The 61,132-nt window shown below is 30.9% G+C and overlaps 7 protein-coding genes across 7 annotated transcripts; 5 read left to right on the forward strand and 2 right to left on the reverse strand.

Annotated features, from left to right (window-relative positions):
* Positions 1-17,293: 17,293 nt before the first annotated feature.
* On the reverse strand, positions 17,294-24,965 carry LOC106776154 (serine/threonine-protein kinase STY17). Its single transcript, XM_014663505.2, has 12 exons — positions 24,353-24,965; positions 22,403-22,477; positions 22,180-22,275; positions 21,422-21,507; positions 21,225-21,345; positions 21,035-21,114; positions 19,481-19,543; positions 19,242-19,348; positions 18,986-19,071; positions 18,465-18,586; positions 17,918-18,029; positions 17,294-17,533 (listed from the first exon to the last, which is right to left on the reverse strand). The coding sequence occupies exons 1-12, from the start codon at positions 24,665-24,667 to the stop codon at positions 17,429-17,431; spliced, it is 1,368 nt and encodes a 455-aa protein (XP_014518991.1). The 5' UTR covers positions 24,668-24,965; the 3' UTR covers positions 17,294-17,428.
* Positions 24,966-25,837: 872 nt separating this feature from the next.
* On the forward strand, positions 25,838-26,448 carry LOC106774934 (calcium sensing receptor, chloroplastic-like). Its single transcript, XM_014661961.1, has 2 exons — positions 25,838-26,044; positions 26,161-26,448. Exons 1-2 carry the CDS (start codon positions 25,838-25,840, stop codon positions 26,446-26,448), a joined length of 495 nt encoding a protein of 164 aa, XP_014517447.1.
* A 3,903-nt stretch (positions 26,449-30,351) lies between these two features.
* LOC111242712 (putative nuclear RNA export factor SDE5) lies at positions 30,352-32,904 on the forward strand. The gene is made up of 3 exons (XM_022787288.1): positions 30,352-30,681; positions 32,077-32,102; positions 32,807-32,904. The coding sequence occupies exons 1-3, from the start codon at positions 30,537-30,539 to the stop codon at positions 32,894-32,896; spliced, it is 261 nt and encodes an 86-aa protein (XP_022643009.1). The 5' UTR covers positions 30,352-30,536; the 3' UTR covers positions 32,897-32,904.
* A 3,259-nt stretch (positions 32,905-36,163) lies between these two features.
* Positions 36,164-36,599, forward strand: LOC111242638 (oil body-associated protein 2B-like). The gene has a single exon (XM_022787009.1). It carries the CDS (start codon positions 36,189-36,191, stop codon positions 36,549-36,551), a length of 363 nt encoding a protein of 120 aa, XP_022642730.1. The 5' UTR covers positions 36,164-36,188; the 3' UTR covers positions 36,552-36,599.
* A 3,277-nt stretch (positions 36,600-39,876) lies between these two features.
* Positions 39,877-43,498, reverse strand: LOC106774935 (protein NRT1/ PTR FAMILY 4.5-like). Its single transcript, XM_014661962.2, has 5 exons — positions 43,392-43,498; positions 43,097-43,314; positions 41,205-41,648; positions 40,950-41,077; positions 39,877-40,741 (listed from the first exon to the last, which is right to left on the reverse strand). The coding sequence occupies exons 1-5, from the start codon at positions 43,486-43,488 to the stop codon at positions 39,877-39,879; spliced, it is 1,752 nt and encodes a 583-aa protein (XP_014517448.2). The 5' UTR covers positions 43,489-43,498.
* A 5,874-nt stretch (positions 43,499-49,372) lies between these two features.
* On the forward strand, positions 49,373-51,603 carry LOC106776136 (heat shock 70 kDa protein). Its single transcript, XM_014663482.2, has one exon. It carries the CDS (start codon positions 49,578-49,580, stop codon positions 51,384-51,386), a length of 1,809 nt encoding a protein of 602 aa, XP_014518968.1. The 5' UTR covers positions 49,373-49,577; the 3' UTR covers positions 51,387-51,603.
* Positions 51,604-57,872: 6,269 nt separating this feature from the next.
* On the forward strand, positions 57,873-60,560 carry LOC106776058 (heat shock 70 kDa protein). The gene has a single exon (XM_014663360.2). The coding sequence runs from the start codon at positions 58,105-58,107 to the stop codon at positions 60,484-60,486; it is 2,382 nt and encodes a 793-aa protein (XP_014518846.1). The 5' UTR covers positions 57,873-58,104; the 3' UTR covers positions 60,487-60,560.
* The last annotated feature ends 572 nt before the right edge of the window (positions 60,561-61,132 follow it).

Below are 61,132 nucleotides of genomic sequence, written 5' to 3' on the forward strand. Positions count from 1 at the left end.
CTGATAACGATATTAATAAGGTGAAAAGGACATTGGGCTAAGATGCAAGAAAAATTTATACTCTATCAAAGAGAGAAAAATAAGTTTTCTGTACAGAAAAAACCCAAGAGGTTTATTGAAGAATAAAAATATTTACATATGATGGATTACAAGTTTCAATCCTCACTCATTTTTTTTTAACCAGATAATTACTAATACACCTTAAATTTCGATGGTGTTTTTTATCAATAATATTAATTATTAGTATTTTATTAGTGAAAGACTTAAACTCACATTCCTTTCATTTTTCTTTTCAAACTTATCAAGTTAATCTTTTTTAATTTTGAGTTTTCTTATCTGAAATTAAGATTGTATGCCAAATGAATATATCTTTGTCATGGAATCCTACAAAAATGCTAATATCATTTTTTTTAATTTTAATTTGAATCATATATATCGATCTTAATTACAAAGTAACACACACATATATTTAAAAAGAATAACTTTTTATTCTCACATTTTATTTTTATATGATTTAATTGTTTTAGAAATTAACTCACCCGCGATATTTATAATTGAATTTTAAATTAATTGCCTATCATTTTTAATCTTAAGCTTGCGATTACTATTAAGTATTAGTTGTTCTTATATTCTCATTTAAGCATGTGTTTTCTTCAAAATCCTTTTATATATATTTGAATGTATCGATGCATGGATACATGGAAGTATGTATATATTTTAAATTATTTACTTAATTTTTTTTTTTCATTTTACGTTTTAAATTTCATAAAAAAATGATAATGTTTAGTTTTTATAAAAAAAAAAGTTCTGAATATATCTTAAAAATGATAATAAAAATTCCTATATGAATTAAAACTTAAAAGAGACAAATATTTAGATGAAAAAAGAATTAATTTAAACTTATATAACATATCATAGTAATTCTTGAGTTTAAATAACAAAACTTCCCTTCGGCAAGATATATGTGGACATGGTCCACTGGAACATCATCCAAACCAAGTCACTGATATAATAATTATGCATAAATTCAATGACTGGTATTGCTGTTCTGTAATCAATTAGTAAGGTATAATTAAATATACTAAAAACCCTCGGTATAATTAAATATATAAAAATAAAATAGTTTTTGGCTGAAGGGAAATGTTAATCTCTTTTCCAGCCCATTTGCATCAGATTTCTTTCTAAGAGTTTAACAAACATGTATTATTTTAGGAATAAAAGGATTGTCATTATTAATAAACTTTCGTGGGGATATTTTAAAATAATAAAATGACTGTAATGAAAAGATGTCTAATGTGATTGGTATTAGACTTAAAATTGTATTATATATAGTTATGAGGATTATTTTTAAGTCAATAAAATAAATTCATTCTCTCACTTTAATAAGTATAATTTTATCAGTAAAAGAAAATGATTTTGAATATGAGATTATGTATGTTACCTGATAATAATTAATCATGTAAAAAAAAAATAAGAGAACAAAGAAAAGGGTAACACTTTATCAAGATTTCTGCATCATTATAGAGATCAAGAAAACAGAGTAAGAGAAAAGAGGGAAAACAAAAATCTCAAGAAGCAGAATTGAAAATTTATAAAGCGTGTCATCCTCGGGTGAAATTTAATAATTAATAGAATACTAGGGAATTCAATAATTATGGAAAAAATATAGAAGATTCTTTTTAGTATAATTGTTTGTTAGACAGTAGAAAATGTACATATGACATAAAATTTGTTCTTTGTTGTTCAACTTATGCCAACATGTTAGACTGGTGGTTTTTTTTACCATTATAATCATTTGACTTATTCCCAACTTACAAATTTATATGAGAATACTTCTACTTAACTTTAAATTTATAAACCTCGGTTTTGCTTTGTTGGTTGTTTTTAGTTTTTGTGGCTACACTTTTGTTTGCTTCTCTTTTTTAGGACTTGTCTTCTTTTTGTTGCGGTTGAAACATTTTATTTTCTTTTTCTATTTTTCTCTTTATATTTTACATTCTTTTAGATACCGAGAAACTCATTTTTAAGGAAAAAATATGTCTTAGAATCTTGGAATCGTAGTTTTGTTTAAGGGTATTAGATTTTACGCCAGTGGATCAAATATATGATCGAGAATATGTGAATTAGTAAAACAATATTTTTATTTTTCAAACAATCAAATTACAAAATCAGATTTTAAATGTAATGTGTTAATTAAAAAAATAAAATTTTAAAAAATGTAAAAAAAAAAAAAACTATTACACCTATACATCTTACACGTTGTGTAAAAAAAAATGTAAAATTTTATCATGTAATTAGCATGTTGTGTAGGCAGAAATACGTTGATCATGATGAGAAATGCAGGGACACATACCGTGAATGAGATTATGGCAGTGAGATGAATCAAAAGTCAATGTGAAAAAAAATATGTGATTTTGAAGTCATCCAACAACACACTACTTATGCTTGTCACTATGCCACCACTTCCAACCTCCAATTTACTTTCCAAAAACTATTACACCTATACATCTTACACGCCTTCATGTCTATTTTTCATTTATAAGATTACTTTCAAAACCAATTATAAATTAACTTATTATTATTTAAATATCTTTTTTCTTCTTTTTAAATGAAAACCGACACAATAACTGTTACACCATTATTAATTACATAAAGCAATAATTAAATCGATCGGAATATTAACATTCTCATTAAATGAATACAATTTGTCTTCAAACAGAAACTAATAATTAACTTCTCTTTCAGAGATAAGAAATATATTCCAGTTTAGAGCATTTGATGAACGTGATATTTAATAGCAGTTGTCCATACTAGTTTTTTTTTTTTTTTATAGCATATTATATCTTAAGGACTTATAAATCATCTCAGTAATATATATGAGCGATAATATAATGAATTATATATCAATTAAAATTAGTTTACCTTACTAAATTTTAAAATGATTAAATATGTTTTTTTTTTTTTGTTTTCAAACTAGTATAAATTTTTTTTTTCATTCATAAATTAAAGTATAAATGAACTGTGTAAGTTGTATTATAATAAATTGTGAAATTTCGTTTGTCAAATTAAGAACACTCAATTTTTAAGTCATTCTAAAATAATTTGAACAAAATATAATTAGAATTTATGATTAAATATGTTTTTCATCTCAAAATATTTACTAAAAATTGTATATCGTCTCTGTTTCAAAAAATATATTAATTTCTTCCCTACATCTTATAAACGAATGTAAAATGTCCTTATAAGAAGAAATGATATATAACGGTGTTAGAGTTTTCCTATCTTTCTTGCAACTGTCTTACTTTCCTTTCTAGTGATGGTTGAATCAGGTGACAATGGTCAATCTTCTCATATTTGCTTTGATTTTTCCTTTTCAGCCTTTCTTTGTTGTCTTCCCTACCTAATCGCTCTATTGTCATCTCATCAAAATCTTCTCCCACCTCCTTATTTACTGCAAATCTTATCCTTTCTTCATTTATCTCCATAATCATTATCAAAATCGTTCTTGTAACCACCACGACGAAGCTTATCACTTCTAGATACATTTTTAAAGAACATTTTAAAATAAAATTTATTATTAATTTGTAAATGAGAAGTTATAGTTATAATGATAGGTATTAGAATTTGATGTTTGAGAAGTAATATTAGTAAAGAGATGTTTTGGGAGAGGTGTGGAAGTGAAGATAGAAGAAAAAGAAGTGTTGAGAAGAGTATATATAAAGATGTACGTCCAAGGATATGTAAGTTGCATTTATTTGAGTTGATTGGACGTGGGAATTGGTGGGTTGTGTTGTGTTGTGTTGTGGCTCATCACTCATAGTGGCTTAGGACAACTCAATTATCCATACCCACCTTACCAATGCATCACTTAGATATTCGCCATGGACATCGACATGCCAAAAACACCATTCACGTTCTTCACTTTTACTACATCTCCCCATTTTTCATTTTCTTTTTTCTAATAACCGCATTATCCATTTTTCTTACCCAAATTTAACTAATCTCATCACCCCCATCTCCTCACAATTTCTTATATATCACCTCTTTCTATCAATATTTCAAATTCACATTAAAATAGACAGATAGATATACGCCACCAAAAAATAGCATCTGAAGACTTCTGTGATAATGACGTACGTTGACCAGAACCCTTCGCGTCCTTAGGACTTCTGTCATAAACTCAAAAATGTCCTTTATAAACCTTTGAATTAAAGATTTTACAATCCCTTAGCGCTTTAAACATTTAGCAATATTTTTTTTTTTGTATAACTAATGCAGAACATGTAAGGTGCTTGCATGCTATTTTTCTAATTGTTCACTTTGTAACTAAGAATCAAAGTTACCTTAAACACACAAAGACACACATATTAATGGGAACATAGGCTAAAACCAATAACGACTCATTAAAGAGTAATACTATAGTGAAAATTTAATTCTTTTTATGCTAATCTCTAAGTAACACAAAAAATAAATAAAGGAAAAACAGAATTTAAAATACAAAAAGACATCAACGATTTCTAATGTGAAAACCCCCTCAATGCAAGATAAAAATCGCGAGTTGTCCAAACTAAAAAAAAAAAAATCACTATAATCAATAATAAAAATGTGAATAAAGAAGATGAAAATTCTTCAAGATAAAATTGTTTATGCGGAGCTGTTTTCTTCAAACTAGACCTTTAATTTGTTAGGCACGGGTTTGCTTTTGGTACCACTCCAAAGGCCTCTCATCATTGGAGATATCTATATGTATATAAACTCTTAACCAGTCTTTCTTTCACTCAATGTGGGATTTTGTTTGCATTCCAACATGATTGACAATCTGAACAGTCAGAATGAAGAACCATATGTCTAGAATCTACTGTCCAAAAATCAATTTGATTCTATGATAAATGACTTCACAACGACGAAAACATTAGTACATACCTTGTGTTATGTGAGAAAGATTCTCTCTCTCACTTGGACTTTTTTCTGTCTTCAAATAACTCTTTTTTAATGATCTACATTGATTGAGTCTATTTTCTACAAAAGAAAACCTAGTAACTCAAGAAAGCTTATATTCATAAGAGTTATTATAAATCTATCCTTTGTTATTACTATTTTAAATTATCATTTGTTATTACATTCATAATTTTGATTATTATTATTATTTATTTTTATATATTTCCCCTTTTTTGCATTGTGTAATTTAATGTGTTTTCGATTTGACTGCATGAATCTAAATATTTCACTAAATTAGAAAAATCAAGTTGAGTATCGAATTGTATAAGAGATATGTAAAAAAATTGCTTTTACTTTATGACCTGGCTATTAATGATTCATATTCTTCTTTTATGAAGCGTTTATTTCATGAAACCTTTTGCACTTTCAGAAATATGAAATTGGAAATGTGTACTTTTTTGTTTGCTGGTATGTTATAAAATAAATAAATATTTTTTATTACCGAAAAGTTGCATTATTTTATCTTCACCCTTTTTAATCTCTGTTTTTTTTTTCACATTTTAAAATTTAAAAAAACCTTTCAGAAATATCAAAAGTTAGCCAAATATCATCTTTAAATGTGTTTTAACATTTATTATATAATTCCTAGTTTCAAATAATTTGGAAGCACTTTTTAAATTCTTTGGTTAGTATTATATTATGTGTAACATAATCATTCTAATTTAATAGATGTTTGGAAAATGCATTCTGTAAATTACCGATTAACTTATGACATTATACTTTCTTCCGTTGACTTGAAACCAGAGACTGTGCACCCCGAGTCTTTTGCCCCTTTTGACCAACTGAGTTCACCAAACGTTAGAATTTTGACGAATATAAGTTATTATTTCTCAATAATTGATTAAAACGATTTCACATGAATGATAGATTTATTCACTACTTAGTAAATATTATGCATTATAATTCATTAACACATTACACCAATTATTTTGAACTTTTTTTTATTACACGGAACAGAAATTAACGTTGCATAGAAAAATATACAACCTAAATTTACCTTAGACTTGTAGAAACATCCAAAAGCATAACATTACTATAACAGGTTCAACATAAATAAGTTTGCAACTAATAACAGAACATTGAAATAAGTATTTTTAAACTTGTTTTAATTTATGGTGTTACGATTTTGGTAAAATTAAAAAATTGGTAAATAGGGAAGTTAATCTTGAAAATAATATTCGATGATCCAAAAATAATTAATATGAACAAATTTAAGGAATATTCAGTAATTTCATAATTGAATATCCTTAAATTTGTTTAACTTAATATTTTTCTAAAATGATATAACTTTTTTTCTAAATAACTTTTTTTTCTAAATTTGGCTTTTCAATTAATTAATTCTTCTTCGACTTTATTAAAAGTCTAAGGTAAACAAACTATTTTACATAAAAAAAAAAAAGTTTGACATAAATCACTTTAACTTATTTACACAAATGTCACTGCACTTGTTTTGTTTTCATGTTTTCACGTGTACTTTTTTTTTTCATGAACCTTATTCTCACTTTCAAATATAGATTAGGTGAGATAAATGTTTATTTTCATACTAGTGACTGAAGATATATTCTTTATATATCTATTACTTATATATCATTAATCATAAAGAGTTAAAGTTAGATTATACTAATATTACTTCTATATATTAAGTATTAATATCCAATGTTATACTTTCTGTCAATCTTTTAGAAAACTTTGAACATGACAAATTATCCTAATGGTGATCAAACTGAAATATAATTTGTTTTTATTATATTTTGAAATTAAAAAATAATATAGTTGTGATTTATTTTTTAAGGTAACATTAGTGTAGAAAAAAGACTTTAACACCAGTTAAGTTTTAAATTTTATTTTGAAACTTTAATGGAAATACATTTAGACAAGTTAAAAATTACATGACTTTAAGTTTCGATTCATAAACAAAGCTTATTATTTACTTTATATTATATTTCAGTTCTTGAATGAAGTTTATTCTTTTATATATATATATATATATATATATATATATATATATATATATATATATATATATATATATATATATATATATATATTAAAATATTGTTTTAATTCCTTCTTATCATTAACTTGTTAAGAAAGAATTACATGCAATACAAGATAAAAAATGCAAATAGAATATCATTCTTTGTCAATTTACTTTGAATGAAAATTGTGCAAAAAGTAAAGCAAAATTTAAGGAAACTATTCTATAAAACTATTATACAAGGGATAATGATACTTAGATAACATTTTTTTGACAATATTTGAACATCATCTATGTGTGATTCTGTGATTAATCCATAGTGGTAGATGATGTTCAAATATTGTCAAAAAAATGTTTATTATCCTCAGTTCGTGTTGACGATGATGAGATGAAAGAAAGGAGAGAGAAGAAGTGGTAGCGAAAACAATGGTGATTCACGTTTGGTGAGAAGGAAGAAAGAGAAAAGAAGAAAGTGAAGGAGAGACAACAAAAACAGTAGCATAATTCATATTAAAAAACGAGACAGGAATGATAGTGGAAGAATGTGACTCTTACAATGAAAAAGTGATGCAAATAGATGTTGCACAGAGCGTTTCAGAGTGGATTAGTGTACAAGAGTTCAAAACTTTAGTGAGAATATAAAATTTGTGAAATTTTAAATAGAACTCAATTATTTATTTAAAGAACTAAAATATATAATTGTATAAATATTTTTAAAAATGTCATCAGTAATATTTTTTAAATTATTTACAAAATTATAAGTTTTAATTATTTAAATAATCCAAACTTATACTCGCATAAGCTATAACTGTGAAAAACTTTCAAAAATAACACCGCGTTTTAAAATGTTTTATTTTTGTTGAAAAGACGACTCCAAAAGTTTTTTGACACTCGTATAAAAAAATCTCCACCAAAACAAAACAAAGCGACATAATAATGGTTACTTTTGTTAGGATGTTGAACAGAGTCTTGCATGTCAGTTATGTGTTCTTATAGAAAGCTTATTGCAACATTAACATCCATGTGAATGTCTTTTTCATATCTCAAACCACTTTCTCTCTCAGAACCCTCTTTATCTCATATAAAAGGTAGAATTTCTCCATTCTAAAATTCACACCTTAAATAAGTTAAGACTTGTATACTTTATAAAAGCATTGGTTGAGGTTTGTAAAATTTAAACTGAATTATTTTTTTGCCTATCAATTCATGTTAATTTAAATTTTAGCCAACTTGTTTTATTTATTTTTATATAATAATCTGAGTTACAGCCTACCTTTTAAGATCCCGAGTCTTTAAAATTGAAATTTAGATTATCTATGTAATTTGAATATTGAAATTGTTGAAAAGGACATCACATGTATGTAAGAGAATATAGGAGAAATATACTTACATGTCATTGTGTTAACAGAGTTATACAATCAAAAATAATATATATAGTTATCATAAAAGTCATTAAAATTGCACACTATTTATTTATTCGACCAGTTTGCTATAATTATCATTATATATATATGATAACTATTTAAATAATAATGATGCAGGAGATTAACGTTTGAAATGAAACTGATTTCAATATTTGAATTTGATTAATGAGAAGGTAATTACACAACAGTAGAAGCTATTATGTTGATTAAACAAGTTTCTTAGGAAAAAAAATCAAAAGATTGACTCAAATTATTTTAATTAGTTGTAAAGTGTCCTATCGTAGGATGTCGTTCGTGATTAAGTATATTTATGAGTTTTGCTAATGAATACCAAATACTGATGATTAAGGAACGATTAAATCAAATTTTCTTTGATAGAATAAATAATTTACTTAATATTTGTGATGTTTTTATTATAGTTTAGGTGCTTCTTAATTTTCCTTATAAAGAAAGCATTGTGCATCAAAGTACTTTTACTTCATTTGAACTAAAATTAAGTTCAATATCCTTGTTCGTTGTGTTTTCTTGTTTTTATAAGTAGACTATATTAAAATTTCACTACGGATTCTTAGAGTCAGGTGACATTCTTTTGACTTATGTTTGTACAAGTTAAAAAAAAAATAACAGTTTATAAGGTATATGATTTTTTTAGAAATTATTTTATGTATTTCAATTTATAAAAAAAATATTTTTTTTTCTAACATATACTTTTCAGTATGTGACATTGCGGTAGCATTATTGCAGAGTGACGACGTATTTACAACTGCTTGATAGCAGTATTTTGATGTGGGTTTAGAAATGTTAGATTATTCCAACGACTTCTTTTTTTGTCGCCTTTTCTCTCCAGAACATACACTGTGAAACATTATTTAAAGAGAAACATGGACGAAGCTTTCGATGTTGCAACCCTGCTTTTGACATTTTTATGACAGGAATAACAGTATCTTTTGAAAGTAATTTTCAGAAGCTGGCTATAGTCCTATTTTCTCCTAAAAATTATATTATTTTCATACTCCCCTCACTATGTTTCATTTATCAAAAGGGAAAAAATAAAAACCAGACACTAGTCTTCAAAGCAAGGTACCCACCATTCGTTATCTTTCCCTTACTCATTATGAAAAGGTTGTACGAATGATTAAGTAGGTAAACTCTACCTTTCACCTCATAATCAATTTTTGGGCCCACGCTTTCTCCCATGGAAGTTGAAAATTAACCGAGGAAGCAGAAGGAAATAAAAAATGAATTGTGTTTGGAGTTGATTAGCATTTTGGTTTATTTAGGCATGATGAAATTGTTTAGTTGATAGTTTGGTGGTACATAGAAGTAAGAAATGTTGAGAGTATTGGGAGAATGTTGCATGGATGGTCTCTATTTGCAGGTGGTTAGGAAATGTAGGGATGAGTCCATGGTGACACCACTAAGGGCCAATGCAATCCTTGTCGATATTTCCGTGTTGGCGACGGTATAGCATTGGTGAGGACAAGGCACTACTAGGATGTTTTTATCCTTGGGTTTAACCTTTTTCCAAAGCATCCAACTCACCTTCTGCTGATAACTTGAATTGTAATTCCATTTAGCTCTGAAATGGAAAGGGGCTAGAGAGATAAGCCATTTTCTCAAGGGTCAAACTCGTTATGTTTTCACAACAAAAAAATCTTGCCCATATCTGCCATGAGGACCACACGTTGAGAGTAAGTGGTACCACATGCCTCTTGCTTCAGCCATCCAAATGCTAGAGTTAACACACATGTGTCACCACTGGGCATATGTAGACCTCTCAATTATTGGTTATGCATGGTTTTCAATGTGAACCAATTATGCAAAAGAATGAAAAAGAATTTTGTGAAATTAGAGCCTTGATGCCTCATAACAAGTCTCTTATTAAGCTCCTGTTTGGGAGGAATTGGAAAGAGTGGAGAAAGGGAAGACAACTGAATAAGAGGCCCCCCCCTTATAATTGTTTTAAAATTTGGTAGAACCCCTCTGCCCCCCTCTCTTCTTTTTTTCTCTCTCTTTTTTTTATAATAAAACAACTTACTAGGAGTAGGTAAATTACTTACCTTATCCTTCTTTAATTTTAAATACCTCTCTTTTGGCTTAGTCTATAGTACTTTGTTCTACTTGTTAAATTCTTCCATGTCCTTAAACTTTGTATCCCTCAGTTTCAAATAACTGTCTCAACAAATAGAGGAAGCCCATAATTATCTTCCCTTTGTCATTATTTACTCCCAATAAATGCATAATTAAACTTCAAAATGAATGCCATTATGGAATGATAAGTTTTGTGAGAGTGACTCTTATAAGAGAATGTCATTCACTCATTCTTTACTGTAAAGTTAGGAGCCAAGTACAAGGTGCAGTTCCTTTGAGGAGTAATATATTCTTTGCACAAGGGGACCACAGAGCAATTACATGATTCTCTATAGGGCTTTCAAATGATGCTACTCCTTGCTGTTCTTCAATGCAAAACCTAATCTCATAAATGCATAGTATGTAGGTTATCACAATCTCACCTTCTTTGTCGTCAAGCTATTGTATGATTTCAGCCGATTCAAGTACTGCCTTTCACTCCCACATGCTTAAATAGAAAGTTTAGCTCAAACGGGAACTAAATTCAATTCAAAGAATTGGATGTGGGGGATGCTACGATTTTCCCCTTGTTTAAGCACCTCTATCACAACCTGCTCATCAACTATAACATCCGCTATTAACGGCCTAAGCAACTCTTCGGTCCATCCTCCAAACAAAGTCAATTGTTTTTGTCAGTGCCATGCAACCTAAAATGCTTCTAGTATAAGGTTTTCAGTTTGTTTTGCTTATTTATTTAGCACCCTTCTGTATTTGTAATGCTGGCAACTTTTTGCAGTTTGTAATTTGTCAAGTTATAATATATGGCCAGGGTGTCAGAATTTCATATGTCCAGTCCATTTATGTTTTCATTTATTTTATGTGTTTTAGATGTTGCCACTTTTTCTTAAATATATATTCACCACTTTTGCCTCTTCCCATAAAACCAGTGATTCTGGTTATGGTGGATGCCAAATAAGTTTGTCATAACTTTCATAAATGGGTTTGAATTAAAGTGAACTTTGTAACAAATGATCATTAGTTTGTTCAACTACCGGATAGGAATGTCATGAAATATTTCTCCTAATCGAAAGTAAGCATTAGTGTCCTTGGTCCCTCAGTAGAAGTCAGTGGAAGTTTTTTTCTACCAAAGCTTAAGAATATGGAAGATCAACAAAAATACTCAATCTATATTAGGTAACATCTTTCTGCTCTCATCTCACACCACTTCAGGGTGACTGATGCTTGGTCCCATCCCTTCCTTTTGCTAAAGAGGTAATTGGTAGATGCTGGTAATTCCCAATTACAGTATAAATCTGTTGTCCATTTTCCTCCTCTTGTTTCTTTGTTACCTTAGGCCTTTTGCTCTATAAAGCCTATGAATTTTAGTTGATGGGTCCAAATTCAACGACCCCAAAAGATGTACAAGATAAAATTGAGGGTCCTCTGCCACCCCTGCCTAGTTCGATAAGCGGAACTAGAAAAAATTTAGTACTTCTTTCTCTTACGAATGAAAAGTTCATTCCAAATCTTGTAATGTGATATTTACCGTTGAATATGATGCTTCTCTGTAAAGTCTCTCAAGTGGATGGATACAAGCTTTAACAGAACAACAAGTTTACTGCAAGTAATGGGGATCAATGAATTTACCCTGTTAAAAAGAATTTAAATTAATGCTTGTGGATAACGTTGATTTCTCTTTAGGATTTGGAGTGTATATAAAGTCCACCTTTTTGTTTTTGCTAAAGGCTCCATTCTCGTGCTCGAGCCTCTTATTTTTTACTGTTGGATTGGGGTGTAGGCATGATATGAACCGAACCAACTTTTGGTCTTGCAGTCACATGGTGCTGAATATAAATTTTGTTACTTATGTGGTCTCCAATCACTCCTTTTTTAACATTCTACAGGGCAATGATGTCCTTAGAAAAAGCACAAAGCAGTTGGAAGTTGGTAATTGTTAGGACCTTTTTTTTACTCACCCACCCCATCCCCAAATAAAATCTAAAATAATTAGAAAGATGAATTTGACAGCACTGTGTTCTGGTGGCATGTTGGTATCTGAAGGAAAATAACATTTTCCATTGCCGAGTGATGCGAAGCATGATGGTTTATTTTAGAGAGAAAGTCCCCACCCACAAACACAAGGGTAGGGCAATCTTATTATGAGCATTTTAACAGGTAGTTGGGTCCAAGTACAAAATCATATGAGCTGCATTAATTCCCTAATATTAGTTCAACACCCTCCTCTTCTAGCGTTGCCCGTGACATACCAACGTGAACCATCACACCCGATCCTTCCATTGCCATGTGGCTCCAGCTAACCCTAAGCTTTCATATCAAAAGATAAACTGTCACGTTTATCAGACTATTCTGACCTTGCTAATTTTTTTATCAAAACAACTTCAATAATTTCGAAAAACTGCCAATATTATAATCAATTCCAATGGCTATGTTCAGTTGGATGTCAGTGTTGGAGGAAAATGAATTCATATTTGACAAGGAATTGTTAATTGGAAATTAATTGATGAGCCCCGATTTGAAAGGGTACGTAGAAGATACGATTATAAAGCAGGAAATGATATTAAGAGTTTTCCACGTTGAGGAACCTTGGATTTGCCCCATCTTGAGTTGCAGAAAGAAGAGCCTAAAATGTTACGTACCAAGTGAAAATAGAAGCCGAAACCCTGTAGTGGAAGTGAAGCTCATAATACATGTCAATTACGTGCAAAGCTTTCTCGAAATAATAGGGTTGTGTTGGAGTCTATGGTTGGTATGGTTCCCCACTGATTGGAAAATTTTCATGTTAACAGATTCTTCATCATCATTATTATTATTATTATTAACATATTATTTATGTTTGAAGGGTTTGGATTACGGCAAGATGGTGTGTGGTGAAAGTAGAAAAAGGTAAAGGTGTGAGATTTGCTTGCAGATTTGAAACTGTCCAAATGGGGAAACTAGGCTTCGACGCACAGTGCCAAATTTTGTTATCTCTTCAGAAATAGGTAAACATGCCTGCAATCTGGATTCGCTACTTTGGGTTTAGTTTAGACCTAAACCCATTTTCAGTAACCATATTAATCTCTTTCTCTCAACCTACACTCTAAACACATTTCTTAAATATGCTTCATAGAGTAATTCTTTGCTCTTCTTCCTTACGGGGAAACTAAAACAACCATCCTCCTAAATCTTACTGTAAATATATATTTCTTTCCCATTAGGTGATGACACCCATAACATAATCTATCATTTAATTCACACCATATTTAATGCTCCTTGGTAGATAATGTATTATTTCAGGACACTTCTACTCTCTCTTCTACCCTAATCTCCTACCTCTTTTATTTTAAGCACTATATTTCTCTTTCTCGGAATTTCCGAACGCGTCTTACTCAACCATTCTGCAACTGTTTATTTCAAATGTCAAATCATTTTTATTACTTTTACCAAAAACTCAATTAAATAATTAAGTAATAAAACTTTATGTATATAAAAATAATAATTAACAAAATAATAAGTATTTTATATTGTGTTGATCTCTTAATACGTCTAGTCCCGTTTCATTTTTGGAGGTGTGCAAATTAAAGTTGGTAACAATAATATTTACCCTTTCAATATATAGCACACAACTTGAAATGGAATAATCACATGACTACTATTTTTTTTTTTAAAAAAAAACAAGATATTATATGAACTCAGCCGTGTGCTACTTTTTTTTTTTCTTAATTTTGTTAGGTTATTCTAACTTATATTTGAATGATGTTCTTATAAGTATACAGTGTAGTATAAGAATATATTTTTAATTGTGTAAAATATTACCAATTTTATTAATTGGTAATAGATACAAATGTTAGGTATCATACAGTATCTAATGAAATTAAAAAGTAATAAGAATTTGACTCAAAATTGTCTTTCTAACCATTATTTTTTATGTCGAATAGCATTTGACTTTTATTGAAAAAAAAAAAAAAAAACTTCATTAGCACACTAATGTACCAGCTTATAATAGGTAGAATGATAATCTTACAAACAAAGAATTGTCATGTGAATACTTTCTGAATATTAAATGTGTTTTATAATTACAGTACTGATATAAAGGTTAAATTTGAGTTTTGCTTCTTTAACTTATTTTTCACGTAGCTGATTTTTCACATTTCTAAAACGATTTAGTTTAATTTTCTCCGTTATAAAGCTAACAAAAAATGTTAATGGAATAGTTGAACTTATTTCTTATTTCATATTTTGTTGGAATTGCAAACACTTTATGGTAAGGTGCTTCAATGTTGAAATGTTTTCTTGTAAAATGCTAAGTTGTATTTTTATTGATTTGTTAATCTTTTACCATAGTAGAAAAGGGTTGAAAGCAGCGATTGTCTTTCACGATTTGTATTTTGCAGAGATCCGTGATGAAAAAGATGTGATTATCATGAGGTATAAATGTAATTTATATGGTTATTTTGTATAACGTTACCTACTATTAAGGGTTTTCCATTCAAATGTATTGGAGGAAGTAAAAGATATGTAAATTTTCTAAGGTTGAATCAAAAGCTTTGTTAGCTTATGTAATCTAATTATTAACTAATGAAAACGGAGCTTATGATGAATAATGTAATATAAAAACTTTTGCATGTAAGTTTTATTGGTTTGAATCACATTGAAGATGAATGTAGTTTGAATATTTCTCTTTGGATGAACTAAGTTACATATTCTGAAGAACTGAAAATGTAAATTAAGAGTATCCAATTTTTAAGATACATTGTTTTATGTTTGTCTGAAAGTATGTAAAATATAATGGAGGGGCCTTTTAAAGGATAAGAAAGCATGTTCCAAAGATTTAAAAAGCAAAAAATGTAGATACATGAAATGAAAATGAGGTTGGAACTACGTTATCATAATGTCATGTGATAGAAAAAACAATTAGGTGCATGAACTAACTTTAACTAGTATTAGTTCGAGTTAGTCCATGATACTTAGCCACCTTGTTACAAAATATGCTACAACCTTTTACAACTTTCTAACACATTTAAAGTAATGTTTCTTATTTTCGCAAGGCATTTATTTTTTAATTCAAGTTCATTTTTTTTTTTTGTGTTATTTTGTAACGACCACATGAGGTGCCTTCTTTTTATTTGTTTGAATTCTCTATATCTATGGTTCCATCAAACTCTTCAAATATTTAATATCATATCAACATTTTTCTGTATGTACCCAGTAACGAAAGCAAATTTTCGTCTTATATAAAATAAAATGAGAGGTGATACGAAAATTACTACGACATATTCTTGGAGAATTAAGTAAGAGAAAAAGTTACTATTTATTGTGAAAGCATATAAAATTTCAACCAGAATAAGACCCGTATACTTTTCAAAATATAGAAAAATATAAATTATATGATGACTTTGTTATTATTATTTAATTTTAACAAAATTTTATGGAAATAATTGTGATCATATGAAGTTATTATTGAATAACTAGATCAAGATAATTTATATTTTATGCGAAATTATTATCACTGGTAAAAAATTGACCCTCATATTGCATTTCTGATAACTTATATTTGAGAACTCTAGTTTGTATGTCTTTAAAATCTCTAAGCACTCTTGATAATTAGTTCAAATAATGATTTATATATGAGAATTCACTGATTGATGTTCGAGGACAAAGTTTCAAGTATGATTCAATTCAACCTATACCATGAACAGTGATTTTCTTCGTTAATTCTTTACAATTTCAAACAGTGATATTTTAACTGGGAGTGTTATTAGTTACTTCAATCTAATAAAACCTTCTTTTTCTTTTCAACGTGGATATCCGTTTAAACAAAGACCCTCACACATGGCCCATACTCTTAATTTTAAAACGAGTCTTTTACTTCCCGCACCCCATGATTACTACCTACAAAAACTAATAACACACAATAAAATACCTTCTTGCATCATACCACTACCGATTGTCGCCACTGTATCTTTTTTTTTTTTTTTTCTTTTGCACTTTTGACTGCACCTCAGTTCTCCACTGTACTTATGAGAAAAAGAAGAAAAAGAGAGAGAAACATTGGATTTGGTGAAAATTTTGTTTTAAAAAATTTATTCTAGAAAATAGTTTATATGTGCCGAAAAACTTGTTCTAAACATTTTGTTTTAAAAAGCATGTTTCAAAAACTTGTTCCAGCAGCTCATTCCGAAAAAAGTACATTTTACAGAAAAGATTTTTTATGATAACTTTTTATAGAAATATAAGTGATATTTTTATAAAAAGAAAAAAGAAAAAAAAATGGGGCAGTGCTACTGTAGCAACACCTTTGATGTTTATATACTGCTCATAGACAAACTATAAAACTATAAAATCAATTTCTCTATATATTAAAACAAAATTTTGCATAAGTTAAAATTTTGATTTTGAAAAGGCAATATAAAAAAAAACATTTTACAAACTATATTATAGACTGAGTTTAATTTAGGAAAAAAAATTATCTTCTATTTTTGTTTTATTTTCTAGAAGTGCCTTACAAAACATTATTTAAACAAAATCCCAAGTGCTACTTCTCCAGGATTATTGCTTCTTTTTGGTCTTGTTTCTAAAATTAAAAATTAAAGGACAGTGTTTTTAATACTATAACTTTTTTTTTCATATATAAAAATCAAAAGTAGTATTTATTAATTATTTGTCATCTGTTTGGTTCTGCAGTGAGAACCAAAAATTACATAACAGAAATGTATTGGTACATAATACAATACATAATGTACATGTAAAGGAGCAAGTTCCTAGAATGTGTTTATGTTACTGCAATTCTATATATATCAGACACAATGTAATTGGAAAGAGATAATGGAGAAGCATGAAGAATCTTGAAAAATACACACGTGAAAGATTTGCAAAGCTCCAACTCAGAAATCAAATTTGTTTGTTATTCTTCATCTTTACGCCAATGTTTGAAGTTACAGGAGAAGACCAGTGTTCTTCATATTCTGCTGGATTTAGAGCGAGATGAACCACGACTGCTACCATTTGAATGATCTCTCTTTAACAAGGCTTCCAGATTTTGGAAACATTTCAATGGCCTAACCTGCATGTTACAAACAGTGTCAATGTTACAATTGCTGCACATGTTGTGTAATCACTCAAAGCTGTCAAATAAATGAAATATAGTGCCAAGTTTTAGTACAATGCTGGAGAAAAATTGTAAATTGCCAATTGCTTATATTTGCATACAACCAACAGTAAATTTAGCTGATAAATTATGGATGGTAGTCTTCATTAAAATAGCAAAATCATTTAACTATGAGGAAGTGAATAATATTAGACAAGTGACAAATAATGACTTTAACTAGTAAAATATGAAATATTTACAAACAGAGAGATTAGTCATTTAGTCCATTGTAGAGAGTTTTGAAGAAGCAGAAATATCTGATGCAGGGGGAGGGGAATGTTATGTAAGAGAGAGGATAACCTTCCAACGTCTTTTTTGACCGATTGCGTTGTAGATGAACTCCAGCCTTGTTATAATTTGCCTGAATGTTGGCCTCATAGCTGGATTTTCATTCCAGCACTCCTCAATCAATCTACAACCATATATCATTATTCATTAGAGATTAGCAGAATCATCATCAAATGAGAGAAAGCATTGACAAGATTATATATATATATATATATATATATATATATATATATATATATATATATATATATATATAATTTTAGTCAAATAGTTTTACCTCAATGATCTTAGCTTAACAGATAAATTCCAACTTTTAGAAAGAGATTAATAACTTCTGAGCATTGGCATAATAAGAATGGTTTACAAACATAAAACATTGTTAAACATGGCAATATCCAAATATTTATATTTTATGCCTTATTAGTAAAAGGATGGTAAGTCGTCTGTTAAAATGAGAAAATAATTTAATGGGAAAATAGTTTAACATCCTTTTACTTTTCTCAGCAAAATGAAATCACTGGACTTTGAAAAAATAACCCAAGGAACATAGATGACTTACTCTCTAATTCCATGGGAGTAATGTTTGGATGGAGCTCGAAAAGGTGGACGCTCTTTGGCAGCATACACCTTAGGAACTTCATCTTCTTGCTTTGCAGAAAAAGGAGGGCAGCCTTCAATCATCTAAAAGATAAACATAAGAAACATCAATAATGACTACAGCTATAGTTAGGATCTTAACATTCACACAAAAGCCACAATAATTCAATCAAACCAATAAATATTATTAGAAACTCGACAGCAGAAAAAAAATGCTACCATATTTTTGGAAATATTGGGTTTTGAAGGGAAAGAGAAGTAAATAACCAAGTTAAAAAGGATATCAAAATTCTACATCGTTGGTTTTCAAGGATAAATAATGTAGTTTAAATGTCATTTGGGGACATGGTTTACTATGAACCATGTAGAGTTCAATTCAACTAGTAGTCAAGAAAGTTCTCATACAGTGTATGGATACAACGCAATCAATCGGTGTTGGGCCTAATGACCTAATTGGCATAGTTGAAACAAAAAAATAGTTACCTCTTGTAGAATTAGTGCAAATGAAAATACATCCACTTTGGTGTCATATTCTTCTTGTTTGAAAACTTCCGGAGCCACATACCGGCCTATGAGCAATAAAAGAAAAATCCTAGTTTTAGAAAATCGACAGGATATGGAAAATGTCACAATAGTGAAAGTATTCTCAAATTCCCCATGAATAAGAGAATACAGCATTTCAGATATTTCAATATTTCAGGTGTGCATTAATGAAGTTCTGAAGAAAAGCAGCACCCACAGGAGGTTTCTTGGCATGTTAGAGGCTTGTCTTCTTTAACGGCCAGCAACTTGCTAACCCCAAAGTCTGCAACTTTTAGGTGCCCAGAATCATCCCGCAATATATTACTGTTGGCTTACTCATAAGCAACATCGATAAAAAGTGTAGACTGTATCAGCCACTAAACCAGACACACTCGGACTTCACATAAAAGAGTATACAATTAAGGAAAAAAGAATAACCGAACAAAAGAAACTTACGAAGGTTCAAGATCACGGTGAATAATGGGTGATGGCTTATTTTCATGCAAATAACCCACTCCCCTGCATAATTTTAAATAAAAAATGGTATTGAGTACACTTAATAAACCAAAAGATAAAAAAAAAATAAAAAAATAAATGTTAGCAGAGACATCATTATCAGAACCCAACAAATGATAGTCATAAAACTCCTAAAACAAAATTCCATGAATGACATGTAACCAGTGAAAATTATATAACAAGACTGCTCAATTTAAGAGAATTATGTATGAATGAGGGATGTATCTTTCAAAAATACATTGAATACCTTTTGATCATATAGAAAGGACTGACAGTTTGTGAGCAAAATCCATTTAGCCACTTAGATCCTATTCGAATTTTATCTCTATTTGGATGCTGTTGTCTTACTGGACAAAGGGATTAGGCCATTACATAACCCAATTAAGCATAGATTTCAATGATAATCTATATATTCGTTTATTTATTTACTATATGAAAAAAATCATACACCTTTAGTTAATTTTATCTTCAGTTTGTTACTTTGTAGTTTCTCAAGACATTCTTCTTCTTTTCTCCTATATTGAAAATGATAGCCACTAGGGCAAGATATGGAGGGATGAATAGAAGTGAGTTGAAAGAGATATAATGTGCCATTCAAATGATCAGCCAAATATCAGACCTTAACGGCAACTCAAATGGAATCAAAAGCCTCGACTGAACATTGGCGAAGTAAGTAGCACCCAAACAACCACTTCCTAGTTTCCAAAACTAAGCTCAACCCACATTTAACCAAGAACACACCACCTAAATGTCAACATAGGAATTTTCCTGTTCAATGAACTTTAAACGTGAACATGAGAATGTCAAGACAGAACTGGATCCAACTTTTTTGAATCAAAGTTTACTCTATAACATGATACAAAAATAGGCAAGATCCTGACAAATGCATCGATAGAGATTATGACACAACAATCAAGCCACGCACAACCAAGTGAGAATGTCTCATTGATCTGTGCCATAAAAGGTTCAAAATTTTTTCCACAATTTCAAAACACGACCTTCCTATTTTATCAAAGGCTTGAGCGCAACTATGTAAAGTGTGGCAAAAAATAAACGACAAAGTGCTCTAAGAATTAAAACGGGTGATAAATAGAAAAGTAGTAGCTCACAACATCTAATCCACTATAATAAATACTAAAATTTACATACGTTTCTGACATTCATGCTATATGTACACCCCATAATTTAAAATTAAATATTTTCGCCAAAGTCAGTTTTCATGCAAACATATATATAACAAGAAAAACAGGGGATAACAAGGTCTGTACGTATAAAATATTGAGGAAAATTTTATAATGAAAAATATCCTATAGTTTATGTGCTCTTCTAATCTTTTACATGACTAATAGCAACTCACAAGCACCAATCAAAATAAAATCACAAAAATTTAAAATCACCCCCTTGGTAGAGCGACAGAAAGAGAGCTGATTGTGAGACTCGATGCTGCAAACAGAAGAACCCATAAGAACATCAATGCATGAGTGTCGCCAATACCTAGCAATATCAAGTGCGAATCTCACAGCTGTAGATGGTTTCAAAGCTCCCTTTCTTTTCAAGAAATCACGAAGATCTCCCTGCAAGACATGGAAAAATTAGCTCAAGACAGGAACATTTATGACATTACTGTTTAAGTTCAACAAATATCCCTAGAAATCATGTTCCATGCAGCTGTAGGACAAAAAACCTTGGGAAGATATTCTGTCACAATCATCATTGGACTGCTCTGAGTCACAGCACCCAGAAATTGGATGACATTTGGATGCCGGATCTTCTGGAACAAGGCAAGTTCATCTCTGAAAGCCTTCCTGAGCAAGATCAAGTAAATTAATTATCATGAAATTATATAACAATTTTTCCACAAGGTTTGTGAGAGCAACTCACACTTTCTCCTCATCACTAATTACTTCCTCCCCAAGCTTTTTTACTGCAACCTCTGTTCCACGCCACAATGCACTACAGAAAGTCCCCTGCAAATTATGGAAAGATTAGCAGAAACAAAAATCATTTAGAACCAATGACATTGAAGATTATTCATGCAAGTAAGTAATTATGAACACAAACACAAAATATTTAAGAGAATCTGCAAGCTGGGTCTGGATATTCAATAGTAGTAGTCAAATTCCTTGAGAAACAGGAATTGGCTGGTTTCAATACTGTATAGTTACAGCCTTTTAATAAAACTTGCAAAACCATCAAACAGTGTCATAAATCTAATGAAGGTTAATAAGGTGACATTTAGATGAAGGATTTCGATTTCATCAAAATTTAAAATGCACAGGACTTTAATTACTTGTAATTCCTTCATTTTTAAAATACTTTGTTTGAATATTTCAAACTCTTCGATTTGATTAATATAATTTCCATCATATTCAAATTTCATATTATGTGCTATTTGAAATTCCTTCTTCTTAGGATTTATTTGAGACAACCTCATTATAAAATTCCCATTATCTTAAAAATCTTTGGATTTTATATCCAAAGAGGTCACTTTGATTTTTGATATTTCAAATTCTCTTAAAAATTGAATTTTGTCTCAAATTCTACATCCAAACACACCAATGTCCTTATAGAACTTCTTATGAATTAATGACCTAATTGACAGTGACTATAATAATAATAAATAATAAGAAAGCTTTTACCTTCGTTATCTCCACACTGTTGGTAAAATCGAGCTCTTCTGGATTTATTTCATACTCTGGGACTTCACGCGCGTGATTAACATGCATAGGGGCCATCTGAAACAGTATAATCACATCACGTATTCACATCACAACCAGAAGCAGAATATAAAAGCTAAAACTAATATGTAAAAACAAATAAATACAACAACTTGATAATTTACAATCCTAAATACACACATACCAGTGGCTTTGCTCCATGCTTCTCCAATAGTTTGATCACGTCATTTCTTTTATAAAAAATAGCATCTGCAAGTGGCTGTTTAATAGATGCAAAATTAATAATCAGTCCCGTAATTACATATCTAATACAGTAACTACAGAGTACAGAGAAGAGTATCAGAGATAATTAATTAGTTATTATAGATGGGATAGTATTCTTTTTGTTATATTTTTATGATACAATCCCTTTTCTATCCTTTATGATACAATTGTATTTTTTTTTATCCTTTGGGTAAACTCTATATATATACGAGCTCCGGATTCTTACTTTAATCAAATAATGAGAATCTTTTTTGTATTCTTTAATGAAGTGGAAAAGAAGGAGCATAAAAAAAGATTATAAAAAGAAGGTTAGAAGAAACACCATACAGTTGAATCTTTACATCACTTCATCCGGAGCTAAATTAAGGATAAGCACAATCACGATTAATAGAACAACACTTCAAGCAGAACATAATTAGAATCCTAATACAATCTGCAAGACAAGATCAGTCCTATTTTCAAAGTATATAATTACTTATATCCTCTTGATGCTTACTTCTATCATACTAACTTTTCACACAGGCAAGTGATAAGCCAACGTGCATCAGAAGTATCTTCTGTCAAATTTCAGATAAAAACACCGACTAACAGATGCATGCTAGTGCACACCATCTGCTCCACTTTGAGTTTAGACACAAGGTTATCAAATTGACATTTAATCATCACCAAGCTAATTTGTTGAATTGTAAATCATAATTTGCTTTGCATCGTAAGTTTCAAAGCCAACAAAAAATAACTCCAAATGCATCATATAGATTATTTATACTGTGCAGTCTAATAATTTTAAACTAGAAATAGATAAAACAACTTAATCACGAGTATCATAAATAAAATTATTAGAATATCACAGTTTGTGATACCTTTACTTTGTAAGGATGGAAACTAAATGTTGAAATAGTCAAATAGAGTGCATGCATTGACTAACAGATTTATAAATAATCAAATTGGATAAGATCAAAAATATTTCTTCCATTCTTTTCAATTAACAAAATGGTGGAACCCTGTTATTCATACCCAAGATGAAAAGTTTCACTAATTCATTCCCGTAATTTGAGAATCCAAGTAATTTGTGGTTCATCATATGAAACGAGTCAAAATGCAGTCAAATTCTTTTGAATAGGAATTAAATCTTGAAGCGCAACAAGTAAGATTCTAATAACCTTCAAAATAAATTGTGGTGGTAACGGAATATTTTGAAGATCTCACATTGATTATAAATGTTAAAGTATATAAGTGGACCAGTACTAAAGTTGGTTTCATCAGTTAGACTTAAACTCATATATTAGAGTCATCCTATTGAGTCATTATTGAATCACCACATCTTGGAGATCTCCAGTTAAATAGAAATAAGGTCAATTTACCATATATAAAAGAATATTTACATGATTTGATTTTGAGAGGATAAGTTAAGCTTACACTCAACACCTAATAAAATCTAAGATCAAGGCATCAATCTCCTCCTTTTGATAAGACAATAACTTAAACTTGCTCGAAGAAATGCACGCCTAAACAATTAATCAAGCGCCCAGGCAAATTGCAACAACAATCATGTTCACGAAAAATGCCTCTAACTTATTCTACAATCCACTACACGCAATCCTTTATTTTAGGCATTACATTAGACAGAATGAATCCACCCTACACGAGACATCATTTGACTAATCAAACAACCCTGAATCCAGATACAATAACCCTGAACGCTTTAGCCAAACCTTAGACATTTTCTGTATGAAATTTATGGTAATGCTATCGTCTTTGTCCGACTAAAAACCGGAAATAGCAATACCAACAAACCGTGTCAAACATCAAAGCACAATCACCTTTGGCACTAAACAAAATCAAGAAATAAAAAGAAATGAAGTGAAGTTACCGTGCTCCCCCATCGATCTTTAGCGTCAACTTCAGCACCTTTTTGGAGTAACAAATCAGCGACATCAGTGAAGCCCTCACATGATGCGACATGAAGAGCAGTGCGATAATCAATATCCTTGTAATTCACACTCACACCAGACTCTAACACCTCGCGAATACCATCCACATCCCCTTCGAACGCCGAGTACATCAACCTCACACCCTGATCAACAGCGTTTCCTTCGTTTTTAGGTTCCGCTCCTTCGTTATGGCGTTCTGGGGCAAGCGATGACTGCTTCCCCAGCGTAAACCTCGCAGGGTTTTTGGATTCCATGGCGTGAAGAAAAGCAACCCAGAAAGTTCAGATCGAGAAAGATTTGATTTTGAAGTTTGGAGATGGAAGATTCAACGGAACGAAAACTCGATAAAGCTCTTTTTCACTTTGCTTTTGAAAATTTTGCTAGTCCGACCGAGCCACTTGATCGATGACGATTATTCAGTTTTGTCAGCGCAGTCCCACGTGGAAATGTTTGAATTCAGGCTTTCCGAACATGCGGTGGATTCTACGCGTTGTGCTAAGCGCGTCACGCGTCTGCTTCAATGCCAGCGTATCGCGCCAATGCGGCATAGAGTAAGATATACCTTACTAACGTGTGCCGCTGGCGGGACATACAACTGCTGAGGTTAGATTTAAGAAGATCTTGAGCGTCGCTTACGTGTAACAGGGAGTGGAATGGCCGTTCTTTGGTACATGCTTCTTTTTTTTCTTTTTCACTGGTAGGGTCGTTGAAATTCGGGTACTCCTTTTTAAAAGTTAGATTAGAAAAAAAATGTAAAAGGAGAAAATTAAGGAAATTGATTGCATATGTTTTTAATGGATAATTGTTCACAGATGACTACTGCTTATTATTTTCGATCACGTTACCAACCACTAACCATTCAATTGATGATTAATATATATTTCATTAAAGAAAGTGTATTTTCTACGTTAACCCAAAGATTTATCTCCAAGCAAATAATTTAGTAGGTTTATTAAGTTTTCTCTTATTTAAACTTCTTTTTAGAACATGATAATTATTGGGATTAAATATGTTTTCAGTCTATAGGCTATTGAACGGTTTTAGTTTTAGTCTCTTTTTTAAAGTAAGGTAGATTTTAATCATTCTCTTTAAAAAAAAAAATTGATTTTAGTCCTTCAAAATTAATATCGTTAACTTTTCGTTGACCTGACTAATAGAAAATGTCACACTTTTTTTCCTGACATTTGGTCATTTTTTTCTCCCTCGTCTAGCACTTACTTCCCCTACGCCATCCACAACCTTCTTTTCAGCCACGTCACCTACCTTCCCACCACACCATCTGACGACTCTTCCTATGTCGTTCCCACCGTCACCGCCACCGTCACCACCTTCTTGTCCTTGGCTGAATGCTGAAAGACCCTAAACTATAAGTGGAATAAGGGAGTGAGTGTGTGTTTTCTTGAGAGAGAGAGTAGCAACCACCAATGGAGATTTCTGCCATGGCTTCTTCAACTACTCCAAGACCTTCTCTTCCAACTCCTTCTCCATACCCGGTAGTCACCACTTTTACCAAACATCAACCCAGACGCAACCATATAGCATTGCCAACCTCATCCGCCATTTCGCTCCTCGCTCTCTTCGCCCCTCCCAACGAAGCCAAAGTCGTTGTCTCCATCGCCAAGGACCATATTGTTTCGTCTCTCACCCAATTATTTTTTTTCGATTTCCTCGCCTACCCATTATCTGGAATACCTTGTAGCTTTTGTTTATCTTTTAAAAAATCTAACTTTATTTGTTTTGTTTATAGGTTGAGAAAACGATTGACAAGGTTCAGGAAGTGGGTTCGAGTGTTCTGGACACGACACAACGTGTTGTTGAGGTAATTGGGAACGCTTTGAAGCCTGGCATCGAAACGGCGTTGTCGATTGTGCAGCAAGTTGGGGAAGAGGTCTTGAAAATTGCTTCCCCTGCCATTTTTGAAGCTTCTAAGAAAGCCCAATCTTTCATGGAAGAAGAGTTCTTGGAAGACGAGTTTGGAAGACGATGTTTTGAAGTAGAAACAACTATGATGAGTTTTCGTCCTCTGGTGGGGTGAGTTGAAACCGTGTAGGGTACACATGGGGATGCTTGTGTTGTGCTCATCGTTACGTGCAACCCAGTTATTACGCCCACTTTATTGCTCATGGTTTTGTACCACTTGTTAATGGGGCTACTGGTTTCTCACTGATTTTGAGATTTGTGAAAAAAATTGATTTAAGAGAAAGTGTTGAAATTATGAATTGGAAAAAACCAATGTTCTTAGAAAGAGGTCCCGCATAAAAAAAATACAATTTTTTCAAACCCAACCCGATCCGAACCCGTGGTGGGCTGGGTTGGCCCGCAGATTGTGACTCATTTTGACTCACTAGTACAAAAACAGCGTACAATATCAAATATTTGTTGTCTTTGCGTCGAATTCGATAACGACGTCATATCGGGAGACATTAAATTGACGACGAATTTAACAAATTCGACGTTAATTTAACGTCCAATTTTGTCAATATACGACGTTAATTTAAAGTCAAATTTTGTCAATATGCGACTTTAATTATTTTTTTAATTAATTGTAATCATTTTTTACAATTCTACCACTGAAAAGTAGAAAAACAATAAATTTTAGTTTTTGGTATTTTATAAAGCATGAATTATGAAATGTAATATAGGATCAACAATAAAGAACAATAAAAAACAACAAACAAGTTCAATCAAATAATAACAAACAAGTTCAACCAAACAACAACAATAAACAAGTTCAACAAAAAAACAACAAACAAGTTCAACAAATAAGTTCTTCAAAACGAAAACGAAAAAACAAAAACTAACATTCAAAAGATAGGTTCATCGGAATAAAGTGTTGCCACCCATAAGAGAGAAAACAGAATGAGCCCATGAAGGACAAGAACACAGAAATAATCAGTGAAAACAAACGAAAATTAGTTAATTAACATGCATTTGTATCAAATGAAAGAAAGGTTATATGTGATGGTCGTCAAATTTCATTTGAGAAAAGTTTGAACAGAGAAGTGAGTCTCGCACGCTAAGATAAAGTGGATGATTTTTCAATATCTCGCTCAAACTTATATTGAATACTAACCTTTTGATGTCTAAGGCTGAGGCATTCGACCTTTTATATCTTTTTACTTCGAATTACAATTCTAAACAACATTTATTAATTACATTTATTTACATTTTGTTGGTTATATTGAATGGTTAAACGTTCAACAACATTATATGTTGTTTTTGAGTTTGTATATATATATATATATATATATATATATATATATATATATATATATATATATATATATATATAAAGTGTATGTAAACATAAAATTTATAATGTTTTATACTTTAAAAGTTAATTAATATTTTATTACAGAAATTTTTTTTTGATAGACGATATCTCATCATCATAAGTTGAAAATTTTATGTTAATCTGAATAAAATTTAAATTTTGATGTTTTAAATTATTTTTATTTAATAAAAATAAATTATTAATAAGCAAATAAAAATTACTAAAATATGATTTTTTATAAGACTTTATTAAAACGGAAGATATAAAAGAATCTTCAAAATAAATAAGCTATAAACCATCCAATAATTATTCTACTAAAAATAGTGTAACTATGACGAAATAATAATAAATATTTCCACCCAAACAATTAATAATGACCCTGAATTTAAGAACAGAACGGTCTGAAAACATTCAATAACATTTACAGCGTATGAGAAAGAAACTGACAAACTTATATTTATTCATTCAATCAATTCAGATACCCTACCCAACCATCTTCCAATAACATCAGTATAAATATGTTGCTTCTCATAGCATTTGTATACCAATCCAAGATAAAAGTTATTTGCAGCAAAATCCTCAAGAAACAATGGCCAAAGTTTCAGTTAATCAAGTGGCACTCTTTCTGTTCCTAATTCTGGTTGCATCTGGTATTTCCCCACCTTCTTCCGTGAACACTTGTTTGAATGCATACCTTATTTTTGAAAGAAATATATTCTTTAACATATTTAAATTTTTTATATTTATTTTAGATTTTTTTTATTTAAAAATATAATTTATGATTATTTTATTTTTATATTATGTGTCGAATGAACGTACAATATATCATAGTATTATTATTACTATTCTCAAATTGCGGGAACTAATGTATATTTTACTTGTGTATCTTTATTTTTATTATCATTTTATTTTCAGGTTTTATGCAACAAGCTTTTTCTAGAGGCGATCAATGCAAAGCGAACAACGATTGTAAGAAAGCTTGTAGTCACCGTCCAGGTTGCCCTGCGCTGTGCCTTGGCGGATTTTGCCTTTGTAACTGCGCATCTACAAAAATGGATGTGCAAGACAACGTTAACAAACCCTTCTAGGCTATGCATAATACTTTATAAATTAATATTAATAACCTTTTATCTTCAACTTCTTGCTGCTTCTTTCAATTATATTTGTCTGTTTCTTTGTAAAAAAAAAAAAAAGACAAAAAAGAAGGGCACATTCAAATACCAAGTGCGTATATAATTACGTTATCGCATTAAAAACATTTTTATGAACATTTATTAAAGAACCAACAAGGGTTTATAAAGTAACGCTAAATTTGTAAACTTTACAATCTGACTTTTAATTTAAATTTTAAATAAGACTTCGTATTTAGCGAAATTCGGTGAATTTAATCAACTTTTAATTATAATTTGTTAAAAATAAAAAAAAATTAGCTTTTTAAGTTAAAAATGTTTTACAAATCAACTTATATATAATAAATATTTTTTAATATTTTAGGATTTTAATCGTATGTTTTAATCTAAATATATTTTATCTTTTAAAAGTTGTGTAATATTTTTCTATCTGGACAAGGTCATTTTATTTTAATGAGTTGATGTAATGAATATTGGTCAACTTTTATTTTTATTGATTTTCAACAATTTAAAGTTTTTATTACTTAAGTTATAATTGAATTATATTTTTTATATAACATTAATATTGATCATAAAACATTAATCATTTTAATTTACAGTATTAAGTTGTTTTAATTTCACATCAACGATTTACACACTAATTTTTTTGACATTATACTTTAATTCTCATATCCGAATTGGATAAAAAAAAATTGTAGGCTTCGATTTTGGGACTCAACCGAAGCCTATTCTATTGGACTTTAAAAATAATTCAAATTTATTTAAAACCTGAAAAGGAAAATAGACTTTAATTTTAAAAATAATTAAATTCTATTCAACCATATCTTTTGGTTCCTTGAATAACTCAAACATATTCTTCATTATATGTTTTGATTTTTTATATAATCGAAACTTATTCTAGATTTTTTTTTTAATTATTTTTTTTGTTTTTCTTTTCATCTATATTACGAACTTGGACATAAATAAACCAACAAAAAAATAACCAAATGCAACTATATGTAGATAACAGTTTTGAATCAAAATACTTTAAAACATCTTACAAAATATGTTACATATAATTATTACAAAGTATACTAGATAGTACTATTATGCGTAGTTGGCAAAATATTTAAATCAAAAGAAAGATGATAGAAAATGTTAAGAGATTATTTTATTATTATCTTTAAAATATAATAATTATTATTAATATTTTTTAATATTATTAGTTCTTAATTATTAAGATATAAATTTATTTATATTATTATATATTTGATTGATAATACAAATATTTTTAATATTTAATTTATAAATTATTTTTAATATTTAATTTATATATTATTATTGACATAGACAAATCTCTCCAAATGAGAAATATAAAATAAATTTTGAAATAGAATGAATAGATAAGTAATTTAATCTATTTTTATTTAATGAAGTAAAGTTGATATACCTGCATAGTTTATTTTTAAATTATCACGCAAGAGTTAATATATTATTATTATTATAAATACTAAAAGGACATTGGCGGGAAGATTGTGTTGGGGGTTCTCTTAAATTCACTTATTTTTCTCTCTTCACATCCCGCCCAATAAGGTCCTACCAGGTTTGCTTTCTGGTCGTTATTCTGATTCTCACAATTTACGTGACAAAACCTCGTACCAACTTCGTTTTCTCTTTTCCCTCATATCTTATCTATTTTCTCCCGCTTTCATTTCTAAGTTGGATGCAAAGTCGCTGCCAATGACTGGAATCTGGCGTGAAAAAAATAAGCCAGATGTTTCGAGTTGGAAGCATGATCAGCTTCACCAGAACATGGAAGATTTCTTATTTAAAATGCTTGGAGATGGCTTTCAGCTTGACAGAAATATGATTCGACAAGTTCTTGGTATGAAATCTTGGCATATTTTTGCTGTTTTGAAATGAAATTGAAGCCTGTTTTTTCTCTTATCCTATGAGATTTCTTTAATGCATTTTTTATTTACAACCTCCTTTTTTTTCTGAAATTTCTATGGTATTTTCTGTCTTCTGCGCTACTGATAATCTCGTCTCATTGTAGAAAACTCTAAATTTTACCGGTTCTTAACCACTCTTTTATTCAACTTATCCATTATCCCATACCATATTTGTTTGAATATCTGTTCTAAATCCCAGATAGTGGCGTTTAGCAGCTTTATAACATTTTCTATATACATATTATTTCTAAAAACATGTTTAAATAGAATTACACAGATTCTATGACATTCATAATTAACAATAAAAAGTCACAGGTAGCATAAGAAAAACACACACAAGTACCAACAAATTTCAATCATAATTTACCTTGACAGAAATCATTAGTCACCTTTTAAATCCAAGGTTTCCTGTTAAAGCTGTAGACTTCATATTTTGCAATTGCAATCCCAAAAGTGTCCTAAACTCTGTATTCAGACGGGTTTTTTAATTCAGCACAGTGCTGCTATCCCTTCCCCTGAAGCAGCCTATGGTCTCTATGGCACAACAATGGTGGTATATATAGCACACGATTTAAAATGTTGGTTTGAATCACTGTCGTGTTTTTGTACTGATCAATAATTTTTTTTTTTGTTTAAATTTTTATAATGTTTAGCTAACCTTTTCTCAGGTCAGAAAATTTCCTCATATATTACCCAACTGAAGATACTTGCTTTGAAAGACAAAAGTTATTTTAATAGCACCTTTTTTTACACACGTGTGCTAGCACATACCGTAATTGATTGAAATTTTATAAAAAAAACTAAAAAACCAGGAGAGTCGGCATATGAGAAGTGGAGTCTACCAATATATGTGATTTCTAATAAATTCTCTGGTAGTGAACTGTGCTGGTAGAATTTGTCTTCATTATATTAACATGATTATGATGAGCTTACATATGTATTTGTTTTAATAGTTTAATGTTGTCCAGTATTGACTATGTGGCATGCCTAGAAAATAAAATAGAGTGTAGGTTTATCTGATGCATGATTTTGATGCTTTCTACCTAGACTTGGCTTAACCAATATAATGCTGAAATTTCTATCTCGGGTGCATATGTTCTTATGTATATAAATCTGGTGCTAGTTTGTTTTTATCAATTCTTACCATTAGCTATCAAGCACATTGACTTAAATATTTACTAAATGCTTCAATCTATGTGTATACCTGATTTATTAATTGTTAGTTTTATGACCAAGTCAAGCAAAACATGGGCTGATACGTTGTTGTTACCTACCATTGTTTCTTTAGTTTGTATTAAAAGCTGACTAATTGTATTGCAAATATGCAGATACTTGCGGGTACGATATTCAGAAGGTACCTAAAAATCTTCTCATGTTGCCATTATTGATATTTCTTTACTTCTTTGTTTTACCCACTTTTTTGGGGTTTATATCAGAATCTACTTTTTCCTTTTCCATCCATAAACTTGACAAGGATATCATTCACTTTTATTTTTGTGGTTTAAAAAGTTAAGTAAAATGGAGATTATTAATAATCAGGATTTTTCTATTCAGACTACCCAAATCTTGTGTTTTCTTGCATCACTTGGTACCTATGCCTAATAAATATTTATTGCAATCATCCAGAGCTTGGTGAAGCTACTAGATAAATCGAATATCCAGAAATTAGCAGAAAGTTTAAAGTCAAATTAGATTATATAGTTCACACATTAAAATTATCAGAACTTTTCTTTGTTTGTCTTCTTTGATTGGATTTTGTACATGGCCATAACATTCAATTGTTGGTAAGTTGAGAAAAATTTGTATACCATCAACGTAGAAATGTTTCCAAGGATAAAACCTGTTGTCGTAGTTGCTCATGATTTAAAATGAGTAATTTATGGGTGAAGTTTTGATTAATAATTTATATCTATCCACTTTAATTTTCTTAATTATATGAACATTGAAACAGTATTTCCCTTTGGTTGGGAAGTTGTCCAGTTGATATTAGATTGACGTTCTAATTACTGCTNTTTAAAACTACAATGCTTATGGTTACATGTTTATGTTGTCATTTAGTTGATGCCCTTAGAGAAATTGCGAGTGCGATGGGATCGGCATATTGGAAATTTGATGCTGATTCCTGCAGTATTGAAATGGTTGGACTAACGCAAGAACCACCTGCTGAATCAAAGAGGAGAATTGGTTGTGACTGCAGTTTTGAAGACAATACTGTCTGTCATGTTGTGAAGATGTATGACTACGAAACTAGTTTATTTTCCTTGGGTTACGTGTTTTCACGGTTTTACCTCTTGAATTTCCACATTCAGTTATCCAAATTCAGAAGTAGTCTAAAATTTCTGTTTTAGCCCTGATGAACAATGTTTGTATGTTTTAGGACTCTCAAGCGGCTTAGTGTACCTGGCACACTCCCACCTCAATTGGCCAAACTACCTTTTCTCCAAGAAGTGTATGACCAATTTAAATAAGTTAATCCCTGTTTCTTGTTAAAAAAATTGTAATGGGTTCTTACAACTTGATTTGGTTCATTCCCGTTATGAACATTTTATATATCTTAATATTTCCAAAACAATTCCTCTATGGACAGAGATTTTGCTTACAATTGCTTCACCGGTTATATTCCAGAGAAATGGACTTCGATGTGAGTCTGAGTCTTTTCCAACTACTGCAAACTTTTCGCTCTATCATTCTTATTTTATATTAGTGACGTATTACATACAACTGTCTGCAGTTCACTTCTTGTGAATCGCTTATCTGGGAAATTCCAAAGCATTTAGGAAATTTTACAACTCTTAAATAACTGTATGTTCCGAGCTCTAATTTAATTCATTAATATTTATCCTAGATATTATCAGGTTTATTGAAATCTTCAAGAATGAGGTATAACACTAACCTCTTCATTTGTCTTGTTTCCTATTAGAATGCTTGAAGCAAACCAATTTTCTGGTGCTGTTCCACCTGAGCTTGGGAAACTAATCAACTTGCAGACCTTGTAAGGCATACCAATTCCTTTTCTTGTTTTCATTTTTTAATATGATTATTTGATTTTTTATTTTTACTTTTTCTCGTAATCTAACGATTTTTTTTCTGCAATTTCAACACAGAAGGGTTCTGTCATCCAATCAATTGACTGGGAACTTACCACTTACACTTGCTGGGCTACAAAATTTGACCGACTTGTGAGCTTTGATTTTGTTCCTTCTCCTTAATTATAACCCAACTATGTAACACATACACTGCATCTCATGCATACTATTCATTATCACATTGCAGTAGAATAAATGATAACAATTTTACTGGAACAGTACCTAGTTTCATACAGAACTGGCAACATCTCCATAGACTGTGAGATTCTACCTCCTTTCTTTGATAAATGTTAAATCTTATATTGTTTCTAACTCCACACTCCTACCAATGTAAAACCTGTGAAGAGAAATGCATGCAAGTGGACTCGAGGAAATGTTGCTTAGTCAAAATGTACACGAGTGGAAATGTTGCTTAGTCAAATGATGAAAATTGTAAGGCGATTTGTGTGTAAATATGTGTATACGTAGCAACATTGAAATCAAAGTAAATGCATAGTACAAAATAACTCTTTGCTTTGTATGACAGTTATGTTGAATTGTATATTAAATTTTGTACTGTAAATTTTCTTATTCACTGTCAAAAAAAAACTCTCACACTATTTTAATTTCTCAAGCATTTTTCAGTTTCGAGTTGTTTACATATTAACTGTGGTGGGAAGGATGTAAGGGTAAAAGATGATAGAGGAGAAAAGCTTTATGCCGGAGACGGAGATGTTCAGGGTGGCACTGCAACTTATTTCTACAGTGATGATGATCACTGGGGACTTCATGGATGATTTTGAGTCCCAGAACGTACGTTACATTGTATCTCTTCCATCTTCAAATCTGCCAGAATTATATAAAACGGCGCGTGTATCTCCAATTACACTTATTTCCACAACTGCATGCAAAATGGGAACTACACTGTAAACCTTCACTTTGCTGACATACAGTTTACAAATGATAGAACATACAAAAGTCTTGGGAAACGCATATTTGATATCTATGTTCAGGTAACCGATTTAATTAATGAATTTTACTTTAATTTCCAGATTATGAATTAATGCATTGACTTTGTCTCAGGGAAGAATCACTCGCAAAAATTTTAATATCGAGAATGAAACAAGTGTTACTGAAAAACCACTGGTACTGCCCATACACAATATCAGCATCAAAAATAATATCTTGGAGATTAAATTCAACTTGGTTGGAAAAGGAACGACTAGAATTCCTGATGTTGGAGTTTATGGCCCCCTTGTATCAGCTATATCTGTGGTTTCAGGTGAATACTACCCATGGCAAGATGGGTGTAAATTTATTGTATTTGAATTCGAAGAAGGGTGTTATACCATCACAGTTTATGGTGTCCAAGTCTATCATCACTTTTCTAGAATACACTATTCTGTTACTATTAAAAAAAGAATGCCCTTAGATAGCAAGAGCATCATGAAATAGTCGTTCTGCTTTCATTTTTAAATTTGGTACGCTCTTTTCTGTTTCTTAAATAGCATTCTTCATATGGCTTTCTTGATCTTCTTAGTAAAGACCAAATGCAATGTCTGTTTCTTGTCACTTCTTAGGTAAGCATTCCTTATACTCTCAATATCATTTCTACATATATTAGTTGAAGGCTAAACATTTTAGTATTGACAGCAATCTTATGAGTTGGATGACATTCTGTTTTTCGAAGTGATGTTATGAATATGATGGGTAGTGCTGAGTAAAATATCAATGTGATACTTTATTCTTTGAACAGATTCTAGAACTTGCTCAAATGGAGAAAAGAAAGTTGCTGTTTCGATAATCATTGCCATTGTAGCCGGTGCTGTATGCTTAGTGCTATTTATGTCTGGACTCATTTGGTGGAAGTGGAAAGGCTTTTTCAGAGGGAAACCGCGAAAAAAATAAGGTGAAGTATTATACATTGAAAGATGAATTCTACAAAATATCCATAGGGGAGTGAGGATATAGCGAGTTTAAAAAAATCCACTTACAGTAAATCCAATTTCGAGATGATATAGCGAGGAAAGTGACATTTAGTAGTCCCCTAACAAAATATACTTAACAACCCACATATTAATGTTTTAAAATGCCATATTTTTGTGATAGTAAATGTCTTCGCAACAGAGTCTCTCTAAACACAGCCACGTAATCGTCGCAGCAGGTCTACGTGAAACCAAAACCTCTACTATCAGCCACGTATTCATCGCTGCATGTCCTCGTGGAACCAAAACCTCTACAATCAGCCACGTTACCATCGTTGGATGTCCGCGTGGAACCAAAGCCTCATCCCATCTTCGGCTTATATACGAGTTACGAGGGTAAGATATTCCACACGTTCTAGAGAGGAGACTGAGTTAAACTTGCAATAGTTAATGGCCTCCACGGACAAGTCACCAGAACCGAGTTCGGCAAAGGGTCCGGAACCAACTCCTGGAAAGGCGATGGGAGTGGGACAACACATGATCGACAAGGGTGCAATGATGATACAGTCACTGGAGCCCATAAAGCAGATTAGTCACCACGCGTGTTCCTTCGCCATCTATAGCCACGACATGTCTCGCCAGATAGAGACTCACCACTACTGCTCCAGACTTCACCAAAATCTCATCCAATGCGCCGTCTACGATTCTGATGAATCTGATGCTCGTCTTTTCGGTCTTCTTTTTTTCACTCTCATTTTGTTTCAACTTTCTCAAAACTTAATATATGATTTTGCTGTAACCTGTAACCTGTAACCTGTAACCTGTAACCTGTAACCTGTAACCTGTAACCTGTAACCTGTAACCTGTAACCTGTAACCTGTAACCTGTAAGTTGTAACCTGTAACCTGTAAGTTGTAACCTGCAACCTGTTACTTGTAAGTTGTAACCTGCAACCTGAAACCTTTAACCTTTAACCTTTAACCTGTAACCTGCAAATTGCAAACTGCAAACTGTAACCTGCAACCTGAAACCTGGAACCTGGAACCTGTAACCTGTAACCTCTGATCTCTAACCTGCAACCTGCAACCTGAACTTGAGACCTGTAACATGTAACCTATAACCTGCGACCTGCGACCTGCGACCTGCAACCTGCAACCTACAACCTGCAACTTGCAACCTACAACCTGGTTCCTGCATCCTGCAACCTAGAACTTGCAACTTTGAACCTAGAACCTAGAACCTAGAATCAAAACAAGATATGGATTCTAGTGATTGAACATGACCCATTTGTTGTCTAAGACCCTAGATTTTATTTCGAGTTTACTTTTTGAGTGATCAAGGAATTGTCATTTAATAGGGAAATATGGGCTCTTTCACCTAAGGAATTAGTGTTTTGTTGAGATGAGTTGAAATTGTGTATGCACGAGAGTGAATTATTGAAACCTAACCTTAGCAATGTCAATTCATATCATTTATGACCTTATCCACTCTTAAGTGTCTTCAACTACCAAAATCCATCGTGTATTAATTGTAAATCTATCTCTTTGCACATATTTGTAAATTCATGTACTGTTCTTTAGTCTAGATGAGTTGTTATTTGTATAACTTTTTACTATTATACGAGTCTCTTTAGAAACGATATTTGATCTTACCATGTTTTTTTACTTGAATGATTTAATATGCTTGTCAAACATTATAACCTGCAAGCTGCAAGCTAGAAGTTGTAACCTGCAAAGTCTGATGTGTACAACTTTGGAGAATTGTTGTTGAAATAGTTAGTGGGCGGAAAAACACTAACTTTTATAATGTTGACTACCCAATAAATTTAATTGGACATGTATGTACAATAAAGTATGGTGTAATAAAGTATGGTGTATTTACTTTTTGGCATGATATTATGTGTCTAATTTTTAAAATGAATTAGAGGTATGAGAATCATGGAAAGGTGACATTGTCATCCTTCCATGTGAATTCACAATCCAAACTAGCATTTAAGCATGTTCTGTTTCAAATTTAATAATAGATGTCATTTTATATAATGTTTGGAGCTTCTAGTAAATTACAAGTGAGGAATGACAACACCAAATCATAATAAAATAATTGAGCAAACAACCTACTTAGTCCGATAGAGAAGGAGTATAAATCGCCAAACTCAGTCGAAGTTGAATTGACATAGGTCAGAGATCCATGACTCAGTTAAAATTGTGTCATTTTAATATATTTTACATTCAGTTATGCAACCGCACTTTGTTTGAAGTAGTTATTGTTACCATATATTTGTTGGTTTGTTTTTTTTATTGGTTTGTTTTTTTTTTAGTATTTATAAATATAAGTCTCCAAGTTTAGAAACTCATTATCGATGTATTGACTTTTCAGATAAATTATTTCTTTATCTCTCTCAAATTTTTCTACAAGTTGTGTAGTTATGTTCTACCTAGGATTAAGGTCATAGAATCTAGCGTAACACATTGAATTGCATGATTCAATGACCTGGGCATGATTTTGACCATAATTAATCTAATATTTGAGACTAGTTTTATAATTAAGTCTCATAGAATTTATGTTGGAAGTCTCACATTCATTAGAGATAAGGCCAAATAATAATATATAAGTGAAATGCAAACCTCACCTCGCAAGCCAGTTTTGTAGGGTAGAATTAAGTTTAAACCCACTTTTTAATCTAGTATCAGAGCCATGATTAAAGTCTATCCTAGCGAATTCTAAGTGGGCATTTCTGTTTTCACTCGTTGTCAGGCCGTTATTGGACCACTCAATTTCTACTATCACGCATGAGATGTCTATACCTCGGCGTGAAGGGGTGTGTTGGAAGTCTCACATCGACTAGAGATAAGGCCAAATAATAATATATAAGTGAGGTGCAAACCTCACCTTACAAGTCAGTTTTGTAGGGATGAGTTAAGCTTAAACCCACTTTCTAATCTGGTATCAGAGCCATGATTAAAGTCTATCCTAGCGAATTCTAAGTGGGCATTTCTGTTTCCACTCGTTGTCAGGCCGTTATTGGACCACTCAATTTCTACTATCACGCATGAGATGTCTATACCCCGGCGTGAAGAGAGTGTGTTGGAAGTCTCACATTGACTAAAGATAAGACCAATTTATAATATATAAGTGAGGTGCAAACCTCACCTTACAAGCCGGTTTTGTGGAATTGAGTTACGTCTAAAACTCACTTCTAATAATTTTTTTGGTATCACAGGTTCATGAGTATCTAGATACGATGTAGGTAAATTTTGAATGGGGAAGAATGCGGAATCTGGTGTGACATTTGGGTACATACATAAGGTATCCATCTGTTTCAGACAAATTTTGTTTTGAATAGTTGGGACTGCTATACGGTAGTTTCTGCAATTTGCGTCACTGTTGGATTAACTTGAAATAAGTTGTACAATGTTAAATAGTAATTTTTTGATTTAATGGTTATTTATTAAAAATAAAAAAGTGTAGTGATGAACCTGTAGGACCACTCATGGGATAAAATTTTTTATTAAAAATTCTTATAAGAAATGGAAATTTGGGTACATACAGAAAGTATCCATTGTTATGGAGTTACAAATTTAGTTTTCGGTAGCACAAGTTTTTGCAATTCATGTCATTTTTGGATTATTTTGAGATAAGTTGTAGAACTCTAATTAGTAATTTAGTGCAATCCAATTCAAAATTAATATAGTTAATAATTTAATTCAAAATTGGTGTAGATCAATTCAAAATTAATATAATTAGGAATTCAATTTAGTTTATATTGTAATTCAATGTAGTATAGTTTAATAAAACAAAATATGATTCAATTCAATATATTTGAATTATTTTTTAGTACTTTTTAGTTCAGGTTTAGAGTAACTATTTTTTGGTTCGTTACAAGTTTTAACAGTACATAATTGGTGAGCCATGAGGTAAGATTTAAAGAAAGAAAAAGAAGCCGTGAAAAGCAAACTAGAAATAGAAATCAACTCTGCCTAAAGGCATAGGAAAATAATTTCATATCAGACATATTGACTTTGAATCTCTCATAGACCATTTCTTTCAAATAAATTATGAAGAAAAGAAACGAGTAGTTCTCTCCTTTACCAGAAAACATGTATTGCAGTTGCGGCATCTACATAGTTACTTATTTGAATTAATTGCCAGCAGGGACCGAATGGCCTTGAGACCTGTACTTGTACCTCATTGAAACTACCAAATAGATAAAGAAGTTGATCAGGCTCACTATGGAAAGGAACAAGTAGAACAAATTTAGATGGTTTCTATTAATATTGTTCCCGGCTAACCAGCCTCCACTCCTAGTGATATGTTTGGTGGCTCCATTCACACTTTTTACCACCACGGTACTAGCAAAATAACCAAGTGCCATAGAGGTCCAAAGGAAGCAGGTTGACGTAGACTTAAGCCCTTTTGGTGCCTCTGAGTAGAAAAACTGAAGCAGCCCCACATAAGTAAACATGTCAGCTATGCCAAATATAAAGTACTGAAAAGAGAGCCAAAATGTGCTTATTGGCAATGGTGGCATAAGTATTGGCACAGCATCAAGCATGTTGTGGTCTCTGGCCACTCTTTTCCTTTTCACCTCTACAATTGAAGCCACAGCCATTGAAATGCAAGAGAGTACAAGACCAACTCCTATTCGCTGCAAGTGAGTAACCCCAGTAGGAACGCCAGTGACTTTTCGCATAACAGGCACAAAAAGGCGGTCATAGATAGGAACAATGATGATTAGAAAAATAATTGGGATGATTGGGAGGGATGCAGGTGGAATTTGAAAATTCTTAGTGAAAGTGGTGTCCATGGTGTAACCTTGTTGGATTGAAAAGGTTTGCAGCTGAGCTAGACAAAGGGTCATTATAATGGTGCAGCCGAATATGGGGATCATGCTAAGAACAATTTTGGCATTTTCTACTTGGGTTACCCTACAAAGTTTCCATGGGCTTGGTGGTTTCTCAGATTCCACATCATGTTTTACTTGAATGGCTGCTCTGTCTAAGAACCTGTGAGAAGGTCGAACTTCAGTTTAGAACCAAAATAAATTGAAACTGGAGTGATATTTAATGAACTTTTAGCAGATATACACTTTATATTTGCAAAAGATCAATCTAATACCTTTTAAACCAACCTATCACTTTTACTACCGAGTTATTAAGTAATGAGTTCTGACCAAGTGACATGCAATTATGTTAGACTCAAGAGGAATTGAACCTGAGAATGTTTCTATGAGGTAGAAACTCTATTTCCTGAGCAGCTTCCTTGTCTTGTTTAATCTCATATAGTTCTGCTGGATCTTCAGGAAGAAGAAGATTCCTATTACGGATTGCTGCAACATAAACCTGGAAAATGCATGAACAGATGTTAAAACAAACAGCTTGGTCAATGCAATACTAAAACTTCAAATTATTTAAATCGTTTAAAATTCAAGTCTCTTTAACAAGAAATGAAGCATGGATTACTTGATACCTGTATGATCTGAATGAAATCATTTGTTCCTTGACGAAGACGAAATCTGTAAAGTGGCAATCCAGCTGCAAAGATAAGGATACCCAAAAGTATGGCTACGGTGCCAATACCAAAGCCCGAAGCCCAGCCCTTGTGGAGTTGTATCCATACGATGAAGGTTAAACTGACTGCACCACCCAAACAAACAGCCAACAAGAGAGTGTTAAAGAAAGTGGACATTTCCCCTGCTTCTTCGGGATCCGTTTCATCAAACTGGTCTGCACCATGTGTTGGCACGGAAGCTTTCACTCCCGCACTTCCAAAAGCCAAAAGGTATAAGCCAATGTAGAGAAGAGCTTCTTGGCCACCACTGGGTGTTTTGCACTGAGCAGTTCTATCGTAGATGTTACAAGAGGGTGGCTTAAGACTGGAATAGTGTGCTTGCGCTGTAAGCAATCCAAGTCCCTACAACCTCATCATAAACGCATATTAACAATACTCATAGATTTCTCAGTTACAAACAGTAGAAATTATTATCTATTAATTAACGTTGTGTTTCTAAATTTCGATTGCAAAAGATCAATCTAACAGAACTATCTCCGTTGTATATCTATATATTTAAGATATTTCACTGAAACTAACTTTTATCGTATATTTTAACACAACATAACCTAGTTTTCATGAAAAAAAAAAAAAAACTTGCAAGAAAAGAATGGGTGGATAAAGGTTTAGAAGAATGGTGAAAATAGCATAACCCAACCTTTACATCGAATACTTGGAGAAGAGTTTCTTTCAGATTTTATATTTGTATTTTCGAAAATTTTGAGATAAGTGTATAGAAATAATATGTTTGCCTAAATAATTTAAATCATTTATAAAATAATTATTTCAAAAATCAACAAACAACCTATATTAAAGACCAGGAAAAATTAATTGCCAAGAAGGATCAAATTATTCCAAGGGTAATTTTAATTTGAATCTTCATTTTTTAATTTAATTATTGAAAGTCAGTCATGTATTACCAATTAAAAGAAAATAAAATGCAAAAGTATGGAATAACTCTCTACTCTTGAAAGACTCAGTTCATGCTCTTGTTAGCGTATTTAAATAAAATATTTTTAATTGGTTTCAAAATATTATTGCATATCACAATGTACTTATACTATATTTTGGTAATATGATTAGATAAATCCTTATTTTAAATTTTAAATAATCTAAAAAGCTGATTTGATTAAAATAGCGTACTAAAAGATTCATACTTTAATGTCCATTGGCAATTATATTTGGGTGATTTAATGAAGTTGACTTTACATCTATACTAGCCTATCATTATCACAAGCCCTTAAAATTACTAATGTTCTTTTTTTTATTATTATTTTAGTGTGCTTAATCCAATAATATGTATACAGGTCACTTTAATTTTTATTTAAGGAAAAATAAATTTGAACCGATTGAAATAAAGTTTAAATTAGATTTAAAGAAAAAAAAAATTGTACTAAACTAACGAGACAAGAAAAATTGGCTGATTTAATTTTTATAATTAGTTGAGTGAATATATTATTAAAATGTGCATAAAATATATGAAAAATTGAAAATCGCATAAAAATATATAAAGTCATCTTTAAAAGTTTTTATAAAAATATTGAATCCATAATTTATGTGGAAGTAAACTTTCTAAGGGTGGACAAATTTATCAAATTTTGTCACTTTATAATTAAAGTTTGTTTCCTTGGAAATAATATGAATATGAATTTGGTTGAGTCAGTTAAATTTGTTGAATGATTGATGAATTCAGCGATGAACGATGGAAATTTATTACAGAAGGTTGATAAAGGATAAATTGTGTTTGATGAATGATGTTGAAGTGTTGTTGTTGTGAAGAGAAATAGGTAGATGATGAATTAGGAGCTTACGACAAACTCGAAGAGGCCAGAAATTAAAACAGTTGTGTATCTGCCAATCCAAGTATCAGCAAGGATTGCGACTGGAATAGCGAGTATGTAACCGGTTCCCATATAGTTGGTCAGCATGTTAGCTGAATCTGGTACACTATAATGCATCATCCCACTGAAGTACGGCACCGAGTTCACTGCCAGAGAAAATGTTCCCAAATTCTCGAAACCAAGCATAGCTGCACCCAAATTCAAATAACTTCATCTTACTGCGCCATTCTTACACACAAAAACCACCTTAATTAAATTTACTCACCTAATATCAGCACAGCAGCTCTCATCCCCCCATATTTTAATTTATCAGCTCTTCTTCCTTTCCAATCCACTTTATTTTCATCAACCAGCTTTTCCATATCAGCAGCCTCCAACGTTTCCTGCATGATCATAAATCAAAAACAAAAAAAAATATAAGTATAGAGCCGAAATGCACAAGTACCAGAACACAGAAAAAATAGGTACCATAGTGAGCGGTTCTGTAGAAAGAGCAGAACCGATGAAGAAGATATACAATGGTGATTGATTGGAAGATCAGTCTCTCTCTATATATATACACTCAATTCTATTAATACAAATAAAAGTTTCTTAGTGTATCGAAGATAAATGAAGAAAGACATGTGAACACTCCTATAGTCACATACAAAAAGACTCATATCAAGACTTCAACTTTTATTCTAGACTTAATTAACACGTATAAAACTATATTTTTATTTTATAATTAGAATAGTTCAAGAAAAATTAAATAAAAGATAAAACTATTAACTTTTTCTATGTGTTGAATAGGCATAGTAATATTCAAAGGTTTGCATGTAACATTTTTCAATTAATATGATGTCCAGATACCATACTTTCAAAAAAATTGAAACGAAATAAAAATATGATAAACGATGTTAACACAGTTGTAACAGTGACTTGTTTATCATTATTCAAGATAGGAAAAACATTTTTTAAGACCAGACCAAAAACAAATTAATACATAATATAAGTATTATCTCAAAAATTTGAATAGATTTGTGATATGATATAAAAAGACAAAGATTGGCTTAAAGAAAATAATAAATATGTTATAAAAAAGTAAAAAATATTTAACATTTAATGATGAGGGATGACTGATAAACCTATTTATTTAGACAGAATTGGGTGTCTTTGATTGGCAGCAACATGCTTTGGTGACAAAATTCGCCGATTTTAAGAAGCGGAAATTTCGAGGTTTACGGTGTACTTAACTTACAACAAAGAATCAAAAGGGCGGGTCTTAGGTCGTTATATCCAAAGAATACTAATTAAATAATATCTTACCAATAGTAAGTAATAAATAACTATAACTGATAACTGGACTAGTTCACAACAAATGAGATAATTTTTTTTAATTAAAAAACTATATGATATGGAATATACATAGGAATATTATTATATTATTTTTCCAATTATAATATAATTTTGAGTGATAATATATGAGTGCCGTGACAGACATCATAAAACATAGTTAATATATAATGTTATGTCGATCCCATTTAGATGGTTTCTAAAAATTTGTAATGGAAAACAATCTGCAGCCTCTTTGGAGGGATTGGGCTATTAGCCTTTATACATTAATTTCCACTTTGGCTGCATAAGCTTACCTTTTTCAAACTAGTATGTGTAGGACAAAATTTCGCACATTGTTTAGCTAAGGAATGAAATTAGGAAGAACAGAAATAAGAGAATATAAGAAATATATATAATTTTTATAAATTAAAAATTGTATATTTACTTTACTATATGTGTAGAAGAATAAATGACTCTTTTTATTTTCTCGTTATAGTAAATGTCTTAAATTGGCAAGATAAAATGGAAGAGGAGTAATAATAGAAGATGGTGTTAAGGTCTTACACAGCTGCAGAAATGTTGAGAATTGAATACGATAGCACAAGCTTATAAATGAGATAAAAAGAAGTTATCCCAAACTAAGATATTCAAAACTGTAATGTGAATTTCTTTTCAAAATTTTGGTAGTGTATGAAGAAAATATGGTGGTACATCAAGAAAGAGTCACATTTACTCTCGTTTCTTTTATTTTGGGTCGTGGGTCCTCCATGGAATTAAAAAAATAAAATAAGAGTGGATGAGTTGAATAAAAGACAATGACTAATCAAATTTCATTTTCTTTCCTTTCCTTTTAATCAACAAAGTCTTGGTATATTTCTAGAATGAAAATGTGGATGAGTTGAATATTTCAATTTGCAAGCTCCAATAGACTCGTTTTATATAACTTATAGTCTATGTATGTGGATTATCGAGTGAACTTACTCACTCTTATACTCTACATAACTTTATTTTTTGTATATTCTTTTATTGTTGTGTATAATTATTTATGTGTTAAATATGCTTCAATATTTGAGAATTTTTTTATTAATGTCATATTGGTTTATTCTATTTATTGTTGAAAATTGATTGTAATAATCATGTTACTCTATCTTTAATTAAGAAATATTTATATTTATTGACACTTATATATCTACATATACAAAATTAGATATTTTTATTTTACTTCAATCTATTTTCTTCACAACATATTTCTACTTACATATAATATATAAGAAATTTAATATGTGAATTTTTTTTCAAATTTTAAATATAATTTTACTTTCTAATAAGTTATTGTCCTTAATAAGATAATATTAGGTATCGTTACCAATTCTGACAGACTATATATGTTTAGTTCCAAAGTTCATTAATTATTTATTATATCATGTAAAATTTTATTAAAATACAAAGATAATATAAATGAATATAAAAAAGGAAGAACCACATCAAAGCAAGATAAAAATTTACACTTCAAAAATATAGATAAAAAATATAACAATTATAAAAAAAATCTAAATAAATTCATAAAGATAAAATTACACCGTTTATTCTTTATAAATAAAATTCAAATTAATTAATTTATTATCACAATTATTTATTTTACAAAAAATGAAAAACATTAAAAAACTTTGAAAAATATATACTTACAAAAGTGTAACTACTAACATCGTATTCCTCTAATACTCTAAGAATCACTTATTCTTCCAATAAATTATGACAAATTAAAGTAAAATTACTCTGAAACCAAGATCTCTAAAAGTTTTTCCTCAAAACATGCATCAAAGCATAAATAATTCCTCATAAACTCACTATAAATTGAAGTTTTTATCTTTAAAAAAAAAACAGAAAAAGTATTCATGTATTCATTCCAACTTCTCTAAAATATTAACACATGTAGCTAACAGGAAAATACTTAGTATATATCTTTAGTATTCACCTTAAGTCAATTAAGAGATGAAATTTGTTATATCGTATCTATAAATGAAACTATCATCCTACAATCCCTAGTTTGAATATTAAAAATTTTCAACATTAGGGAATTAAAGATAATTTTACTCATGTGTTTATTATATTTATTTTCATAAATACACACCAACTTTTTAATTTGAAAAATAACACAAATAAAAGTAATTGAATTTTGAAATCTATTATGCTTTTTCATCCGCCAAACTATCTAGATAACTACAATAATAAACTACGAGACTAAATTGAAAGAGAAAACCTGTAAATCCTAAAAGAATTATTTCAATCATTTCCATGATTGCATAACAATAAAATATTGAAATAACAAATTAGCGAAAAAAATCAAAATTATATCCATATCAATAGGACATAAAAGCATAAAACCACACTCCTATTGTGAACCTCAAAATTAATAAATAAATAACCATACAACAACTTCTAGAGAACAAGGTTTTAATTGGTGACATAACATCTAACCAAATCAAAATTTTCCAATCCACAAATTTCATATCAAAAGAGTAATAGTTTTTATTAACTTTTTGAAAAAACACACAAGTATCATCTAAAATCTAGTTATATACACTTTGATCTCACTAACCATTAAAGAAGTAAAATCATATAAACTAACACAAAAGAAAAAAAAAATTGTAAATACATGATTAAGTCAAATTAACATAAGAGTATAACCTTATCAAAATAAAGAACTACAACTAATTTAAATATATAAATGTGAAAACAACTTTGTTAATTTTAAAGATTAATACAATTATCCTTATTTAGTCGGTATTGAAAAAATATTTAGATATACAATTATAATAAAACATTGTTAATAAAAAAATTGATATATATTAATTTTTTTAAGTTTAATTACTCGTTTAGTTTCCAATTTAATAAAAAAAAATTCAAATTGATCTTTATTTTTTAAAAACTTTAATTACCTCTTAACTATTGAAAAATAAAATTCTCAAGCATTTTTTTTAAGTTATTAGTGATGTTAAGAAAATGTCATGTGTCAAACTATGATATTTTTTTTTTAAGTATTATTTTTTTTTTATAAAAAATGTTGTTGTCACATTTGAAGTTTCTATTATGATATGTGATACTGTTTTTAAAAACAAAGATCATATTAAATTTTTTTACTAAGTTTTTTTTAATATGAAATAATAACGATAAATTATACTTAGACAAGGCAAATAAAATAGATACTAAAACTTATATCAGTCGGTTACCGGTTACAAAACATGTCAGCATTGTCATTACTAGAGACAAAATAATGTGATTAATGTTTAATGCTAGTTGCATTTATATTAACATATAAAGAATACCAATTTTGGTAGTTGTTGTAGCTGAGTACTTTTTTTCCAATTATATCTTTATTATTTTAGCAAATATTGTTTGTAATAATTATTATTTTATTATGATAATTTTTTTCATTATTTTACAAATATACATGTATATGCATGTGTGCGAGGAAAAAAAATATGATATTAATGTTTTGATTTAACATTAAATTAGAAATCGAGTCTAAAGTCACTTTATGTATATTTGTGTTTCTTCAACTAGGTTGTAAATTTGAAATTTTAATTTTGATTGGTTTTCAATTTTAGAAAATAATGGATTTATTTATTTTTATCTAACTATGTTAATTTTTGTTTGATATGATAAATTGTGTTTCATTAAGACATATGACCTGTTGACACGTTACTTACTATATGTTGTCCACATGGAAAAGAATAATTTTGTAAATTATATTAAAAAGAAATGTATTTTTTCAGTATTAATTTTTGTCCTTATGTATTTATGTTATGTCACACATTAAATTAGATGAGAGACTAAATCTATTATCTCTCAAACAAAATCAAAATTTAAAGTAAGACTCAATTGTAATTCTGAGTTATCATTGAAGGATAAAAACTATATTTAAGTATTTTTTAAAGACACACTTTTGTCGTCTAAAGTATTTACATCAATATCTAATTTTTATTTTTACGAGCACATTACATAAAATTCAGAGTAGTGGTATAAAATAATTCTAATTATTTTTTTCTATCATTTAATACTATTTATCACGTTTACATTTTTTTTTTGTAATTTAAAATTAAAAGTTAGATATTGATGAATGAGTTTTTGTGGGTTTTAATTAAGTAGCCAATGGAATGAATCCCTTCGGGGAGAAGGCGTCAGATGCGTCAACTCGGGAATCTGAGTTCCCTTTCCAACAGCTAGTCTATTTAAAACTTTATATTCAATACACTACTCACACATGTATTTCCGTACCTAATATTTTCACATCTTCAAATTTAATTTAATTAATTTTAGCTACAGCACAGGACCAATGACTCGTGTTCATTACCCTACCGTTTTTACGGTCCAGTCATTATTTAGGATTAGTTTGACCCAAGGATAAAATGGTGAAAAAGAAAACAAAATAAACAATAGGTGTGTTTTGTGTTTGTCTCCAGATTAGTTCAAAAACCCAAAAGAAACCAATCATAATCAATTCACAATACAAAATGTAAAAGTTTGTGATATTATAATGAATAATTCGAATATAATTCTTATTACTTAAAAAACCGTAACATAAAAAGCTAAAGAGTATGATTTCATTGCGACTTCATCAATTGATATCACCTCTGATGTAATTGATGTAACAGAAAAAAAAATATTATTCATAAATATACTTATTAAATGAATTTTAAAAATGAAGGTAAAGAATAAATTTTCTGAAAATGTAAATTAAAGTCGAAAATTTTAAATTAAAATAAAAATCAATATAAAAACTTTAAAAAAATTATATTTTCAGAATAAAATAGATTACAAATCATCAATTTTGAAATCATTTATTTTTGTTTTTTTAATATAGATATTAGTAAAAATTAATAAAATTAAAATATTTATAATAGCTTGCTTTTTTGCTTCGTAAGTTATCGAAGTTTCAACTTTCTTCATGCTTTCTTTCCACGTACCTTCCCTTAAGTACGGAAAAGTGTTTCTAAAACCATAACTTTCTTTTTTATGCCTTTAAATAGAGTGAGTATTTCACTTCTCCTTCATCGACCACTGCATTCCCCTCTGTTCTGTTCTGTTCAATTCCCCTGCTCGTCCCTCAGAAATTGAAAATAAGCTCTTCTTTTCCATGGCAACCAGAAAAGACAAAGCCATAGGCATTGACTTGGGAACCACCTATAGCTGCGTGGCAGTGTGGCAACACAACCGCGTCGAGGTGATTCCTAACGACCAAGGCAACCGCACCACCCCTTCCTATGTTGCTTTCAACGACACTCAAAGGTTGTTGGGTGATGCTGCCATGAACCAGCGTTGCATGAATCCGCAAAACACTGTCTTCGACGCCAAACGTTTGATCGGACGAAGATTCTCCGACCAGTCCGTTCAGCAAGACTTGAAGCTCTGGCCCTTTAAGGTTGTCCCGGGTTCTAGGGACAAGCCCATGATTTCTGTCAGATACAGAGATGAAGAGAAGAACCTTGCAGCAGAAGAGATATCTTCCATGGTGCTGTTTAAGATGAAGGAGGTTGCCGAAGCCTATCTGGGTCACGCGGTGAATGATGCGGTGATCACTGTCCCTGCTTATTTCAGCAACGCGCAGAGACAAGCCACTAAGGATGCTGGGAAAATCGCGGGTTTGAACGTGTTGAGGATCATCAACGAGCCAACCGCAGCAGCTATAGCATACGGCTTAGACAAGAAAGGATGGAGAGAGGGTGAGCAGAACGTGCTCGTGTTTGATCTCGGCGGTGGTACTTTTGACGTTTCATTGGTGACAATTGATGAAGGGATGTTTAAGGTTAAGGCCACGGTGGGAGATACTCATTTGGGTGGTGTGGATTTTGACAACAATTTGGTGAACTATCTTGTGAGCATCTTCAAGAGAAGGTACAAGAAGGATATTGCTGAAAACCCCAAGTCTCTTGGAAGGTTGAGGTTAGCGTGCGAGAAGGCCAAGAGGATACTCTCTTCGAGCTCTCAAACAACGATAGAGCTTGATTCTTTATGTGGAGGGGTTGATCTACATGCAATTCTAACAAGGGCGTTGTTCGAGGAATTGAACAGGGAGTTGTTTATGAAGTGTATGGAGACAGTGGAGAAGTGCCTTGTTGAGGCAAGGGTTGACAAAAGCAGAGTCCATGAGTTAGTTCTTGTAGGTGGGTCTACTAGAATTCCAAAAGTACAAGAACTTCTGAAGGACATGTTCAGCGTAAATGGCAAAGGTAAAGAGCTTTGCAAAAGCATTAACCCTGATGAGGCAGTGGCGTACGGTGCGGCGGTTCAGGCCGCGATTTTGGGAGGCGAAGGGGACAAGAAGATTGAGGACTTGTTGTTGTTAGATGTGATGCCTCTTAGTCTTGGAATTGAAACTGGTGGTGGTGACATGTCGGTGTTGATTCCGAAGAACACCATGATCCCCACCAAGAAAGAGAGCGTTTTCTCGACGTTTTCTGATAATCAAACGAGCGTTTTGATTAAAGTTTACGAGGGGGAGGAAGCTAAGACAGAGGACAACTTCCTTCTTGGGAAGTTTGAGCTATCTGGGTTCGCTCCATCGCCAAGGGGGGGTCCACAGATAAATGTTGGGTTTGACGTGGATGTTGATGGCATTGTGGAGGTCACTGCTAAGGATAGGAGCACGGGGTTGAAAAAAAAGATCACGATCACTAACAAGCATGGGAGGTTGAGTTCCGAAGAGATGAGGAGGATGGTGAGAGAAGCAGAGAGGTATAAGGCAGAGGATGAGGAAGCGAAGAAGAAAGTGATGGCCAAGAACTTGCTGGAGAATTATGCTTTTAAAATGAGGGATCGAGTGAAGAATCTGGAGAAGGTGGTGGAGGCGACCATAGAATGGCTCGACACAAACCAATTGGCTGAAGCCGATGAGTTTGAGTACAAGATGCAGGAGTTGGAAGAAAGGGTTTCCAAGTTTATGTAATGGTTGTGAACCATTTTACTATTGATCGAGTCCGAAGCCATGTAAAATAGTTCTAGCTTTGTTAACTCGATCTACCAGTTTGTCTAAAATCTAGTTTATGCGTTTAAGTTAGTAAATTTGTATGGATCAAATGAATGGAATGTTGTTTGTTAATTATTGACCTTTTGCGATGGTTCTTATGGAATGCACTGCTCATAATCCATAATTCATTGTTTCACTTTTTTCATAAGCATATGTAGTCATGGCATGTGATGTTGCTAAGCCGAGGCCAGTAACATTTCCTTTGGGTAATTATAGTTTCATACTTCAAACCTAGTTACAAATCCGGAACCAGTTAAATCGAGTCAGATTGATGTTAAGATAATATACTTTCCATTTGGATTGATTTGATTTCACCTTTGCGTGGTTTAATTTTTATTTATGAGATTCATATATATCCAATAATAATCACTGACCAATTAACATAATTTCTCAGCTAATCCGTGCTCCAAAGTGTAGTTTAGTAACACTCATGAGTCAGTTTGTATAGAAGGGGAATAAAATAATTTAGATAGAGATTGAAATATGGTGAGTTGTGGAAAATACGGCTTTGAATTAATTTTGACTAAATATATTTTTTTTTAGGACAATGATATTAAAACACTATTTTTTTACACTATTTTGACACTGCATACGTGTCAAGATGTGATTGGACGATTTCAAATTAAAAAGTTGAGACAGAAGTATATTTGGAAGAGAAAAACCAAAGTTTATTTTTTAATTTGAAATCTTCCAATCACATTTTGACACGTGTGCAGTGTCAAAATGGTGTTAAAATTTTATTTTCCTTTTCTTTTATTACTTCGAATGGGAAAAGCTAACGTTCCACTTAAGTTAATAAAAAATCTATAACATCCTCTCATGGCTCTTCTTGATGTTTGGATAAAAGTAAAAGCTGAGTGATGTAAAAACAAAACAAAAAGAAATGTCCTTTTCTTGAAAAATAATCAGAACAGAAAGGACCAAAAGACAGGGGAAAAAACAAAGGCGAATTGAATCAGTGAAATTTTGTGGTTGTGATTAAATATTAACTCCTTAGCTAACAAGTAGACAAAGTGGAAAACGAAACCTAAATTTCTAACCTATTTTCAGTTGTAATACAAGTAGACTTGTACTTCACTAGTTCTATCTTAGCGAGGACTTTGACGTCAGAAATGCTTTAATTCGAACGAAACTTTTTACACAAAAAAAGTGGAAAATTTTGTAAAGGACAAAAAAACCAGGATATCTTTTAGGAAAATTATTAAAAGAAATCCAAAATTAGTATGAAATGTCTTTTTTATTTTACTATTTTAGTTTAAAATTTGATAAAATTTAATAACTAAAATATTAAATAAGTATTATGTTAATGAAAAATAGTGGAGAAAGAGATTTTGTTGCTTAAAATTATTTTTTTAATTAATATACAATGTGTATATGTAGTTTTTTGTTTGTTCAAACAACCAGTACGAAATTTATTTACTTTTATTCTTATTTATAGGACCAAAGTAATTTCTTTTACTTCTATATATATATAATAATTCATGAATAAGTTTCACATATATTTTATTATTTACTTATATACACTAATATAATATTGTTATAAAACATGAGTAAATAAAGAAGGTTCACATAAATAAATATACTTATTAACTAACAAAAATTTCAAAAAAAAAAAAACTTATTCCGTGGTAGTTTTAATTTGTATTAATATAAAAAAAATTAAAGTTAATTAATAGAATTTACAAGTAGAAACCTAATCTTATGAATTGGTTTTGTTATATATATATATATGTAAACTTTAGCTTATTTACAGTATATTTAAACTTCACCTTATTCACAGTATACAGTAGGATGGGTTTTGAAAGAGGACAAATTTACGTAACTGGTACAAAATTTATTTTTTTCTTAACTTCCGTAATTAAGTCTCTAAATACAAGATTTGGACCTTATTTAGTTATGTCATCATACACTACATATTGTGTCAAATATTTTTCTCCTTACTTTTATATCTTCTAAAACTTGGAATATACCTCTTTTAGGAAGAATTGATGTTTTTTCATGTTTGTCTAAAAATTATGAAAATAATTATGATTTTTTTTCTTGATTCCAAAATTTGCCTAAGCACCTCATACGCTCATTTGTTTACTCTTGGGCATTTTTTTTAAACCTTTTTTTTTTAAGTACAAAAATAAACTCCTCCAAAATTATTCATATGAATATATACTCATTCATTATTTCTACCTCAGAATTCAATTTTCGGATAGACAAATTCTAACATCTTGAATAGTGATTTTTCATGAACAATTATCATAGTATAGTTTTTCAATACAAATAACCACTATTCCCATATTAAAATTTGGCTCTACATAAATCTAGTCATATAAACAGTAAATAAATATAAAGTTTGGAAGTGCTCATTTGTTTCATTTTAAAAATATAAATTTATTTGAAGAAAAAAAAAGTTGTCAACTTTCAACTTGTACATGAATATATGTTGTTCGTATCATTGCTTATAACTATTTTCTCCAGATAATGCCTTATAAAATAAATTTTCCATATAGATCCGTTACAAAATAATTTCTAAAATGGGATGTTTATTGTGTAGATTGGGAATTTAGTTTGCAGTAAGTCGAATTCTCACCTTTGATTTGCAGCTTTGAGGAGAGAAGCTGTATAGAATTTGGTCTCTCGAAACTTGAATTTTGAGTGGGATTTAAATTTTTTAGGTAGGGGAGGGGAGAAAAAAATTAAAAGAAAAAAAAAATTGATTGATTTTAGAAAAATAAATAAATCAATTAACTAAAAATTTGAAAAATAAATTATAATTGATTTCAAAGAATAATAAAAAATAAGGAATTTTTTAAAGAGGACAATTTCATTAAATTGGGACAAATTTCATTATTCAATTCCATCTCTCAAATAAAAATTTATTCTTATTTTCATTTTATATTTAATAGGTATAAAATTTTGTCTTATTTCTACCTTCACCTATGATTTGTATTACGTATTAAATTATTTGATCTAGGAAAATTGAAAATATACAATTTAAACATAACTACACAAAGTATATAAAAAAAATTGCATAATTAAAGGTTGTGATAGAAAGAAAATAATATAAAAAAATATGTGGATTTTGCAAATATTAAACACATCAAACAATTAAAAAAACAATTAAAAAAGCAGAAAAAATATATAACAAAAAGACAGCAAAAAATAAAGATTAAAAAAATTAACCTAATAAATTAGAAATATTTTAATAATTTAAACAAGATAAAAACAATATAAGTATTATATATATATATATATATATATATATATATATATATATATATATATATATATATATATATATATTACAGCCATCAAAATGGGTCACAATCCATGAGTCAACCCGACTCACCACGGGTCAGTTTAACATTATTTTTTGAAGTAAAATTTGTTTAAATTTGAAAATAGGAAGTTTGTAATTTTTTTATTTAAAAAAACCTCAAATTAAATAGACTAGTGAGCCAACCCGACCCACCAACCCGTGGTAGGTCGAGGCGGGTTCAGATTTTTCTGACTCGCTAATAAATGAACCGGATTGAGTGACCAACCCGTGATGGACCGGACCGAGTCGAGCCAGATTTCCATTTTAACAACTCTAATTAATATATATATATATATATATATATATATATATATATATATTATTCGTATCCAATTTAAAAAACTAAACATTATTCATACCAATCCTTATATCTAGTTACTACTATATTTTTTTAATAAAGATACTTATTGAGTTCGGAATTCGGAGTTCGGACAATATAGGTCTATCATATCAAATTATTACCATTTGAATTGTATTGGTATTAGAGAATGAAATCTAAAAGAAAAAGTATAATATTTTATAACAATGTTATTATTTATAATATTTTATAACAATATTATTATTTATAATATTTTATTACAATATAATTATTTATAGTATTATTTTTAAAGTTATTTAAAAAACGAAGTATGAAATCTATAATAAGTTAAAACATAAATTTTAATTATTAAATTTATATAAAAAAATTAAATACTTAAAAATATTATTGAGGAAAAAAATTGAACGATTGAAATATTACAAACAAGGAGGATTTTGCTAGACAATAATTAAAAAACAAATAGAACATTTACTACGATAACCAATTTTTATCATATGTAACATCTAAAATTAGTAAATTTATACTACTAATATATATAACTATATGTATATGTATTTGTTGTCCTCCATGAAACCATGATATATTTCTAAAAAATTATAAACTTTTCAACTAATGAAAAATCTATATAATACAAAACTATATATTTATGCAACAAATATATTTTAACCGATCATTAATAGATTCACTATTTCGTAATTCACGTACTCGCATTATGTTCAATTTAAATATGACATACAATCATTGCAAACTGATAAATAACACACCAACACATAATAAAAAGTAAGCTATTGTACATCTAAATCAGGTTACTTATCAAATTTAACATTAATCCACACTAACCATTCATTCTTTCAACATTTCACACTTTATATTGAATCATTAATAGCATAAAAAATATCATACATCAAAGGCATCCATGACTCTTCCATACACATATATACATATGACACGAGATTTCCAAATAACTTAGTGTGTTAAGTACAATATAAGATCATGTATCTGTCATACTCACTCCTATCTCTCAAGGATTATGACTATATCATAATAGAGTCACATCCTCTACCAAAGAACATATATAATATTTGATTCTTTTACCAAATATACAGATGATGACCTTCTTCAATTTTCACACTAAATATCTTTCTTTACATGAATCTAATACTTAGTACAATCATGATAGTCTTACTTCAAATCCGACTTCAATACACTCCACCCATCACATAACATAATAACATTCCTACCTTAAAAATCATTACCCTCTCATCATTTCATATCATTCATATGAAATCACAATGCAAACAATAAACAATTTAAAACATATTTAAACATTCAGGAATTAATATTCTTGTTAGGCGAAAACATATATGGCTTAGTGAGTGTTCAATGGAATAAGACTCGTCGAGTGACCACATCACTCACCTAACGAGAATATAAAATTGATGCTCTCTGACTCAGCACTTGTTCAATGACCTAGAAGTTCACCCAACGAGACTCACTCAGCTAGTAAGACAAACACACACATTGCTCTCGAGTCTTTTTACATTTTCCTATTTGCTCAACTATGCTTTTACTTGCTCAACGAGTATATCTCTTGGCACCACTTATAACAAGCTCGCCTAAAGAGGATTAACTCAACTAGAGAGGAATAACTCACGTAGGAGCAATAGCTCACCCAACTAGTAAAAGTATTGGAACTCTTTGTAATGTAGATTTTGTACTATCGCTTAGCGAGTCATATACTCGCCTAACGAGTTTACATATTTTTTACAAAACAAATCCAAATTGATTGTGCTCTAAATCAACATGTTTATGCGTTTTACTTATTTTTCAGTTAAAAACAGTCTTTTGATACTTTTATCAAAACATCAAACAAATCAAAAGAAATCACACAAACAATCATACATTTTACAAGTATAAAAAACTCATATTACATATAATCAATTCAAATATCAATCCTCTAAAAATGTTATTTTAAATAATTCTTTACACAACAATTTATAATATTCTACAATCACACACAAATTACAACCCATTATATAGTCATAAATTTAAATTTAAAATTAAACACTACACTTTTAGGTATTTTCTAGGTTTTTATACAATTTTTTACTCATTTTTAACAAATTACAATATAATTTAAATTAAATTTCTTATTTTTTCCCTTTTCTAAATCAATTAAAATTACTTCCATTTTCTTTATTTATCTTTCCCCTTAAACGAATTCCATTTTCCCATAATTAATTTTATTTTATCATGTCAATTGAATCTATTTCAAATTTTCATCTCATTTCCCTTTTTTTTTCATCAATGTATTATCCTTTTTTATGTTTTTCTCTTCTTCTTTCTTTTTCTACCCTTTTCGTGAGATATATGAATAATAATAAGAATAATAAAATGTGAAAAAAAAGTTACCAAAACATCTTTAAAACACTTTATAAGACTAATCTTTTATCTCTCTTAACGAATAGACCATATTCACCCAAAGATAACGAAATGATTGGATGAAAATATTTTTGTTAAAGGTTTAATTATAAATTCTCCTTTTAAAGTTACAAATTTATTTTCTCTAAAATTGTATACTAACTTTTTCTTCTTTATATATTATTATTTTTTATTTTAGTTCATATCATTGTGATATTTTTTTAATTCCTTTGATTAAAATGTGATAAAAATTATTAGCAAAAATAAAAAATATTTTTAAAAGTAGAAACTAACAATAATTTTAATCGTAGATATGAATTACCAATTTAATCTTTCATAGATAAGATAAGCCTTTATCGTATAACCATTTCCTGTGATTCTAAAAGGGCCCTTCTCTTTTTCGGAAACCTCCTTCTCTCTAGCACAGTTTTCTTAAAATTGCTTTCCAAGCAGGTTCCGAAATTCTGAAATCAAGGGTTTTTGAAATTCAACTATCACATTCTTATACCTATACCTACACACTTGCCGTTCAATTAATCTCCTTTCTGTGTTTACCTACTCTCTTCTCTCAACTGCTAAGCTTTGCCATGGCTACCAAAAAAGTCAAACCCATTGGCATTGACTTGGGCACAACCTATAGCTGCGTAGCAGTGTGGCAAGACAGCCGTGTCCAAGTCATTTCCAACGACCAAGGCAACCGCACTACCCCTTCCTACGTTGCCTTCACCGACACTCAGAGGTTGTTGGGCGATGATGCCATGAATCAGCGATTCAAGAACCCTCACAACACTGTCTTCGATGCCAAACGTTTGATCGGTCGCAGATTCTCTGACATGTCTGTTCAGCAAGACATGAAGCTCTGGCCCTTTAAGGTTGTCCCTGGGACCAGAGACAAACCAATGATTGCGATCACCTACAAAGGCGAAGAGAAGCACCTTGCAGCAGAAGAGATATCTTCCATGGTGCTGTTTAAGATGAAGGAGGTCGCGGAATCCTATTTGGGTCACGCAGTAAGGGATGCAGTTATCACTGTCCCTGCTTACTTCAGCAACGCGCAGAGACAAGCGACAAAGGATGCTGGGAAAATCGCTGGTTTGAATGTGTTGAGGATCATCAACGAGCCAACCGCAGCTGCTATTGCTTATGGATTGGACAGGAAAGGATTCAGAGAGGGTGATCAGAACGTCCTTGTGTTTGATCTCGGAGGTGGAACATTTGATGTTTCCTTGGTGACAATTGATGAAGGGATGTTTAAGGTTAAGGCCACGGTGGGAGATACTCATTTGGGTGGTGTGGATTTTGATAACAAATTGGTGAACCATCTTGTGAATGTGTTTAGAGAGAAATACGGGAAGGATATTTGTGGGAACGCGAAATCTTTGGTAAGATTAAGGTCAGCATGCGAGAAAGCTAAGAGGATTCTGTCTTCGACTTCCCAGACCATGATAGAGCTCGATTCTTTATATGAAGGGATTGATCTATATGCCTCTGTTACGAGGGCCTTGTTCGAGGAACTGAACAAAGACTTGTTCATTAAGTGTAAGGAGACAGTGGAAAAGTGCCTGGTTGAGGCCAAGGTTGACAAGAGCCAAGTTCATGAGATCGTTCTTGTCGGTGGATCCACTAGAATTCCAAAGGTACAGCAACTTCTGAAGGACATGTTCAGCGTCAACGGTATCATCAAAGAGCTTTGCAAAAGCATCAACCCTGACGAGGCCGTGGCGTACGGTGCTGCAGTTCAGGCAGCAATTTTGAGCGGTGAAGGAGATAAAAAGGTGGAGGAATTGTTGTTATTGGACGTGATGCCACTCAGTCTCGGAATTGAGGGTGCTGGTGGTGCCATGTCAGTGTTAATCCCCAAGAACACCATGATCCCCACCAAAAAGGAGAGGGTTTGCTCGACCTTGTACGACAATCAGAAAAGCGTCACGATCAAAGTGTTTGAGGGAGAACGAGGCATGGTAAAAGACAACTTCTTTCTCGGCAAGTTTGTCCTCCATGGGTTCGAGCCATCGCTAAAGGGAGTCCCACAAATCAACGTTAGCTTTGACGTGGACGCAGATGGCATTGTGGAGGTGACGGCGGAAGATAAAGCCACGGGGCTAAAGAAAAAGATAGTGATCAATAACAAGCAAGGAAGGTTGAACCCGGAAGAGATCAGAAAAATGGTGAGGGATTCAAAGAAGTATAAGGCAGAGGATGAGGTGGGGAAGAGGAAGATGAAGGCAAAGAACGCACTTGAGAATTTCGCTTATGAAATGAGGGAGAGAGCGAGAAGGATCGAAGAGGCAGTGGAAGAAACCATAGAGTGGCTAGAGAATAACCAATTAGCAGAGATAGAGGAGTTTGAGTACAAGAAGCAGGAGCTAGGAAGGTATCTAAAAGATGATCCCAATCCGAATAATACCTCAAATTCTGAGGTTAAGGTTCCTATATGGTGTACATGGAGATGTCCACCCAGTGGGTGGGTTTGTCTGAACACGGATGGGTCGGTGTTTGAGAACCGTCGAACAGGGTGTAGCAGAGGTGCGTGCGGGGGTCTAGTTCGAGATTCCGCAGGATGTTTTCTAGGTGGTTTCGGTGTTAATTTGGGGCCGACATCAGTGACGTTAGCAGAGTTGTGGGGGGTTGTTCACGGTCTGAAGTTAGCGTGGGATCTTGGTTGTAAGAAGGTGAAGGTGGATATTGATTCGAGCCATGCCCTTGGTCTCGTTAGGCACTGTCCAGTGGGTAACGACCCAGCGTTTGCGGTGGTTCAGGAGATCAGTGAGCTTGTTCGGAAGGATTGGTTGGTGGAGTTCTCCCACGTGTTTAGAGAATCTAATCGTGCGGCTGATCGCTTGGCGCACTTGGGACACTCCCACTCTTTGGAAGCGGGTGGGAAGCGATTTTCGGTTCCTCCATCTGCCATTGTTGATATTCTTCGAGATGACTTGGCAGGTCTTGCAAAGCAACGTGGCGTTCCTTAGTGCGGTTTAATATGTATTTACTCATCCATGGTTATGAGTTTTTTTTTTAAAAAAAAACTTTTCTTCTTTTATGACGCCACTGTGCTTGTAATCATTTGTCCATTAACTATAAATTAAGCATATAATTATGAGTACAAATACACCAGATCACACTCAACAAATTCTCAAAAACATAAATTTGGTCAAAATTTCTATAAATGTTATTTTAAATTTAAAATATATAATTTAGATAAGTAAGAGTTTTAAGAATTTGTTTAAGGATAAGTAAATATATAAGGAATTATTTAATTATATATATATATATATATATATATATATATATATATATTAAAATTAAGATAATAAAATGGGTTAATCTGGTCTATTTAAGTTAGTGTGATATTGGTTCTGTAAGATCCATGAAAAATATCTATTTTTATAAATATAAGTGAATTTTAAAAAGGAAAAAAAAAATATATATATATATAATTAAGTTAGAAAAATTTAAATTTATGATAGAAAATTATAATAATTTCAGAATAAGGAGTTTAAAATTTTGAGAACCTATTTTAGTATGTTTTAAAAAAATAAAAAAAAAAAATTAAAAATAAAAATAAAAAATAGTGAATAGTAAAAAGTGAATAGTGAATAGTGAATAGTGAATAGT

This window comes from Vigna radiata, chromosome 10, assembly GCF_000741045.1.
Source record: "Vigna radiata var. radiata cultivar VC1973A chromosome 10, Vradiata_ver6, whole genome shotgun sequence".
Taxonomy (NCBI): Eukaryota; Viridiplantae; Streptophyta; class Magnoliopsida; order Fabales; family Fabaceae; genus Vigna; species Vigna radiata.

Coding starts and splice junctions, on each gene's coding strand:
- LOC106776154 (XM_014663505.2), bottom strand. CDS start 24,667: ATGGAATCCAAAAACCCTGCGAGGTTTACGCTGGGGAAGCAGTCATCG. Junction 22,276..22,402: donor AGCATGGAGCAAAGCCACTG/GTATGTGTGTAT, acceptor ATACTGTTTCAG/ATGGCCCCTATGCATGTTAA. Junction 21,508..22,179: donor ACAGTGTGGAGATAACGAAG/GTAAAAGCTTTC, acceptor CATAATTTGCAG/GGGACTTTCTGTAGTGCATT.
- LOC106774934 (XM_014661961.1), top strand. CDS start 25,838: ATGGAGATTTCTGCCATGGCTTCTTCAACTACTCCAAGACCTTCTCTT. Junction 26,045..26,160: donor CCATCGCCAAGGACCATATT/GTTTCGTCTCTC, acceptor TTTTGTTTATAG/GTTGAGAAAACGATTGACAA.
- LOC111242712 (XM_022787288.1), top strand. CDS start 30,537: ATGACTGGAATCTGGCGTGAAAAAAATAAGCCAGATGTTTCGAGTTGG. Junction 30,682..32,076: donor TATGATTCGACAAGTTCTTG/GTATGAAATCTT, acceptor GCAAATATGCAG/ATACTTGCGGGTACGATATT. Junction 32,103..32,806: donor GCGGGTACGATATTCAGAAG/GTACCTAAAAAT, acceptor GTTGTCATTTAG/TTGATGCCCTTAGAGAAATT.
- LOC111242638 (XM_022787009.1), top strand. CDS start 36,189: ATGGCCTCCACGGACAAGTCACCAGAACCGAGTTCGGCAAAGGGTCCG.
- LOC106774935 (XM_014661962.2), bottom strand. CDS start 43,488: ATGGAAAAGCTGGTTGATGAAAATAAAGTGGATTGGAAAGGAAGAAGA. Junction 41,078..41,204: donor ATTTCATTCAGATCATACAG/GTATCAAGTAAT, acceptor TGCATTTTCCAG/GTTTATGTTGCAGCAATCCG. Junction 40,742..40,949: donor CCTCATAGAAACATTCTCAG/GTTCAATTCCTC, acceptor ACCTTCTCACAG/GTTCTTAGACAGAGCAGCCA.
- LOC106776136 (XM_014663482.2), top strand. CDS start 49,578: ATGGCAACCAGAAAAGACAAAGCCATAGGCATTGACTTGGGAACCACC.
- LOC106776058 (XM_014663360.2), top strand. CDS start 58,105: ATGGCTACCAAAAAAGTCAAACCCATTGGCATTGACTTGGGCACAACC.